This window comes from Diorhabda sublineata, chromosome 1, assembly GCF_026230105.1.
Source record: "Diorhabda sublineata isolate icDioSubl1.1 chromosome 1, icDioSubl1.1, whole genome shotgun sequence".
Lineage (NCBI taxonomy): Eukaryota > Metazoa > Arthropoda > Insecta > Coleoptera > Chrysomelidae > Diorhabda > Diorhabda sublineata.
Window position 1 is genome coordinate 37,615,042 of NC_079474.1, and position 64,470 is coordinate 37,679,511.

Consider the following 64,470-nt stretch of genomic DNA (forward strand, 5'->3'; position numbering starts at 1 on the left):
GTCGCGATAGTACCGGTATTGGTACTGTTGATTAGTATCGATTCTCGCTTGTTCACGATGCAGTTGGGTATGCAACCCAGTATGCTGTTTCAATTGTCGGAGAATCGGGAAGGCCAATAGATATACAAATTGCTTAGAATGATAAATATACAACGTAAATTGGTACAGTTTTTGTTATATATAATGGTTGATATAAAATTATCATTATAAAAGGAATTTTTATTTCGTGTTTTAGGGGATTCCATAAAAGACTGCTTCAATAGCCTCGTCATTGTGCAATAAAATATCATAACTATTTTCCGAACATCAATCTTTCCACCAAAATGGAATAAGTTAAGCAATATAGAGAATATATGTAACGCTCTATTTAAAAGTCTTTGCGCCCTAGGAGAGGAAACGGGGAAAATTGAGGTTGTTTAAATGTGATTGGATTATATCTCTGTTAAAAATAATCTCACACTCCTAGGGGATAGTACTTGTACTTGAACTTTTTGTATTCAATGATAATTTTGAAATTCTTTATTATAACACATAATAATATTTTTTAATTCATATGCCAAATTTGTCAATCCAGTCTGAGACATTTCTGTGGATATTGATAATATTAAGGCACAATTGTGACAAAATAGGAGAAAAACTATACAAGTTTACGACTTCTTAGTCTTCGAAAAGGAAAATGTGAGTAAGAAGAAGTCATTAATTAAAATTCTGATAAGAAATGGACTGATGTAGGTACGCATATCGACAAAATAATTGAAAAATTTCATTTCCAGGAAAGGTTAATTGATGCTGCGCGCGTAACACATTTACTGTTAACACAACAGATGATGACATTGAAGAAAAATTAACTAATTACAAAAATGTTCATGAGTCCTAATAAAATACTATTCAATATGAAAGTAGAATGTATTAATAGTAAATTGAAAATTATCTTGTTTGTAAATAAAATATAAAAAGTTTGACGCATTAGATATAATTTATCAAGTAGCATTCTCAAATGATCAAAGTATCAAACCAACACCAAGAAGTGATGCAGCTTTTAAAGGGAATTCCGTTCAAAACGCATTCATAGTTATTCATTCAAGTTATTGTTATGGTGTGCAAGGCAGTTCAATGAACCTTAAAATATAGTAAATCTGCTACCCATCGTGTTGCACAAAAATTTGAGAAATGTTAATAATGATGGACAGCGTATTCTTCTTGAAATAGTAACAGGTAATAAAACATTTATACAATTTTTTGATCTGTCTACCCAACAGGTAAGCCGTGTGGGGATTAACGAAGATTCATCAACACTAAAAATGGTAAGGCAAATGAGCTTCAAAATCAACGTACATTTAAAGCAAATGGTACATCATAAAATGTTTACCTGCAGTTTTGTCGAGTCAGTTGGATTTTCACGTGAATATCATGTCATCAATTATCGCGTGATTTGTCCAAATGTGATATCTGTTTAGTCTTTAAGCTAAAGAACTATGTTTCGTCGTCGACGTTTCATGAAGGACGATGAGATAGATGAGGCTATTCAAAAATATTTCGAGAACATTAATGAAGTTTTAAGTTGTGGAAACTTATTGGTTTGAAAAATGATGCATTGATAGAGCTTAGGGATGAACATCGATAAAATAATTTCCCTGAAAAGACGATGTGTAGTTTCCTTGTATCTCAAAATGTATTGCATTATCGATGTATTATTGCATTATTGTATTGCATTATAAAATCATAGTTTATCAACTATAATTCATTTTTGAAATTAATAAAAATAATTTAGTATCACTTAAGTGTGTTTTTATTGAGCTCTTTCGAGAGTTCAAGCTCGAACCTTACTGACTTACACCAAAATTCCAAAATTTCTAATTTTCGAGGTATTTATACTACTAATTTATCTTCTCACCATTTTCCTTTGCTATTATTGTGGTGGTGACACATATCCAATTAAAATACCCAATTCCGTATGCATATAAAATTTATCAACAAACATTTTTACAAACCGTAAAATGAACAATAATAAGACATGAGACAATACATGAGATATTCCATACCTATAATCAAGTGTTAAATAAACTCTTTAGAATAATTAATCCATAAATTAGTTTGTACGAGAAAATGTTGCTTGTAATTATCTATCTCCGCCGTAATTTCCTAAATGTCAGCAGCCTTTGGGTTGTGGCAAAACCTACGCAGATTTTTCTTCAGAACACGAAACGTATATAATGCAATTGAAGCAATTAGAAAATTGATTTAATGAAAGGCTTTATAGAAACCTAACTGATATTTAATGTAATGATGAATATGCATCAATTGATTTCAAAAATCAGTTTGGTAATTTAATGAGGTGAAATAAGGTGACGTTCTTTTATACTTAGAATATACACTGAGAAAACATAACAATCCATTACTCTTATTGTTAATTCATTTAAAAGAAAATACATCCTTGACGATGGGTTAAGGTACAGAGCACCGGAAATTAAAGGAGTGTTTGAGCATCGAAGAAAAAAATTAGAAGATTGAAAAATATCATAAATGAACAATAAAAGATATTTCGAAGCAATATATACACAAGATATAGGAAAGTTGGGTGTGACGAATTCAATATTCATAATTTTTTATAATTGAACTGCATCATTATTATCAGACACATTGATCTCATTATAAATCAGAATTTCGATTTTATTTGGACATTCAGATATCAGGACTGTCATAATATATGATTTAATTAATTTTTCCATGATGTTTGTATATATAACTTTTAGATTTATTAAATTATACTTCTGCGAGCTACGTTTATTATGATTAGTTCAGTGTTTTCTAGAGAACTTTCTCGATTCTCCCAGTGCAATACTGTTCCTTAGTGTCATATGCTAATTCCCTCAGCTGTCATATTTCTCGCATCTCTTGTATTGTTGAAAGATTTTGAGCTACTATACGATAATGGTCTCAGAAATACTTGGCCTAACTAATAGATAGCGGTGGTTGCTTGAAAAATACTACTGCATTAAAAAGTGCACAATCTATACAGCAAATGTTTCAGGTTTGAAATGGCCACGTTGTTCAGTATTTGTTTGGCAGCAATAAACAGTGAACGTTTTCAGTGAATTTGTAAATATGGAAAAAATTGTTCACTTCAAGAGATGCAGTACTTTTGTTCGAAAAGTCTTAGTCCAACCAAAATAGAAGCTGAACTAGATTCTACTCCAGATGAGACTGCTTCTTCGTTATCAACAGTAAAATATTGGGTATTGAGAAAGCTGTGCGCAAGATGGGTGCCACGTTTGCTCACAATGGAACGGAAACAGCATCGTGAAGATGTTTCAATCGAGTGTTTGGCAATTTTTCACAGAAATAAGTGCAATATTTCCGCTGTTTCATAATCATGGATGAAACGTCGATCCATCACTCCACATCCGCAGCAAAAGAGCAATCAAAACTATGAACTAAAAAAAGAGAGAACCGGCTCCAAAGAAGTCAAAAACAGTTCCATCTGCAGGCAAGGGCATAGTGTCGATTTTTTGGAATGCGTGTGGGCTTTTCACTGACTATCTTGAAAAAGGTAAAATTAACATGTCATGTAAATATAGTTAAGAAAAAACTTCAACTCTGAAGTTGAGTGATTTATTTCTAATGAATTTATGAATAAAGAAAATCCATTAACTCAAATTATAAGGTTGTTATAAATATTCATATAGTGAATTAGAGGAAAGTGAAAAACAGGGAATTCTAGAAATAACAAGAAAAAATTCAAAACGCTTTAGTAACCAAAGAACAGAATGAAAGAAATACTCAGTGGTTTTAACATTCTCATGAAGGCAAAAACAATTGAAATGCCATTATACTGGTCTACGTACCATATCAGATTCTCAGAAAATAATTGTGAAATCAAATATAACAAATTTATGCATGGAAATTTGAGATCTTGTCTACAATTATATAGATCACTATAAATATTTGTCTAATTTAGTTAGAGAATTGTCCATTTTCACCCATTTTTTATCTCAGTATTCAGTAATTTCTCTCAGAATATTTTTGATTCAATACTTCAGTTTATTAAAAAATGCAGTATAATTCTAACTGTCATGTTTGATTGACTTCATTCAAGGTAAAATCAAGTATTGGAATCAAAATTACACACCGAAGTTCCAGTTTTGTTGCGTCCTTCAAAAAAATAGATGAAAACCCAAATATTTCTACTTTTCTACGGGTTGTTAAACAAAACGAACAAAAAAAATCTGTTCATCAAAATCTCAATTAAGCTTGTCAAACTCCCACATTCTGATGGTGGTCTCTTTCTATCATGTTCAATAGCCACAAATTTATCTCGCTCTACCACCCAGAAACAAAACACTTTAGCGCTTTTAAAATGATTTTTCACAGAGGTGGACTACCTCCAACAGATAAAACAGCCTGTATATATCATAATATATTCAACAAGTTGAATCAATTATTTCCCATGTAATGAACATTTTTCTTGTTTTGTCTCCTTCTAATTAGAAACATTTCTTGGTAAAATGTTTATGATGGTGATACGAGGATATAGGCTTGGATCAAAGACTCCTATTGTAAAAGTTTCTACTCTTGAAGAACTTTTGTCAAAGAAATCCATTCATCTACAAAGTCTAATTAGCTCAAAATTATTGAATCATATGAATATAATTAATAAATATTCTTTTTATTTTACTTATTTCTATAAAATATGAGTAATCAACAGACATTATGTAAAATAAGTTTCTAGTACAAAAAACAAAAAGGTTTCGCTCAAACACAGGTACAGCCAATATATCACCATCTGTTTTTTTCTGCAGCAAATTGCAATAAGTTACCTCAATCTTTTTTGTTTGTGTGAAAAGAAGTTTATACTAATATGTTATTTCATAATGTAAGGTGGAGTGTGTTTCTGCTGGTGATCCTAAATCAATCAGTTATTTAGGTCTGAACCTGTTTATCACTGGGCAAACTGTAAAGCTCACGTGTTTGAGCGCTGGGCACTCACCGATGACGGGGTCTCCAATTTTATCCTCCCCCAAGCTCAGCATCATTCCGTGATACCTGTAGCAAGGAGATGGCGTCTTTAATGACCGTATCTGGTTAAAAGACCATCCACTTAATTTCTTAAACTAATTTCGCGCCTGTTCAAATGAGCAGTTGATTAGTGAGATAGCAAAAGACCCATTTCCGTATACAATGCCTTGCATTCAGACTTTTCAGATTGCTATGACAGTTATATTGCTTCCTGAGGTTTCAGATGCTATCGACAAAACCTGGTCTGGTCCAGATTCTTGGATACTCTGACTCGCCCTCATAATACATCATATAAATAACATGACAACATTGAAGAATTAAAGAGTCCTGTCCTGTTTACATTAGTCCTTTTAACATGACTTTGTACCTAGTAAGGGCATTGCTTTAGAGATGATTTTCATTGAAATAGTTTACTACTGTTACAGTTAAGTCTTCTTTGATCTGCCCACCCAATAAGTAAGTTCTTTTTAGGTGGAACTTGTAGATGATTAACCGATTTTCCCTGTACCTATATACTTTTCGATTAGTTGCATACTTAAGCAATATATGATTTGCATTTCAATAACTAAATTTGCATGATACATAAAAATGACAAGCGAAATTAAAATAAAAAATCTAGAAAAATTTTCTCATCCCACTCCTTTCCGACATATATTAAGCTAGAAACTTGAAATTTTGTAATTTTCCTGCACTCGCAAAGGTCTTACCAAGGGTATTTTTTCAATATTTCAGTTTCATTATACGGGGGTAAAAGCAAAACTTTTTTTCTTCATGACGTTTTATGAAAAAAAATTATAACTTATAATTCTTGTTTTATTTAAAAATATTTTTTATTCTTAAATTTTTTCCCAGAACCAATAGCTGCAGAGAGAGAAAAGAATAATTCATATTTTTTTTAGTAAATCAAGTGGAAAACAGTAAAGGTATAAAATGTAATACGATTCATAATAAATGCTCGAAATAACCACCTCTACCTTGTTTTTGATTACAAAATTCTGGAAAAGTCGCTTATTGTCACTTCCACAATCCATTTATCGTATTTACACAATGTTTATTCAAATTGTAGTAGACTGATGTCAAACACTGTTGTGATAGTTACCAATCGAAGTTCACTTGTATGTTTTTAGGTTGTTATTTTTGTGTTATCTGTGTATTACATGGATACAAACGGTAAAATGGTCGACATTCATTTAGTGTATGGTATGGCAATTGGTAATTCTCGGCACTGAAAAATATCCGCAACGAACGACGCTTCATCATCCGCAACCGTTTATCCGAAACTGGAATGCTAAAAACAAATTCAATCAACACTGGTCGTTTTTGGATAGCTAGAAATTTAGTGTTGGAACCAGTAATTTTAGATGAAATTGATTTACAATTAGAAGAGGAGTACTTATATCCTTATCACATCCAATGGGTTCAAACTCTTTTACCTATAGATTTTCCTCAACGAATTAGATTTTGCGAATGGTTAACTCACGAAATGGTACAAAATCCCCAGTTTCTAAATAATGTATTGTTTATGGGCGAGGCATTGTTTTCAAAAGTAGCTATCATAAATTTTTATCATAATCGCTTATGGACAAATGAGAGTCCCCATGAGATTATGGAACACCATTTATTAATGAACGTATGGGTTGGCATTGTAAGAGCTAACTTAATTTGGTCACATTTTTTTGCCTCAGCCATTAATTTTTTTCGAAAATGATATCTCTGAACTACTTAAAGACATCGCATTCAATATCAGACAACACATGTGATTCATGTACGATAGTGCTCCAGTACACTTCTAGTGGACTGCTAGGTAATATTTAGTTTACATGACACCCATAGTTGATATCAAAAATTTCGGGAATCGTATTCAAATAGCGTGTGACACCATAAGAAATACACCTCAAATTTTTAAACGTGTACGTTTACGTGCAGGTTACGTTCATGTATTTTGGCTAGAGGTGGTTATTTTCAATATTTATTATAAATCGTATTACTTTTTACATTTGTACTGTTTTTCACTCAATTTATTTTAAAAATTGATCTGTTCTGCAGCTATGGTTCCGGAAAAAAAATTTAGAATGAGAAATATTTTCAAATAAAACAAGGATTTTAAGTTATAATTTTATATAATAAAACTTCATCTTGAAAATATTATATTGTGCAACATATGGGGAAAGTTCAACTTTTCTCACAAGTGTGCAAGTTTGTGCAAACACAGGAGTGAAAAAGTACTTTTCCCGCATGTTACACACTATACTTTTTCTACAATTGCACAAATTGAAAGAATAAAAGTAAGGGAGCTTTATATTTATTTCTTTTTCATTTTCTGTTATGTTAATTTTAGATGTTGAGGGTTGATCGTTCATATACGGTATATTTTTCTCAATTTCTGTAATGGGTTCGAGTGGTTTTTCAATGGAGTTGGCGATTTTATTAGCAACGATAATTTTATTTTTAATAGACTCTTCGACGTATTCTTCTGCCACGGTACTGGATTGTCATCCTCCATGGCGCTTCAAGATTAATATGTCCCCTCCTGCATTTACTAAAATTGTTGCCGAAGAACTTTTGAAGCAGTGACCTATGTATAGATGGGGGTTTTCTAATTAAAAAAAAAATTACAATAGCTATACTACCGAATTTGTTAATGCCAAATACCTGTCTAGAGTAACTGCGTTGGTAATTTGAAAAGAAACGTTTTTTTGGGAAATCAATCGGTCAAAGAGCAGCATATGTTGTATATATCTCATGAAATTCTCTCGTTACAGTGAATGTTATTGATTTTTTTGTTTTCGTGTTATCTAATTTCACAAGTAAAGCTCAATTTAAATTCTCTGAATTATCGATTCTTAACTTCCACAACTCCTCTCTACGACATCTCCCTGCTACACCTAAAACTACTGCTGTCTACAAATAAAAATACCAGAATTAAAATTTTATAAATAAATTCTTGCCATACTGAGCTCCAAGTGGATTTTAAAAAATTATTTAATCCTTTTTATCTATTGAAAAACCCACTAATTAGAAAAATCTATGTTAAGTCAAGAAAAAAATAAAATTCTAAAAATAGTTCCTTCTAAATAAATTTATTTTTATCAGTAGTAGATATTCCTTGTTTGGAACTTCGTTTAAAAATCTCTGCAAATGGTCTGAATGGTCTCAATATGTTTGATTTTTTGGGGACGTAATTGTCGGATTTTCTTTTCAAACATGAACGTCATTTCTGATACGTGGATATATCAATGTTATTTTTTATACTGATAGTACTTCGCAGCATTGAATATTGTGACCAAAGTGTAAACGCCTTTAAAATTTCCGAAAAAGATTTTATTTTTGCATTTCTTCTCCGTTCCATGAATTTCTCGTGAGCTAATTCATATTATTTTCTTGAAATCTACGGCAACAAATCTAAAGTTACTTTTGCTGCTTTTTTGATATCTCTGGCAGAGTATTATCAAAATTGTCACTACTGTCAGTATTCATATTATTTATTATAAGTTGATGTAATTATGTCCTACTAAAATAATATTTAATGGAAATTGCAATTTTATTAAATTTAAATACTCCTATAATCTGACAATTGTGTCAGTTGACAATAGTTTTCGTTGCAATATGTGGTTTCGAAATTAAGTTAGTTATGAGAAATACGTCACTTTTCATGGCAGTTGTAGAAAAAATGTTTTGATATAAAATAAAGTATAAGCTGCTAATATCACTCCCGCATAATATAATAGGAATATTGATATATAAATACCCGCAGCTGCACCTTTGCCACTAAAAAGACATTTTAAGTTTGGAATAAGAATAATAACTCAATTTTAGTCACCATCTTTCACGACACATTTCTCGGGGTAGGCTGAGGAAATTTTGTTATAGGCAAGACTCATCTTAATTTCATACGACCAATGACCTGAATTTCGTCACATGAATTAAGACTTACCCAAACATCTTGTATAACAGTCTATACTATCTTAAACGGTTCATAAGGAAACTGAATTAACCATAAAATTTAGACCTTAATAGTCGTTATGATAAATTGAGCGCGCGCTCTCGCCATTACTTTGAAAGTATATTCATCCGCCATTTTTTCAGTAATTCACGCTCCCACCATATATTTAATAGAGCTGGAAATACATATATAGGTCTACACACTTAGTCCACCGAGCTTCTAATTTTTTTCACAACTGTTTATAGAAAAACTTCCAATCAAAGACTGGCAAATGATGCTGTAGGACGAAGCACCTTCGAGATGATATTCGCGTAACTTGTCCTTAGGCTCATTACTTATTTATCCACTTAAAATAACATTCAATTTAAATAAGGAAACATTTTTCCTTTTTATTTTAATTAATTATTTATTACGTGATGTTATTTCAGATAATATCTGAAAGGTGGCTAAAACTAATGTAGCGAAAGTAGTCTCATCATTTACAAAGTGACTTTTCCATAGAAGTACCAACTGTTATAGTGCCGCTTTAAAGATAATGCAAGTGAAAAGCCATATTATGAAATACTATGTATATAACTTTATCAATGAGTTTTCTTTAATATGGAATACAAATAATAAATTGTTTGTATTGTTGTTTTAACTTATTCAAGAAATAACAAATAAATTAATGAGAGCTTTAAGTTTGGTGGCAAGTATTACTGCTCAACTCAATTGAGCTCAACGTAATTACCAAGAGTCACATGTTTAGGTATCGTTCTTCTAACGGCAACTTCCAATCCATTTTCAATTTTACTTTAGTTACTTGGGAAAAAGACATGATTACAAATCAAGTAAATCTACTAGAAGGCCTACCCTGCTTACAATTTTCGTAATTACAATTTTCCTCAACTTCCCTGTATATTGCTGAAACATCTCATTGTAGAACGTAGTGTGATGTCTTTTCATATTGTATCATTTGGGAACTGATATCACTTGCATACAAAAAAATTACTGTTATTTGTAATTAAATAGTCTTACTCTGACACTTTCAGTCTGTTTTTCTATTTGTATTTCATCGTGAAAATTGTAATTATATCATTATTGATGATAATATTACGAAAATTCGCGAAATCCAACCAATACCTAACCAATAAAATTTTAAAAATTGGTGAAGGCGCATATGGCGGGATTCGTTTGATGTGTATACAATTTTTTATAGCAAGCGGCTTATTTACAATATTTTTTCTGAATAATTTTCTGAAAAGTCTTTTTATTTATTTGTTTTGTTACTTTTTGTTCTAAATCCAGAGAATTCTTTTGGGATAGGTATATAAGTACATAATGTAGCGTAGTGGAAAGAACGAATTAGTAAAGTAATCGCAGTAATTATTCGAGTGATATTTATGAAAGATCTATTATAAATGATTTATAGTATTTAAATAAATTAGGAACGTAAGAAACAGAATTTATTACTTCACGAATAAAATGAGTATAAATAAATACGATAAACGTCACAATAATTTCTTTTTTATTAACTTTTACTCCGTAACTAATTTCTTCTTGATTCAGTACTAAATTGGTAGTAGTATTCCATTTTCAGCAATATCAGTAAGTTTCAACTTAACTTCTTTAATAACGCCGTCTACTGGAATGTCCTTCAGTTAATTGAGTAATTTAGCAGCATTTCTAGAAGAGTCATTCGAAGCGGGCGATTTTATAGGCTTTCACAAACGTCTTGCAAATCGATCTTCAAATGAATTTTTGTATGAAATAAGTAAAGAATTGAAAATATAAGTGAAATTGTTGCATATTGAAGTTGTAATATTTAAACAGAATTTTTATCATTGATGCCGAAATGGAAAAACGAATACAAGAAATTGAGTGGAGAAAAGGTGCAAACGTGAAAAGAAATTAATATCACGAAAATGTTCTTTATTCGCCTTTATAATAAACTGACAAAAACTGGATTTAAAAAGGCAGCCAAAGTTCCTGTTGTTGTTCCAATTACTTGCGTTGTGATAAAAGCTAATTCTGTCTTGTCACCAGCCAACCTAAAAGAAGAAATCATATTTGAACAATTGAAAGATTAATCTTCTCCGGAATAAGTCATCTTGACAGGTTTTTTCAGATGAAAACATATTCTTTTCACAGTAATAAGACACAAGAAAAATATTAAAACAACAACCAAATTGTGATTGTGATTGTTCTGCAAATTATTAATCAGGTATTTAATCTGTAAGAAAATTAAAGAAAAATGAGACATCAAAAACTATAACAACTTCAAATAAAAATGTAAAATGGTAATCATCACTTTTTTTGAATAAAAAAACTTAAATAAATTGTACGAGAATTGCTAATAACAAATTTTCATAATTGGATATGGCTCTATTGATTGTGATTTGAAACCGCTTTTTCAGGTGTAGAAAAACTTTGACCTCGCCATTTATTTTTGATCTGTGTGAATAAAAAAGAATCATTGAGTGCCAAACAAAAAACATTTTTTTCAACTAATGTGTGAGAGCTCACACTGTCGTGGTGCAGATTGATTCGTCTTCTGCGATTAATTTCCCTGATTTTTTCGAGCACTTTTGGCATACAAATGCCGATGTACCATTCAGAATCGACCGTTCGACCTTTTTTTGAGAGATTGTCAAATTATGCTATATCAACGCGAACAGGTCTTTTTGACAGACAAATGTTCATGCCATATTGGATATATGCAAGTGAAACTAATGCCCAGGTATGCCTAAATCTTACATTATGTCATATAACATGCTGCAATATCAGATTATGCACAGCATCGATATTTTCTGGCACAACAGTCGATTTCAGATGACCTTCACGAAATTCATCCTGTTGCGAAGTGCGACCACGATTAAACTCCTTCATCACCAGAAGTCAAAGCATGTTGATCGGTATACTGCTGTTGTTTTAATCCACGTCGAAAGTCATAGAAAATCATCACACGAACATTTGTTGACCAAGATAAATGTTTCAAGTATCTGTAAACAACTCAAATAGCATTCGTATGATAACACGTTCTGATTACATTCACTACTAAAAATGTCGAATTTTATTATGGCGATGTCAAATTAGACATATTTACATTAGTGTTACCATATGTCAAAACTTAAGTAGCAACCCTTCTATGTATATCGATCCATCTCTTAACTTCCTACTATCAACATATTTTTCTTACTAAAATTATCTAAGTACTTACTTTGGTAAACTAAGAACCTGTGTTACGGCTAGAACTGATCCAGAAAATACGTATACTCCCAATATAATTATATATTGGTAATCGTGAGAAAACCAAACAGGCAAATGAGATCTCGGTTGAGCATTGCAGAACAAAAATAAAGGACCTATGATGAAACTTCTCAAAGCAGCTGCTAAGATAATCCAAAGAGCTGTTTTTTTCTTAAAAATCAGTTTTCAGTTAATACATTTAGATTGAATTGCAATATTTAGTCAGTTTATTAAAATTATGAAATTTCTGTATATATATTCCACTTACTGTATGTATTCCTCGTCCAAAAAATCTTCCAGCCAAATTAAATACATCTGCTCCCAAGTAAGTTACAGTGGGTACAAAATACTTGCCTAGAAATGAAAAAATTTCTAAATTTAAAACAAAACCAACTCCAATATGATCATTGATCATTTGAATTGAGGGATGAACAAATAAGTTAGATTGATTCAACAGATTTCATGTACATTCAATAATAAAAAACCAGACCCAACAAACTAGAATTATAATTCAGTATCCGCAAACTCCTCTTTTCGAAATGAAGAACTTTATCTATAATTTTCAAAAGTTAGTGGAAATAATCGCCGAAATATTCCTCTCGCCCAAATAAGACTCAAAATACATTAGTACTCCAAAAATAGAGAAGTAAATATGCACTTAGTTACAAAAATGCATGGATTGCAATCTGGCAAATGGTGAAAAAAATACAATTAATCATTCATTGACATTTAGATTGCTTCTAGGTCTATTTTGAAAGATAATATATTTTTTTATTGAAAATAATAATGACGTTTCGACAAATTGTCAAATTTGATTAGACGAAAAACTAGCAACTAGTAAAAGTTCGGCTCTGAATTAAAACTACTCAACATGTTTTTAGAATTTGCTCCGAATAAATCAAAGTGAATTAAATAACTGCGAAGTGCAATAACAAGAAGACATAGAAGAAAAAGAGAAATAAGGATTAGCAGAAGAGCAAGTAGATAATGAGCAGTAACAAAGATAAGCGAAAGGTGTTAAATAGAAGTAACAAGTTAAATAAACAGACCGCCAGACAACGGAAGAAAGAATGATTTTTTTTCGAACATATTCAGCAGGTGTTTGACTCAATTGGAAATGAGTTGAGAAAAGCTTTGAAATATATAAGAATCTCACAGTAGAACTATTAGAAATGACCATTCAAAACTGAAGTGCTAAAGAAAGAAAAAAATAAGTAACCCAGCAAAATAATGAAATCCAAAAGAATGAAAGAAAGTGGCTGGGTCACATGCAGAGAATGCCAGCTTTTAGAGCACCAAAAAAAAGATTGTCATAGAATAGGAAGGAATAGGAAAAAATGAAGGACCAAGGAAAAGAAGGTATTCTGAGGTGATGGAAAATCTAAGAGAGAGGAATACAGAACTGGAAAATTAAAGCAAAAATTAGGAAAGAGTGGAAGGGAATGAGAAATTATTTATAGAAGGCAAAAAAATAGTAAGTATATGAGATAATGCAAGAAGAGAAAAGAAAGAAGGGACAAAGTAAAAAAATAAATAAGAGCGACGGAGCTAGAATATAAGAAGTAAGAGCGAAGATACAAGCAGCTCTTGGTACAAATAGAACTATGTTGAAGAGAAAAGAAATGAGAATGAAAACAAAATACTCATATAAAAGATGAAGGTATAAGAAGATGGGGACTGAGCATCCCCTGAAAGAGGCTCAGTAAAGCTGAAAAAATGGCCTAGTTCACATTAGAAACGTAGTGCTATAATATATAGTTATAATTAAATATACGTTTATAAAATAGGATAATAAATGTCGCTTAAATTTTTAAATCTTATTAATTATTGGCGGATTTCACATTTTTATAGTAGGTACATGATTTTTTTAATATTTATTAATTATAAATTGTCGATACTGTAGAAAATTTTCTAGTTTCGTTCCTTTTTCTCTTAGTTATCATTTTTAGTTTACTCTCATCTCTATCATTTATCTAAGTACCTAGCATAATGTTCGTTCCAGCCAACATATCGCGACGAATTAATTTTAAGAAGGATCATAATAAATAATATTTAAACGCATATCTGTTGAGAGTCAGTCACTTAGAAGACGCGAGCACTGATTTTTTAAGATATACCTTACATAATAGACGCACGAGTTTCAGAAAAGACGTATTTTGTTCGAAGACGTTAACCATTTTTTTTTTTATTTCGTTACGTTTATATTTCCATTTTTCTGCCTTTTGTTTCAAATTTTATATTGTTAACATTTTTCTTTTATAACATAAACTTATCATCTAATCTACTGAATATTTGAGTGGACATAATACCCCAGACAACACATACTAAATTAAATCCCCACATTACAATTAAATAATAATTGAAATATTAAATAGAAAGATAAACAAATGTGATGATCAATTTGAAAATAATAGATTGAATATTCAATTAATCAAAATATACTTTAGAAAAATAAAAATGCATTTACAAAATATGGAATATCAATAAAAGCACATTCATTCATAAAAATTCATAGATTCATGACAAAGTTAAATACCAAAAACAAGAAACAAATTTCTAAAACTTTGCAAAACGGTGATAAAAATGAAAAATACATTGATGATGAGAAAACTATGTATATAACTATAAAAGCAGCTATAGATTTTTCATGAATAATTTATGTTTCTGTTTGAAACAGATTGCTTCAGCACATTATGTAAACATGTAAACATACTTACTATACCAAATGCTTGTTTTGTTATCAACGTATCCTTCAGAAACTACCAGATTTGTTATATTTGCATGCCCAAGTCCAGCTGCAGCTGTTGTAATCACAAGTGCAGCAATCATTGGCCAGATTCTTCGAGCAGCTTCGTAAAATTCTTTTAGACTATGACTCGAAACGTCATTTTTAATTCTAGATTCTTCTTTCCAATAAAAGATAATAACTAAAAATATGTGGAATTTCTCATTCATGATAAAATTTGTTGGTTTTGCATTAAAAGAATTGATTATTTTTCGATGAGGTAGACAGGACAAACAACAAGCTCTTGTAATAGTGGTTGCTTTTAAGTATGCGTTCGTTCGAGATTCACTTTACTTTCGAACTTCACAACTTGTGCCAGCAGTATTTTGAAACACCCTTGACCTGGTAGAATTGTAGTGAAAAAATTACATCACTTATTTTTCTTGAGTTGCAAGCGTTCTGAAAGAGTTTTTGATAACTGGTAAAAATCTAAGTAAATCTCTATTCTTTACCGGTGAATTTGTGTTCCCACTAATTTAGCATCTTATTAATTAAAAGCTGAATCATTATTTTGGGGTAAATTGTACAATCCGACATTTTAACTCCCCACATAACACAAGTAAAGATTTATCACACCAGATTGTACAAAATTAGCCAATAAAAATTACGTCGATATTTACATCGAATAGATGAGTAATTATAACCTCGGTTCTTCGGTGGATTTAATCTGTTTTGGGATAATAACTACCTTTTGAATTCTTGCAAAAATTCAGGAAACTTCTTTAGATTGCAATAAATTGCTCCAAGTTATCTAAAAGTTTATAAATAAGCGAAGCAATTGGTTCCTTAACATTTGTGAACAAGCCAAAAAGTTGGAATGCGTTTGAAATCAGGCTTCAGCAGGTAAAAATTACTAATAATACCAATCCCCGCTTCGCTATAAGTAAGTTAACAAAATTTTGACATCATCTTAACTAAACACCATTGATAAAAAATGCTGTCGTATATTACCAATATAGCTAGCTCGAGCTATACGATTGATTATTTTGCTTTGCTCGCGGGTCTGATTCCGAATCAGTTTAGAGATCGATAGCTTGCGCACCCGACGAACGACAATTTTGAAAGTGTGCATGCGATTGGTCCTAATCTGATTCGGAATTTGAATGAATGAATGAATGATGGATGAATAATGAATTACTTGCCTGGAGAATAATTCATAATACAACATAAGAAAAACGTGAACATTATCACTAACGTTCCACTGATGAAGTATATGAGAGCTACATCTGTTGGACTATCACTGATACTAAGTGATATTATCTGAAGAACAGCACTAAACATGGCGGATATTGAACTGCCGTACATGTTGAATCGTAAATATTTCGAAGGGAATCGTGACATGAAAGCCATATTGGTTACGCTATAAAGTGGATGAAAAACTGGAATATAAGGAAAATACGATTATTTGCTTCTCAGTTATTATTTTCGAAAGTTTCACTCACTTGTAATAACAGCTATAACCGTTATTGATGCTGCAAAAAACAATGTTTGCCCTGGAATCAAATGATAATAATGAAATATTTTTTGATATTTTTTACATAACAATTGATTTACTTGGAGAAATGTGTAACCTCGTTAGATTCTGAAGTCTAGGAATATACTATAACTATCAATGTACACGGGAACTGGTGTATTATTAAATTATTATGAAGGATTGCAGATTATACGCGTACGCAGTTCCACTACCAAAAATTCCGCGCCCGAGTTATCCAAATTAGGGATAATCGCAGAAGTCAGCACAATCGTAGTGTAATGAAAGGGACTCATCCAGGGGGAACCGCATTCATGTTCATGGTTTTCCCAAGGCCAGTATACACGTTACATGCTACCTCGAGCTTTACTTTGCATCAGAGCTGCTTTTGTCTAGTATTTGGGTTGGGTCTTGGAAGGTCTCATACGCGTTCCCACAAATTTCCTATTAAAAGTATTTTCTGCGTTTACTTTTAATAGCAAGTAGGTAATCCTGAATTTCTTCATCTTCCTCTGAAAATCTACACTCGTCACTTGCTGCTATAATATGTATTTACCAGTTATATCATATTTTTGCTCTTCTTCTTCTTATTCATTATTAAGATCTCATGATCTGTTAGTTTTGCAGGTTCCTCTGTATCAGTTCCTGGTAGGTGGACTGCCAGCTGTCCATCCATCTTTTAGGTGGTCGCCCGGGTTCTCTTTTTCCTATTGTTTCCCTTCAAATACGATGCGTGGTAGTCTACTCTTTTCCATTCTTCTCACGTGGGCGTACCAGTATCTTTTTCTTTGTCTCCCCCATCTTAAGATGTCTTGCATATTTTTGCTAAGATCTAGAAATATCCTAGAGCTTACAGTATTACTGTTTATTGTAATTAGATCCGAGAATCATCAATAAGAATAATTCTGTTTCTTTTAGTATGAAGTATAAATTGATAAGAAAATATATATAATATTATATATAATAATAATAATAATAACGACTTTCTCCATGACCTTGGCAATGCCTGGGACTAAAGCAATCGACCGGTAGTTGCTGACGACTATCTTTTTTCCTTTTGTTGGTATGGTTTGACCTCGGATAAGCTCCCAATCTGCAGGGAAGAAAAATTTTTATATGATAGAGAATGAAAGTTGCCATAGTGTACTTGTTAGTGCAACTTCACTGGTAGAATTGAATGGGAGACAAAGAAAAATTGTTAAAAATAATAAACAGGGCCATTTTTTCAATTTACTAGTATTGTAAAATATAAAATTAGTTTTGTTAGCATGAGTAAGTATCGAGAAAGGAGAGGTCTTTTAAACCATAAAACCAACTAACTTATTATTCTCATACTTTCACCTTCTGCTTAAATTCAGTATCTTGATAAAAATCAGAATTGCGTCAAAACGTGAAAATTAATATTCTATAACCAAACATGTTCTCCATTAAATTATACCCTAAACTCAGAATAAAACATATTTATAAATATTTTCTGGAAAAAGTGTTCGGTCTTGTTTGATATTTTTGATGTCTCGACTCAATTTTGACATGTGAGTTAAGAACAGTATACAGTGACCTCATATATATGTTGACAATTCTATACTCACATGAATCTGTGTTTATTTTCACAAATAATGTAAAAATAACGAATAGGAAACTTATAGCTCCCAAAGTTACAAGAAATCTCTTCCGGACTGTTATTTTATAAGCATATTTAGCTGATAAAAATGAAGCTATCAAGCTGGGAAAACCTTGACTTATTGAACTAACAGACACAAACATTTTTTGAAGATATGTCTTGTTCTTCAAATCATATGTGTCATATTGGGTATCTCTCAATTTGTACATCCAATACTAAAACAAAAACAATGATATTAGTAAGATGGACTTGGTCAACTAAAACAGCGTGCTCTAGGCTTGTGCTGAAGTTCAGAAACTTCTACAAGACATGGTGAGAGATGGTTACAAGGTTGTTCTGTTACTCGGGGAGCAGAAGCAATGAAGAAACTGCTTCACTCACCATATTGGGATCAACAAAACTACCAAGGTTTTCAGAACCCGTTTTTGATGTATCTAAAAATAGCTATTACGTCTCTGTGCAGTCTGTTCCCACGACAAATTCTGCGAACATGAATGGCCTCTCCTACTAATCAACTACTCTACCTGAACAGGTATGAAATTCAGTCATCTAAGAATCCATCTCCACACTATAGGATGATCCAGAATGTCACTGGTGGATGGAGAAAGGAGAAACTACAAACCACTTCATTGATGAGTGCCCAGTCCTCACACGTATTTATTATTTAGGCCTTATTATCCGATATAATCTTTTACTCCAATCTTAATCAATTATTAAATACAAAAATGGTGTTTTCGGCATAAAGAAACATATGGATAAGATAGTTTAGAGTAAAATTTGAATAAAAACACAATATTAGCTAGGTAATGTTAAAGAAATAGAAATTCATCGAGTAAAAAACAGTATACTTATATTTGTAGCTGTTAATCACATATATTTTCAATACCTACATCGTTTGCCACTAAGAAAAAGGATACAGGTAACATTCCTGCTAGTCCAGTGAAGAAAAATAGCAAAGGTGCGATGTGATATCTATCAGGAGGTGCTTCGGGTTCATTATGCTTCGATTTTTCATTTGCATTATTAACCTCATCAATAGCAAAAGGTGCTAAAAACGTATAAAAAGAGTCATTTAAATATATTACTACAATCTACATACAAAATAATAGCTTGAACGAGTTCGCAAATGATTTGAAAGAAATTTCATACAATCACCCAGTATTCTATTAAACGAAGACCAGTTGAGCAACGTGGTAGTCATTTATTATAGTCAAACACTACCAATAGTGAACACATCTCCATTATTATTTGATTGATATTCAATAAATACTTTGTGGAAACGGGCAACTCTACGTCACTTCCTCCACAACTGTCTAGCAAAGAAGCCTCCTTTAATTATATTTTCGATGGCCGAAAATATGTTTTTAAAAATTTATTTAACTCAAAATTACAATTAACTTCAGAAGCGAATTGATTATAATTTATTGAATGAACTATATACATATTCAAAAACGATACATATATTCATTAAAAAGTTGTTTACAATCATTCGAATTTACAATAAAATAATTGCTGACAAAGTGTTTATGATATTTAAATCCTATTGCGTTTTATTTAAATCATCTTCTGGAATTTTCTCCATATAACTCTTTTTCAGTTTTTCTTCCAATCTGAAGTCAATACACGTTTGATTCGTTTATATTTTTATAATGAAACATTTTCGGTGACGTACACAATGTCTCACGATTATATTTTTAATTAAATCTAACAAAAAACAGTCGAAAATCCTGCACAAATTGAAATATGGTAAAAAAACAAACGTGCCTGAAAAACTGAGTGGTTCAAAGAGGGTTCTGTATTAATAAAAGACCGTCCACGTGGAACGGCGTACGTTATCACTCGCACTGACGCGAATGTTGTCTTTGACGCACTTTAATCACATCTAAAAGGCGTTAAATTATTCGAGTGTTTTCTGATGAACTTAATATTTACAAAGAAAACGTCTGCAAGATGTTAAACGGAAATACGAAATTGGCCATGAAGCCAATACGTGAAGCGATCTACAACTATATTTTTGTCAAATTCAGAAGAACGACAAAATCTGGTCAGAAAATCACTAGAAATAAGACATGGGTATTTAAAGAAGACACCAACACCCATAAAAAAGTGAGCAGTGGTTATAAATGTATCTGAAACGTCCAACAGAAGAGAAAATCCTTTTTTCTATATTTATCGCATCACTCAACGTCAATCTATTCCTGTTGGTCAAACAGTGACTGGACAGTTCTATGGAGTGGAGGAGAGATTCATTTTCCGTGAACGACCAAGACAAACTAGATCTTGCACGATAACAAAGCACCCATTCTATAATCCTGATATTGTTCGATGTAATTTATTTTTATTTCCAAAAATATAATCGCCTCTCAAAGAATCTCAACATAGTGCTCTAAGAGACCTCACAGAGTTACACCTCACGGTGTAACCGTGGTTCTAAGCCGCTCAACATCTTTTCATAAACTACTTTGAACTTTGAATTACAATGTCGTGCACGTTGTCTTGGAAAATGACAAATGACTTTTATTGATTCTATTTATTCTTTTAAGACTACTAAAAATCTATTAAAACTAGATATCAATGAAAAACAACAAGTTTAAATATAGAAAATGACAAATACTAGAAACATTTGCTACACTTAGATACCAAAGGAATGTCTTTTTATCATATATTCTTCTACTCCTAAAAGTTCATGAAGATATAGGTACAAAATGGAACAGATTAATAATTTCATTCCCATTTCTCTAACACGTAATACCACCAGAAGAAGTCAATTGACACGCCAGAGAATTTTTTTCTTAAGCCCAACTTTAAAAAATTAACGAGAAACTTAATCAGTATCTTACCTTGTTTGACTTGAACAGCTATCACCATATTTAACTCTAGAGAGACTACAAAGGTATTTTGCATTTGATTCGAATTTAATTGTTTATGTAGATTATAATCTAAGTATTCATACTCAAGATAAATATGAATTATCTCACCGTACTAAAATTTGTTTCATTATCACTACCGAATCTCATTCCTTTCTACTTAGGACAATGGAAGAAACAGTAGACGACATTAATCAATTTTATAAATATTTATCTATAACTTTTTCAACAGAAATATCACCCCCGATGATCAAATTTACACTTTGATAACTATTACTAGTAAATAATCAGTTTACTGTATGTCACTGGTACTATTGGTATACACGGAGATTCATTGGATTTTTTTTAATTACATCTTTCACTACAGCAGTAACTATAATATAACTATAATACTTATAAAGTGTGTGTGAAAAATATAAAGCTTTTTAAAGCAACATTCAAGGCCGATTGAAAACATTGATATTTTCTTCGACTTCGTATTCGCGCGTCGTATTTAGTGACCTGTCCGTATAAAGAATATCCTAACTTTATGCAATCTATAACGACATAAATTCAGTCAGATATTATGGGACATTAAATCCGAATAGTGCTTCTTCATGACAACACTCAACCTCACGTAGCTCGTCAAAAACAGCGTAGCTTTTGAAGAATATTTTGCTCCATCCTCCATGCAGCCAGGACTTAGTCACTAGCGATTATCACCTCTTTCACAAGCTAAAAGAACACTGAGGTGGTAAACGCTTCAAGAGCAACGTTGTTGATGTTCGAGCAGAGATCACACGCTTCCTCAACTTATGCATACAGAAGCTGAAGCAGCATGTTCAAAAATGAGTGAAAAAAAAGACAATAGTGTAATCGTTTCAACGGAGTATAGATTAATAACAATAAACAACCATTTATATTTTTATATTCCAAAGAGGTGAAGAAAATAATCAACATATGATTAGTTTTACGCGGCCAATCAAAACAAGTTGTTATTTGGTACGAAGACTTCGTGTGTGTTTGACGCATCGACCAAAATTGAAATTGATTCATGTAGAACGCAAGCCTCAACTGTGAATATTGTGGAAACGGTATTGTAATTGTAATTTACTGATAAACTCAATTGAAAAAGGCAATAGCAAACTGAATGTTTATGAGAATATATAATTTTTATCCCAACTAATTTATCTCATGCCCTCATGTGTTGAGACAAGCCAATTCGTCCCTACTTGTCAGTCTGTTAATATAGCAGCTTCAGTGAAATTGCTTCAAGGTTGAGTTTGGTTAAGTTTTATATCTTAAGTGCTAAATCCCAAAATGCTAATATATCTCTGTGAGGATACTGTAGGTGCAGTCGGGACCTCTCTGGGACCATTGATGCGAAAAAAGTGGAAACATTTGCTCGTACAAAGAAAGGAAAAAAATAGAAATGAGCCTAAAATATGAGCCAAAGTAAGCACATTAAAGCGTAATTACCCAAGTTGCATTTGTTTGTTTATTTTTTGAATACTTAAAGTCTGCTTGTATTTCCACATCTACCTTACTTCCCAGATTTTGGAAGATGCGAGTTTTGATACGATTGTTATTAAGAATTCTATAGCAGAACAAATAAAAGCCTTCCCCGAAGAAGCCTCATTTTATTCATGGACTCAAGTTTGGTACCACTAACATAGGCACAACGAGAGTAATTCAAATTTTATGTCACTTTTGCACTTTGGTTTTATCAAATAATTCACGTATTTCCAAATACCCCTTGTATTTTTCATAAATATTGTGTCATTTTTGTTGTTTCTCTAAAACAGAAGTTCCGAAACTTTTTTTTTCGTAAACTTTCATAATACTTATTACTAGTTTTAGTGGAAACTTTTACACCTTACGAGTATTACCAACTCGTCAAAAAATCAGATCCAACTCTGGGAATTCCAGTATACTCCTGTTGTAGAGTTTTTTCTATTAATATGAAATTTCATATAATGACTTCATTTAGTATACTGTTATAACACATTTCTCAACAGCCCGCGCCATCTTCATACCAATAGAACAAACAGTGGCCACGATATGGGTTTATATTAAAGGGCTCTTATTTGATTTACTCCTATCCTTTCAATATTGTAACTACTTTCTATTAGATGACACTAGTTTATTAATAAAAGTATTTTCATCAGATTATGGAATTGCTTTGTTCATAATTTCCACAAATGATTTCCACTTCTTGTAATAAAACATTATGAAGAAATCGATTTTTTCTTTCTGTATATGATACATCTATACTATTCAAAAGTGATCGGGCCGTACTGAAAACAAACTATTCTTTTCAAACACTTTTATTACAAATCAAATAAAAACAAAGATTACTTAATTTATAAATAGCACTAACATCTAAATTGCATCCATCTTCAAACTAAATATATATTTTCTATTACTTTTTAGTTCCCAGCATTTTCACGAGGAAAGGATTTGCTAAACTGACAAAAGTTGCTGTCGTAATTAATGTACTTAGTATAACATTAAAACCTATCTCTGCTTTATCCCCACTAAGACTAAAAAAAATAAAATAAAATAATTTTGAAAATCAGATTTGTTTATTATAAACAAGATTAGGCTATATTAGAGCAAATAATTTTCAAAGTTATCTGCAAATACCGACGTTCTTATCGAATTATGTATCACTATAATATTTAAACATTTATCAAATGAGTCTGTTAATGGATTAGAAAAACAATAATTTCAAGAGAAACACTAAGGATTATTGACTAAACAGAAGAGTATACATAGAAAGAAAAGAAATCAGAAGAACCCTCAAGCAGGCAGATAAAGAATATGAATATAAAATGACAGCAAGAGAAATGAGTTTAAAAATTATGGAGTACAGAAAACACATGAATATTAAAAGGATTATAATGAAAAGGAATGAGGATTAGACAGAATTTCTGTCACAGAAATAAAATAAATACATCAAAGCTGTTTATGATAAATGCGGAATCTCTTTGTCAATCTATCTATCTATAAATCTAGTTCAACAACCTAACGACAATTTTGAAAGTACGCATGCTATCGGTTCCTAAACTGATTCGGAATCAGACCCACGAACAAAGCTAATACTTACTTGGGAGTGCTGAGAATTGCTGTGCTCGTGAGTATAGAGAATGATAAACTATATACGACCATTATTATCATATATTGGTAATCGTGTGGGAACCATACAGGTAAAGTACGTGGTTGTGCGTTACAAAACATGAACAAAGGTGCCATTGCTATACATCGTATCACTTGAATAGCCAAAAACCAACCATAGTTTTTTTTCTAAAAGTGGAAAAAATAAGTATTGACAATTTTCTATATAAATATTTTACCTAAAAACTGTAACATTATTTGAGAGGTAGAATTTTCAGTATAAATTATGAATCAGTCGAAAAAACTTGTGGGTTTGATTGGGTATGAATTCAGTATACAGTAATACTCAAAATAAACAAAAATAGTGACCACAGAGCCTATTAGGAACAAATGAGAGACGATGACAAAAAAAAGTCATGATAATAATGTGAAGATAATTGGAGGATGCACTTAGGTCAAAACTGAACGATAGATAGAAAGGAATGTGACAAATACGTTGGGCAAAAAAGCATTAAATAAGCTTAGAGAAATAGGAATAAAACCTATATCAAGAATTAAAAGAAAAGATACACATACAAGAAGAATCTCGGCAATAGGCTGTGTAGCTTTGACCCACGCTTGTAAGCCTGGCTTGGCCATAAATGTCTGGTATAATAATAGGGTGCTAGGCTTTGTTACTACAATTGGCCCAAGCAACACTGCCAAGGCTGGTAAGCATCACTATGAAGGCTGGCCCATCATCACTGCCAAGGTTGGCCCATGCCTGGCTATCTTAACTAGATCATGTGTGCTAATAAAGATTGGGCCAAGCTTAAAAAACCTTTTTGATATAACCTTGGCTAAAACTAAACAGGGTGTAAGGCTTGGTTGCTATCATAAGCCCATTGTCGGTTACCATATCTGGGTCATTCTCAGTTCCCAGTCTGAGCCGTGTTTGGTTGTCACAGCTGAACATATGCTTACAAACTTATGATTAAAAATGATATAAATTATATTCTAATTAATTTTATTTTTCATTGCACCACAGTGACAAGCTAACGTTAGATCAATCTATATTAATATTAGTACTATCATAAAAAATTAGAATATAGTATCGATTATCGAAATCGTAATTACTGTGATTGTGAATTGCGACTCTCTTTGAATTACTGGATGTTCACTTTCACGCTCAGCACGGTTACTATCACGATCTTTTGCCTTTGATAGAAATGACTAACCCAACTAACTAAAGATCTCCAGTTTTTGGATGCATTATACTTAGCAAAAAGAAATTCTGGAACAATGAACATAATAACTGTGTTCCTACATTCATTGTCGGTTGATGTATGAAAATTTATTGTCGTCATCATAATCACTAAGATTAGTAGAATCAGAATAGTTAGTTTTATTATCATTAAAATCATTGTCACAAAGCGGTAAATCACATTGTTCTAAATCAGAAGAACTGTTACTAACACAAATGTTATTAATAGAATCCTTTCTTACAATTGTTTCACTTACACCTGAATAATTTCCTTATTTAGCAAGTTAGCGACTGAAACTTCTTTGCTAACTTTGTTCACAATCGAATACTTTCGTGTATTTGGTAGCAATGAGATTGGGAGGTTTTTGCCAGAGATTCTAGGTTACTTAGATATGGCTCAAGTCTGGGTTCCCATGGAACGGCCAAATGTAAGCTCCCAGTCTTGGACCAAGGCTGGGAAACCACAGGCATGGCCACTGTTGGGTTACCCAGATCTGACTCAAGTCTGGGGTCTTATTGAATGTCTGAGCTTTGGCTCGCCAGTCTTGGATTGAGGCTGGTGCGTCTAACCACAGCTTCCCAGTACTGGCCTAGGCTTGGTCCCGTTCTCCAGCTCAGAGGGCTCCTGTATGGTTAAGTTAGATTAAATGTATGTGTATAAGTTTAGTACTGTAATGTCTAAGAACAAAGATGATACAGTATTAGCAGGACATATATAAATTTATATAAAAAACAGTTATTGGGTATAAATTGAACCAGAATCTTCGAAGGAGACGAAAGCACTAACCACATTTACGAAATTCTTGTGATGTAATTCATGGAAGGCCTCAAGGCTCTAAAGACACAGGAAATCTGGAAGCAACAAAACTCCAGAAAATAGAAAGTGGTCTCAGTAATGTTCGGTAATAGATTACCACACAGAAGCCAATAAAAACGGGAAAATAGAATGAAACACTAACTCACCGTTATTATCGGATGTACAAAGATTTGTCCTACTAACTGAAAGAAATCGAACAAAAAATAAATTGCACCCACAGCAAAGTATTTATCTAAAAAAAAAATGAAATGATTGTAATAAAAATTAGTACCTTCTGTTTAACCCAAATATTAGATATAGACTAAATTAGAATAACGAATGCTGATAAACCGAGTTTGACTAAGTGAATTTCAATTAATATAGAACTACAAATTTCTGTGCTTGGCTGATCGCTTTTAAATCCAAGAATATGAGTACAATGATCAAAACTTGGAAGTCTTATATTATTTATCCATTGCAATAAAATGTTTTTTTTTAGTATAAATGGTATAAATAAATACCTGGACAATATTATCACACAAATTCACATGTATAATCACTTTACATCTTAAGCATATTATTTTAAGGTCTAACAATCTATCAGTAATTGGTCTGATTTTATTCCTATTTATTTTCTTAACAAATTTCCATCCGTTGTTCTTTTCAAATTGCTTTCTATAAGAAAAGGTTCAATGACATTTATGCCGATAATACCTGTCCAAATTTTGGATCTATCTAAGTAACAGTATCACTCTAATATTCATAATTATGGCGTTAAGTGTAAAGGTTACTACGTTGGAAAAAAATGTTTAATTTATAAAATCACGGTCTGCATCCTATTATTGAATTAATGTTCCATTATGCGGCCATGATCATTCTTGTACTAGCACTACTTTATAAAGACGATTACTTTTTGATAAAATTAGAAAAAGAAACTACTTCAACAACTATTATGCTATAATGCAGTTTTTCAAATGGATGCATCATTAGTTACGGTCTCTACTCGATCAGTCTTAGGGCGTTTGTGATTGAATCAACGTCTTAAAAAAACTTCACAATTCTCCAAGCGGTATTTTTAATAATCTGGTTATGATTTGGATACATATCATTAAATAAATTGTAGCTCATCGTCTTTTTACAAATATAGTATATCTTATATTCTTTCCTGTACGATGAAAATAGTTGAATTTTGTACTAGTTGTAATAAATCATTTGCACTAATGTTATGGGAATGATTCACGACTTTGAAACACAATGACAGAATAATATCATTCATAATTCAAATGTTAAATGATTTTAACATCTAGACTAAGAAAATATATACCGAAGCTAATGCTTGAAGACATAAAAATAAGTAATGGTACACTCTATATAACTCTAATCGACTCATGCCTGAATTATTTAAAAAAATCTTATCAACATTTTTTTATAAAACTAACCAAAATCCAAAGAGTAGTTAAGTTAAACACACTGTATCACATATTTGCAATTGATCTTAAGCAAACATTTGTAGAAAAAGCAGATTTTTGTTTTTAATACTCACCATACCAAAGATTTTCTTGATTTCCTGTATATCCTTCTGATACAATGAGATTAGTTATGTTGGGGTGTGCAAAACCCGTTATACTCGTTGATATAAAAGTCATCAAAAGTAATGGCCACATAAGTTTCGCAGTTGCCCAGAACTCTCGTATGGAATGAGTTTTATTTCCAACATTTTCACTATTTTTTTCGTAAAGTTGTATAACTGGAGAATATTTTATAAAATAGGTCAATGAGAGTGTGAAGACCATTACTATCTGTAGGTAAATGACTTATTAAAATGTTACCTTACAACGAGAAACATATAATATATCAAATATTATATACATTCAGAAAAATAATTGTTTAGATTTTCATTTTGTCTCCGCTACCATTTATTCACTGCTTATAAACTCGGCTATTTCATATTTCTTTCTTTTCGTTTTTAAGATCTACTTGTCACCGCTTCTTCAGGTAAAACACAAGTAACATTAGTAATTTTTGTTTTCCAACTAATTTATCTCTGAAGGAGATGTTTTTATAAAATTTTTTCGTTAATGCCCAAATTTCTGAAGCTATAATTTGATTCGATTAAACATATTGATACAAACCTTTTATTTATTTATTTCTACGAGAAAGCAATTCAACTCAGTTAATTTCTTCCATGAAGTTTTTTCAATATTATTTAGTGTATTCAATGAATCAGTTGCGTCAAATTTTTTTCTCTATGAATAATGTGAATACCTACATCAGAATCGACATTTCCACATAACAGAGTATCAATTTCAAGAAGCGAGGAGTAGAGCCTTTTTAGATGCTAAGCAAAGCTAACAAATATTGACGGCGTACTGTTAATACCCCAAACATTCAGTTTGAACTTCATATACTCAAAACTTTTGGTTTGTTGGAAAACCACAATTTCCTTTCACACATTCACACATTGATACAGCAAAGTTTGATTTATGGGTATAAACATTGTTTATCCAACGGTTCGATAGTTTCTATTCAAACCTGCCATATTTGTGCTGAAATTGGTGGAAACAGCCATGAAAGAAGCTACTTACTGTTCCGCTTGAGAAGTAAATGAAAGCTATCAAAATGGGATCGTTTCCGATGGATAAACATATGAGTTGCAATGTAGATCCAAACAATCCACCCACCGAAGAACCGTACAAACTGATCTTAATATAGAAAACCGGAAATCTGGATAAGTAGGCCATGAGAGATATATTTAGGAAAGGCACGAAAACTGAAACAAAAAAATAAAGTACAACTTCCATAATACGAATCACAGTGAGGTTTTTTAAAGAATATGAAATTCAATCTTCGTCAAAGTTTTCATCAAGTAATATGTTACTTTTCCTTCCGAAAAGTTTGTTTCCACACATACAAGATGTCTAGAAAGTCTTCTATAAAGCACTAATACTGATTTTATGTCTATCTAATATATTTTATGTAGATTTCCTTTTAAGGGAGAATTTTTAATCTCAAAAAAACCGCTACGTATATACAAACGTTGTATATTTTATAATTACACGTTTTTTATAGCCAATGCTGGAGTAGGGGAGGAGCAACGAGTACATTTGCTTTAAATATTATTGACTAATCAATTAATGCAATTGTATGTCGGAGAAACGCATTTTAAATTTGTTTTTTCTAGAAAATGGATTCAATTGAAGGTTGATATTTTCTAGGAAATATTTCGAAGTTACTCTTTTGACTACTTCTTATCCCATATAGGCACTTTACAGGCTTATATAATGTACCAAATTTGAGTATTTTATTTATATTAAAAACTTTACTATATTTTCAATAAATAAAGGTTTCGTTAAATAGGCTTCAGCCTTCTATGTATCCAGTTTCACTCATTCGTGGATTTTTGATAACCGTTTATGTAACAAACGAATACGCACTGCATAGTATTAATTTTCTTAGGAACGAAGAAACATAAAGAAAAAGACAGCGGTGGCTCCGCACTTGCACCACAGAATTCCATACCTGATCTTGAAATAACCAATTTAATAATTGTTCCTACTTAAACTAAGAATAATAATAATCGTTGTCGAAGCGGAAATTTTGATAAAATGACCGACATAATTGTGTAATATTTAGAGAAAATTATTTTTTTTGTGTCCTCACTGTGTTAACTAATTAAAACAAATTATTCAAGATATTCCAAATTTCAATAAATTAGTCATCGATGAATATGTTGTAAAGTATAAAAATTATTACACCTGTATCTATAGAGGGTGTATCCTAAAAATGTCGATTTCCAGTTCATATTGTTTATTACATAATTTTACGAAGATAAGGATTTAATATTTGGAGTATGATCCATCGCATTCTATCGTTTTAACCCAACGTTCAGCAAACTCTTTGAGACTTTGATAGCATTCTTTGGGCTTAGATGCAAAAAATTGCATTGCACACCATTTTCAACATCTCCTTTGGATTAAAATTTTTCCCCACCCAAAAATTTCGCCATGGATCTGAGTATATACATATAATACAATAAATGTACTACCAAGCTCTTCGATCTTATTCCACGTAACCGATGCAGTATGTAATTAAGCATTATCTTGTAATAGAATTCCCTAACCGTTAACTAAATATGTATATTTTTCCGATGAAACCTCATTTAGAATGTACCGAACACACTGTTTACTACACCATTAAGGTAAACTTCAGTCTCTGAAGACGATAACTTGGTTATCAAAACACGCGTCAGATAGTGTAATTGTGTGTTGGTGTAGTAGTAATGAACACTAAACTGGTTCGGGTTGTTTAGATAAATCATTTTTTCATCTCAAGTAACAATGCGTATGATAAAATAATCATCTTTCAGTGATACTATTTGACAACTTTCATAGACCTTAACTAATGGTTTTGGTATCATACGTCCAAGAGTCTGATAGTTAGCAATTCCTGATACTAGGCTACTTTTCTACTACTTCCGTTGTAACCTCAATATCCCATCCAGGTTGAGGACTTGGACACGAACAATCTTCAGCGTCAAATCTCCACAATTAAAACGATTAAACAAATGCTTTGCTGCTCGTTCATTACCTGTGTCTTCTTCAATTTCACATATTTTCGTCGCTGCTTTAAATTTTTGTTTCCAATAATATCTTATCAATACAAAAAAAATCATATTCATCGCAATCCCCACTATTTATTATAAAAAGTACTGTGTATACAAAGAGGGGATGATTCAAAATAAGTAGAACAACTCTTAAATTAGAGACTAGACTTAACTATTTTCACATATGAAATCAACATTATTGAGACACCCTATGTATGAAGACAATTTGGTTAGAACAAGTATCCATCAGTTACTAATTTGTATTTCAATCAGATTCGTTAATTTGATAATCCAAACTTTCGATTTGATACCGAAAAAAGAATATTTTTTGTTGTGGTTGTGTGGAATCCATTTTTTTTACTTATGCACCAACAAAGTATTAAGCTACTCGTGGCCGCTGAATAAAAAGCAAATTGTTTGGATATTGAGCGAAATACTCTTTCGGTTTATGGAAATTGATTTTTTAACGTAAATAAACAGTGGAGATGATCAAAGTATTGCATAACAAAATTCAATTTTTGATCATTAGTGTTGGTAAAGGTGCCTACAGTGGTAACAAAACATAATCAGATATCGATATCTACGATACTCATTGTTTTTTGAGAAATTTAACTACAAGTCTTGGTAATATTGGTGATATATGTGTTTTGAACCTATATAAAGAGTCGATTGTGGCTGAAGGAAACGATGAAGATTCTATTAATAATCAAACATCAATTGAAGTTTTCTATTGTTTTCTGTATCAATGGTACCGCCTGGGCTGTTGCCGTTCAAATATCACGAGCTGCATTTAAATCATATGGTTTTGGTTTTGGAATAACCTAACCAAAAATGGATTTTGCCCACCATATCACGTACTATATCATGATAACGTAGTAAATTGAAAGAAGGATATAACTATTATATTCTCTAAATTTTAATCGTCAGTGTTGTAGGTTTTCTGCGGTTTCCCTGTAAGCTGGTGAACCAGGTCACCAGCTAAATGACCGATGATAACCCCCATTTAAATTAAAAATAAACAAAATAATTTTCAAAAAACAAAAAATAATCCAAACAAAACAAAAACAAATAGAAAATCGAAAAAAAAAACAAAAAAAATACAAAATATATCCCCAAACCGAAAAGAATCGTTTTTACTTAAACGAGATGTCTCTTTTCGTCTTTTTCATTGTTGGTCCGCTTTTCTCCTATCCTATCATCCAACGAATCTCCCTCTCTCTCTCTCTCTCTCTCTCTCTCTCTCTCTCGAAATTTTAAATATCTCCAGTCCGATAAGTTACATATTAACAATCAAATTCGGAAGATTCTTGAATCCATTTGGGCCGATATCATAGTCATAATGATGTTTTCTTTTTGGTCGTGTTTTTCTACCGGTATTAGAAGCACATATTTTTTAGAGTTTTTGTATATAAAACTACATTTGTTTCAGCAAATACTACATTTAAATTATTCTTCGTATATTTGCTAACTGGTGGCAGTCGTTGATTGGCACAAAAATAAATCTAACCGCTACTGTTTGAATGAGTAGTGTCTCAGTGTTTACTTTACTCAGCTACTAATTTTTATGTGTAATTGGTGCAGTTTTCATCAGAAGTGTCGGTGTGTTTGTATTTAGCCTTTTACAAATAATACCCTGGAGTTAATTGTGTATATTAATTATTATTGTTCTTACTATAATTAATATTATAAGAAATGTGAACTATACTTACGTGCAATGAATCCTAAAAGAAACAAAGATATGACGAAGAATGTGATTTGCCCTGAAAAGTATAAGTGTCAGTAGTTCCATACACTGTTCTTTATTATTTAAATACTATATTTACCTTATAGAGAATAAAAAGTATTCAAACTTAAATTGACTTACTGGAAATTTTTTATTTTATAAGAAAATTATTAGAAACTTATAATTCTACATATTACGGGAACCAAAAAATAACTGGAATAGCATTGCATCAGTGGAACTTTTGTAATATGCATTTATTTCACGAGACGTTAGACGGCGCAATGTGGCTTGATCTATTCGTCTGCAGTGGTTTTTTAGATTAGCGCTACTTCGCATTACTTACATTTTATATGATGTCAAGATTTGGTGAACAACATGCTGCTGCGAAATTTTGTTTTCTACTTAGCAAAGTTGCTGCCGAAAATTGATCTTAAAATAATTCTCCACTCATAAAAAATCTCGAGAGTACAAATGGTTTGCACAGTTCAAAAACGATGATTTGTCGATTGAAGACAAATCTCGTTGTATGTGCCCATGAAATGTCAGAATCGGTGAAAGCGTTGAAAAAAATTTATGAGGAAATGTTAAAAAGATAGGTCAACAGTGTTTTTCAAAAAGACGCGATTTGTGGCAGAAAGAAGACTGGTTCTTTCTCTATGACAATGTATTTGTACACACAGCCATCTCTGTTCAACAGTTTTTGGTTAAAATTGACAAAGTTACACTGTTCCACCCAGATCACTCGCCTGATTTGGCGACGCGTGTTTTTTTTTTATTTGATCGCATGAAAAAAAGTATAAAACGACAATATTGAATAGGTCAAGACAAAAACGTGGAAGTACAAAAAATGTTAAAGCAACATTGAGACAAATATATTGAGTGTAAAGTATTTTTGAGGAAATTACGTAGTTTTGTATGAAAATTAGGATCGAACATTTGTTTAGAAATTATTCCGGTTATTCTTAAGTTCTCCATCGTATATTTTATTTCATATACTCACATGCATCAGTATCAACTTTCACTAATATGTTTAGAATTATGAATGCTGAACTTATACTACCAAGTGCAATTAAAAAATTATTCCTCATCTTGAATTTGTGGCCGTATATTCCAGTCAATATCACTGAAATTAAACTTGGAATAGAAGTAGCGATTGAATTCGCCGATACGAACATCGTCTGTAGCTCCGTCTTGTTGTTTAAGTTATAATTAGCACTTGTTCTGTCCCGTAATTTATACATCCAATACTAAAAGATGGTTTTTGATATGTACAAGTAGATTGTGAATAAAGTGAATGAAAAATAAAACTACTTTTATAGTAGTATATATGAATGTTTCTTGAGCAGATTCACCGAATCTCATAATGATACAAGAGGATTCGATAGTATAAAAATTATATAAAAAATACCTTTCGTTGATTTAGTACGAGAACGGAAGAGTGACTTTTAAATGAAAACGTTACTTCAAATACACCATTTTCCGATTTTTTAATATTTAAAAAAATTTGATAATGTATTAGTATTAAATTTAGTTTGTTTGTCATATTTATGTCAAAACATACCGGAAGCTAATAATACAATCACCGTAGCTAAAGTGTTATACGAGGGCTACTACTTAAGTTTTGAGATAGACAAATAAAAACAAATATTTATAATTGGATATAGTTTTTCAAAATATTCTCTATTGATGTCAATATACTTTTGCATGCGTTTGAATCAATTGTCGAAAAATTTTTTCCATTCCGATTGAGGTACTTCCAAAACATTGATTTAGACACATCAACCGCTCCTGTAGAATCAACCTGTAAAGAAACGTTGCCCTCGCAATTTATTTCTGATCCGCGGGAATAAGATGAAATCATCGGATGCCAAACAAGAACTGTACGGCTGATGACCCATCAATTCGATGTTTTGACTGTTCAAAAACGTTTTGTTTGAACTGACGTAAAAGATCTCGCATTGTCGTGGCGGAGAATGATTCGTTTTCTGCAATTGGTTTCCGTAATTTTTTCGAACAATTCTGAAAAACAAATGTTGGTGTACCATTTAGAACTGACCGTTGATTTAATGGAATGATTGCAACATGTCCAGCTATTCCGAAAAAACAGACCATCTGTTTTAAAATACTGCGTGCGCGAACAACTTTTGTTGAATTTGGTTCATCTTGAGAGGCCCATACAATCGATTGTTGTTTAGTTTCGGGTTCATATGCATAGATCTATGATTAGTTGCCTGTTACGATCATTTAAACGTCCGTACCATGGTTAAATTTCTTTGTACCAATCAACACGAGCTTTTTTAGCGATTGTTAAATTATGCGGTATCCAACGCGAAAAAATCTTTTTCACAACCAAATGTTCATGCAATATCGAATGTGTGCGAGTCGAACTAATGTCCAATTATGCCTCTGTCTCACGGCATGTCACATGACTCTCTCTTGAAATATCAGTTTGCGTAGAGCATCAATGATTTCTGGAACAACGGCCGGTTTGGACGAACTCGTGCGACCACCATTGAATTCGAGAAAACAGCAAGCGGTTTCCATACGTTTAAGAGGAAGAATTATAGGATTATAGAAAATTGTGCTTGTATATAAAAAATGGGAAAATAATTCAAAAACCTAAACTATTGAGAATGTTCAACAATTTCTAAAAGATAGCGCACACTGTGTCGAATCCCAACGATCGTTCGACGAGCGCAAAGGAAAATTTGTGAAGTGAGTCCTAAAGTTAGGACGTACGAACTTTGAGCTATCCAAAAAGTGAGAGAATACAAGCAAAATATTTATAATAATTGATTAAGTTGGGGTACTTATTATAAGGTTCTGAAAGTTTTTAAATTTTTTCGTCGTAAAATTTTGCCCTCTGTAACCGCAGAAATCCTAAGCTCTTTCCTTCCTTCAAATTACTATGGTGCTATTCAGCTCCTCATTCTTGGAAATACGTAAAAATCAATGAAAACAGAGCTACATAAATTCGCTCACATTTATAGGGATGTGAAATCCATTGGGGCACTTATTTTGGACAAAATCTGTATAATCGACAGTTATCGCAAAAATTAATGGAAAAATATGTGGAATATATTTAAGCTCAATCACATGGAAATTGGTAAACTCACACTGGTACACAGAAAAACAGAAAATGAGTAATATGTCACATTTGAGTTGAGGCTAACACAATGCGATAGGCGAATTCATTCTTCAACCTATCAAGAAATATCACAGTTTTACTCTCTATTTTAATCTAGACAAGACAAGAGATGAATCGAAGTGATATTGGATATTTTTTTTTTGGTTTATACTCACGTCATTAGCACTGAGAAAAAAACTTATAGGCAACATTGATACCAATCCACAAAAGAAACAAAATAAAGTAGCTAAAAAGAATTTATCCGGTGGTATTGGAGTATGTGAAGACTTCTGTCTGATGTCCCCAGTCTGTTCAAGTACGTTGTCGTACAGTAATGAGGCTAAAAATGAAATTATTTATTGAGATTTGATATGTCTCAATGATTATATATGAATATCGCAAACGTTTTCTTATAGAATATATATTAATAAAAATGTAAAAAACCATCAATAATGAATAAATGATGTGATGAAAGCATGACGGAATCTTTTCATCTTTTTCATATGTTATTGAGATTTGCGAGAAATAACGATAGCCAAACATCTTTATAATAATTTAAAAAAATATTTTTGCCACATCCCACATATCATACGTTACACTTTTTTATCTATCCACTCATTTTCCAGTCTTTCATGGTCTGTTTCATTTCTTTCCTTCTAGGTTCTTGAGAGTCCTCCTCGTATTCATCCATTCTGCCATTGATACATCAATGTTTTCTTCAGCCACCTGTTCTACACCATCCTCATCACATGTCCTTACCAGAGCTGTTGTTTAGTCCGTATTCTCTCTGAAGTCGTGTATACTCGACCTGTTCTTCGTCTTGTATCTTCATTTTGTATAAGCTCTGATCTGGATATCCTGCACGATCTTCTCAAGTGGTCCTTTTCCACAGCCTCTACTATTTTCTCCTGTCTATCCGTCAGTTGCCAGCACTCGCATCCATACATTGAAATGGGCTTAATTTTTTCTAACCAAAGCAATGAGTCCAGAATTTTTCCCTTGTTGCACATAGTTAATCATTAAAAATATAATAGACGCCCGAATTTGGGAAAGTCACATTTCAGTATGAAAATGGATAGGAACGAGCAACTTGTGAGTGAAAGAGTTGATCCCAGTTCGAAGAATCGGTGGATACAATCTGCAGTTTCATATAACATAGTGAATAGGTGGTGGGTAGATAGTTTTCACAGAGTAACATACAAGTGGAGCACCCACGACCGCTACCAGACGCAAATATTAAGAAAATTCATAACCTTGTGCCTATTAGGTTAGGTTGAAGTGGTACATAATATAATTATTGCCGAATTTAGAATGGCACAATGATCACGTACAATAGCAAGCTCTTAAAAATATTTTCGGTCGTTTCACCACACAGAATATATAAGACAAAGAATATGTTCACGCAAGATTAGTAACAATGAACGAATCATCAATCCATCATATCTTTAGGTCCACCACCAATAGAGAAGGGGCTACAGTTATAAGCGCTTCTCATGTCGATTCAGTTAAAAAAGACAGAGGTTGCACAAGTCAAATCTGCAATTGCAATGCAATGATAGTTCAGCAGGCTTCGAATTTCATGAGTTCGAAAACTCAAACAGTACTTGCGTGATAAACGATTTTTCAAAATAAAAATATAGAGTTTATCCATGAGATTACCTTGCGTACTTTATGCAAATATCACTAATTTATTATGAATCAATAAAAAAACACCTAACTCTCGGTCGCCATTTTGTAATTTTGTAAAATGCTGTACTATTAAGTTCAATACGGTTTTGCTTGTGCCGTAAGGAGGACAGGGCTGTTTTGAGAAATAAGGCACGTAAAACTATAGTTCATGGTAGAAAGCTTTCTACTATAATAGTCACTGCTCTAGCGAAACACTTCTATCAGAATCTGATAGGTGAGTACCAGGAACTGATACTTTACTGTACTTACCAAAAGTATTGTCCAACGCCTTGTTCAATGTTTCCTGAGGTAACTATTTTATAGAGAGAGCGCATACACAAATGGGAAGTGATAGCATGCACTCGGTTATAGAGAGAGTATTGAGACACAAAAAAATTAATTACGAGAAGACTACGCATATTTGGCTGAAGCGGTTAACAGTGACTGAGGTACACATTTGATGGAAAGATTGCTTACAAATTTAGTGGGAACATTCTTCTATTATATTCTGCAAGGCTGAAAATAGAGAAAGGGGAATACTTGCATTTACAGGTCTCCAAAGATATGATGGAAAAGGATAAACACATTTTTCATGAAGATTTACCTCATTTTTTTAACTTGCTGTTACATTTATTACTTGGGAGTATTTCGATTTTGTTGACTTTATGACTGATGTATGTACGTAACATTTTACCAAACTTTTAGTTTGATTTTGTGCCATTAGTATTTTAGCGTATGTAGAAAATTAATCAAGAAGTTAATTCATTCTTAAGCTAATAAATAATAATACTAAGAGTTTTGTTGAGAATGTTTTGTTAATTTTAATTACAGACATACTTCAATTACAAAATTATTATCTAGTATGCTAAGCTATAAATAATAAGAATAAAAAGTTTTAACTTCACTCGCACGTCGTAACTCCAAATAAGGTTGGATACTTCAACAAAGAAAAGTCCATTTTTTTAATTATGTAATTTCCAAATTTGGAAATAAATTTAAAAATTAATAATAGCATGAACATGATTTCCACGCATATTAAAAATAAATAGTTTTTACTTGCTTCTGTAAAGTTTACTCAAAATGAGTTACGCATTCTGATAATTTCGCCGACGATATCTATATGAATTTAATAATGCTTATTCAACTCACCTCTTTTTATGCTTGTTTCGAATTCCATATTTTTTATTTGTTATTTTCAATGTCATTGAAACAAATTGTTCACAAAAACTAATTGAAATTCACGTGGCACTTCTATCATTCACAATTTTTAAGTATTATGATTAGATATTTCTCTCTTGAATTAAATAGGATCTATTGTTTTGGCAACATTCATACACACCAATAAGATAACACTAGATAATCCAAAGAAAATGTCTCTGATCGTACCAATGAGACATGAAAAATAACGTAAAAATTAGTTTTGATAAAAATAAACATGGGTAACTTAAGTAAATGTACCCGGAATCAAAAATACGACAAGTGCGAATATAGAAGAGTATCTGGCACAACAAAGAAAACACTTCGCTTCCCAGCGATGTTCATTAAGTTCTATATCATTTTTTATAATAAGAATAGTCATACTCCTCAAAATAGCCATTAAATGTCGAAATCACCACTTCATTTTTGGGAAATTTTTGACCACCGAGCCATTTTTGCAGGTCTGGGAAGAGAAAATTCAAACTTTAATTCATTAATTTTGGCTATTGTAATAATAGATGTATGAGCTAGTGCATTGTCTTGATGGAAAAATACTTTGTTCTTAGCCAAATGCGGTCATGTTTGCTTGATTTCTTCGCACAATAAGTTCGGATAGTTGATAGTTTTCCCTTTCTCGAGATAGTCAATGAAAATTATTGACGCGTATCCCAAGAAACTGACGGTCTTTGCCCTCTTTGGAGCCGTTTCTACCTTTTCAGTCTATTGTTTTGATTGTTCTTTCGTTTCGGGTGTGAAGTGATTGATGAAACAGCGCAAAAATTCGAGTTTATTTCTGTGAAACATTGCCAAACATCTTCACGCCGCTGTTTTTAGTCCATTGTTAGCAAGCACGGAACCATTCTCGCGCACAGCTTTCTCATGTCCACATTTTCAGTGAATATGAGATGTACTGCACTTTATCGCTATTTTTTAAATGCCTACTATCTGCTAGCTCGCGCACTATCAGTTGACGATCATCCAGTCGCGCTTTGTGAATTTTCTTTCTAGAGTCGATCACTGCAATGCTGGTCTTTGCAGTTCGTACAGCCTCGTTCAAATTCTGCTACCTAATATTTTACTGTTGTTAAGAGCGGTCTAACCCAGAGTTGAATCTTTAGAAGCTTTTATATTGGTTGGACTAAGGCATTTGAAATAAAAGTTTTGTATCACATAACGATGACCAATTTTTTCCATGTTTACAAATTCATTGAAAACGTTTACTATTGATGGCTGCCAAACAAATACTAAATAATGCGGGTTTTCAGCTTCAACTACCTCCATCTCTAGATCAGGCCAGTTACTTCAGGGACCATCATCGTAGAGCAAAACTGAATCCACCATAAGAAATTACTATTTATGGAATGACAAAACGTACGACTGAAGAGTATTGTGCATACGAAAGCAGTCGAGATTTGGTGTTATTCTAATAAAGGAAAGCAATTGATCATTTCATTTAAGGATTGCTATTTGAAGAGCTCAGTGGATTTATAGGTTTCTCACATACTTACCATAAAATATACTACATCAGATAAAATTTTTATCTGAAAATTTCGTTTTTGGTTCAGCTTTATATCCATACTGGTTTAAACATATGAAATTGGAGTTAGATTCCTGTTATTTAATAATAGTCAACATTCATCGGCTATTAGGTTGTTTATATTCTTAATATGCTTTTTGTATCGATTTTCGTACTCTCCCGGCATTAATTTATAACGTTTGTTCAGCAGTAAAATATAGTTGGAATAAATGAGATCAGGGAGCTGAATGATAAACTTTTGCTACCGAAACAGAAATAGGAACAGAGATAGAAGTATATAGGCCAGGAATCGAACATTACCGTATCAATAAGAACCTATACTAGCACCATCTAAACGTAAGTTATAGCAATTGGAAGCTGTATAGATTCAGTTTAGACAGAAAAGTAGAGATGATGAAATCGAAAAGTCTTTATTCGGTCCTAGACACACGAAAGTAATCCTCAAAAACTATAAGCTCAAAAGATATAAAGGCATCGAACTACATGTTCTTAGAAGGTTTTTTATAGGACTCTATCAGTTGAACGATCACTTCATGAAAAATGAAACTCTATAGCGTTCGCAGATTTTGATGCAACGGATCTGTATAGGTCGCCATATATATTTGTAATTAAATCTAATTATACTGAGATAATAATTAATAGATAAACATATCCACAAAATAAGGTGTATGCTCACTCTGAAACGTGTGAGTCACGTCTAAATGGAAATTCAATTATCCCATATATTTGAGAGAGTGGTGAATGTCTACCAAAGTATCACGGATTCGTTACTTCATCTCTTCTAGTGTTTTTGTTACCGGCAGTATAAGGTTAATATTCTAAATATGTCTCTAAGAAATAAGTCACACGGTATTGAACCTGTCGATTTCGGTGGTCACGTGCCTAGAGTAAGAAAGCGAGATCATTACCACCAACAAGGCGGATTTAGCGTTGTAGAAGTTTATCGTTCAGTTAAAATGTTTCATTTACCAGCCGGATATTTTTTGTCTTGTCTTCTGAAGGAATGTTATGCTATAACTAATGTAGAAACCATTTTTTTAATTTTGGGTAAAGTGGAGTGAATTCGTTAAGTTTGAGTGAATATTCAATAAAAAGGTACATAAATTCTAAATTCATTGCTTTGGTCACAAAAAATTTACCCAACCACGTAAATGACATTATACAAAGTCATAGTGGAGCTCATTTCAACATATGGATGCCAGTGCTGGTAAGTGACGGATAGACAAGAGAGAATAATAGATGTTGTGGAAATGGACTACTTGGGAACATTTTTCAGGATATCCAGAACAGATCGTATACAAAATGGGGATATACGACGAAGTACACACAACTTCAACGAGATGTGATGATGATGAAGCAGAACAGATGGCCGAAGAAAGCATTATTGTATTAACCACAGAATAGAAGACCCACAAAGACCTGGAAGGAAGGATTTGAACAGACTTTGGAAAACAGAGATATCAAGGACCCTGTAGGCACTGTATATATAAAAGTGGATATTTCAGAGTTTCAAAATAATAGATTTATTTGTAGATACTATATACTTTTTCCATTTTGTACTGAACACACTGTTTACTACCCCCGCTCCAACACTGTTGTTCAAGCGTTTGAGGAGAACCAAGTTGGAACAGTTTACTTTCAGTCTCTGAAGAACATAACTTGGTCAACGAAACGCATGTCAAATAGTCAATATATATATATATATATATATATATATATAATATTTTTGATAAATGATCCGAAATTGTTTTCACCAGTGTTGGAAAGTTTGATCGTGAATTGACATATTTTTCATCAATATGATAAGTTCAACATTCCATATCTTTGATCATTATTTCAAAGTATTCAAATTTTGGAAATTAAAATTGCAGTAGCTACTATTTCACATGTTTATTGACGGGTTCAAGTATGTGTACCTGTAAATTATATCAAATTGATACGATTATTTTGAAAAAAACTAGATACTGATGATATACCTATTGTCTATTGTATTAATCAATGTGATATGAAAAAATTAATGTTAATCTAAAAGATTATAGGATAAGATATGAGTTGAAGAGAAGTAAAAAAAGAGGCAAAAAATCAAAACCAGTCAGATTCAGTAATTTGTTATAGAAAAATGACATAGTATTAATGGCGACCTCAAAAAATAAAATGCAAAAATAGGTGAATATATGGAGAGGAAATGAACATAAACATGACGAGAGTTATGTAACAAAGAAAGTGGTAGAGATATTTGGTTATCTAGACCAGGGCTTCTTAAACTGTGGGGGGTCGCGAGACTACTGAAAAAGGGTCGCAAAGATCTGATACTTTTTAATCATTATAAGTAAAATTTTAAAATTAGTATACACACTTCGTACAAATATAAATACAAATAAAAATCATACAAAATAATATTGTAGTTTTATTATAACTATTTTTTGAAAAAAATGGCAATGCAAAACTGTTATGTAGGGCCTATAAATGAAAATATGGAAGTAGCATTTAAAATAATAAATACAACGCACTCCTCGATTTTCAACTGAACGTTTATATGGAGGAGGGGCTCATTTAAAATTTCCTAAGCTTGAAGGGGGTCGCTATATAAAAAAGTTTAAGAAGCCCTGATCTAGACGCAGCATTAATAATGATAATAAATCAACCACATATGGGAAATGACCAAGGAAACATCAATAATCAATTAATATAAAAAGAAATATCAAATCAGTATGGACAAATAATAATGACAAGAAGGTTTTGATAATGATATCGTTGATTATATTGAATAAAAACTGTTTGTGACGAAAAAACGCGGAAAGAAACCTTTCTACTCGAGATATTTTCTGAGAAGAAACCTATCAGGCTTACAAACATTCTTAGTTACCAAATGACTCATCTAATGAATAATTCTATTTATAACGTCTAAAGTATTATTTTCATTTATTTGAGGTTTTTTCTTAGATATTTAACCATTAGGGTTGAATTAGGGTTATTTTGAGGGAATTCCAATATTCAATCCAATAGAAATTTTTTCTTTAATGTGCTTGAAACAAACAAAACAGATCTGGTACACATCAAATGATAAAATTGTACAAAAAGATATCACAAACTTATACCGCTAGCAGGTTACTAGTTACTACATAAAAACACGCGGTCATTATCTCCATCTATACATCTTGATAGCTAATCTGCACTAATACTAATCACTTAAGTAGTATTTCTCTATATTAGTTGAAATCCGACTGTACCCAATGCGGAAGCATGGAAATATTTTCAGGATCTTCTTGAATAGCTCAAATATAAAACAAGTCAGTATTGCCATATTGAAGATGAAGACCTCCTACCAGCAGAGGAATACTTTAATTCCATAAAAAAATTTCTTTAATTATTTCTATTGATATGTTAAGAGAACTTATCCATACTAAGCAGCTTCTATAATTTTATTGGGTAAAGATGTACATTACTTGTCATGGAATAAATTGTTTACAGCGTTTTTTTATAAGAAACTATAATTGTAAGACTTTGGTATAGGCTTGAAGCATCTGTACGCATATATATCAAAAGAAAATAATTATAGAGAATATTCAAGCAAAGTCTTATAAATATCATCACCTCTATTTGATATTTTCGCTAAATATTGTCTTAAATATTTTTGCAAATTTTTTGGCGTTAAATCGCATTAAGAACCTGCAACAAACAAGTTCGTCCGAAGAATTCGAAGCTTTAATCCTGACGTGCCATACATTTGGTCAATAATAATATTTAAAAAGTAATATACTATTTTGTGATACTGTACAGATTGAAAAAGCAGTGCTACTGTCCAAATATGAGATATTTATATTTTATCAATTCCGATAAAGTTGATTAATTATTGATTAAATTGAAAGATATCGATAAATAATAAATGTCTATTTCATCAATGAACATATACATGATAAACTAATCGATTGAAAATTTCAAACATGCCAGCCCACATTTTCCAATAATAAATAGTGAAATTTTCAGTGAAAAGTGCGAAAAGGTCGAGTGCTCTGAACTTCTGGATATATGTCAAAACTTCATAATAATTGTACTAACGTTGGATTCAGAAGACTCGCAAATGTTTGTATCAACGGCACACTGCTGAGTATTATTATATGAGCCATTTCAGTTTGTTCCTTAGCAATCCTAAAATTTAAAATTTTCAGGAAATAAAATTTTCCATTAAATGGGGGCGTTATTTCTCTATTAAATTATTATCTTATTACTCACGGAGCAACACTTAAAATAGCTGAAGATATTAATACAGCGCCAAAAATACTATAAAACACCATGATACTCATATACTGATAGTCCCGCGGAAACCAAACTGGTAAATGGTTGCGTGGTTGTGCATTACAAAACCAGAAAAGAATACCCACTCCGTATGTCCTCAAAATAATCACTAATAAGAACCAGTGACAGTTGCTTTTCTAAAATATACGGAACTAGTTGGAGGAAACAAATTTTTTCTCAAAATTCAGAAGATTTATTTAAAAATCGTGCAATTATATTTAATTTTAATTTATCTACAAAAGTTTGTATTAACTAATATGAGACTAAGATGAGAATTTTGTACAATTTAGCTAAGAAAGAATATCTTATAATATTATATAATCCTTTAGGTATCTGGAACATAAAGTACTATATATTTTACAGTCATTGTACATTATAATCAAAGAAGAAGGAAATCAAAAAACGACTCGCCTAGTCTGTTCTAGTCTCTTCTAAGCTAGTGTCAAGTAGTCTTGTCTGGTAGCGTCTATACTATTTTAATTTTATCTAGTCTCTTCTAGCGTTATCTAGAATCCTTTGATATAATTTTGTCTTTCTATGAAGGATGACAAGGAGAAAGGTTTGTTTCTAAAGTAGAGACAAATGACGCTACTTATTATAAAGCTAGTGTCTAGGTTGGTAGTGAAAGTTGCTATAGAAGCATCTACCAGAAATATCTAACGTAATAATGTTTTTTAACCTCAGCAGATGGGATGTCGAAAATCACGTCAAAGCAGAAAACCGCCGACCAAGGTCCTCAGCCACAGTAATAAATCCGGACCGTATTGAACAAATAACTCAAAATTACAATTAATCCTGCTTCACCAGACCGTAAACGCAAATTGTTGTTATGCCATTTTGACAAGGTTTCGCGAAGCTGCTTGACGTAAATGACTTAGAATAACGCTAAACGCTAAAGCCTAGATGTAACTCTTATTATGAATAGTTCTATCCGTCTATTTCTAGACGGGTTAAAAAGTTGATTGTGCGTTCTGATAAATATCTAAATTGAAATGGTGATTATGCTGAAATGCATCAACTCCATTTGGACAAGTGTTATAGTAATCAAGTGCTACAATCAAGCAGCCCACAAATAATCAAGTAGAAATTGGTCATGAAATTTTCTCCTAATCTAGGTAAGAAAAAGAGGTTAAGACATCGGACCAGAACAGTTTCCCAAAAGGTAATAACTAGCAGCATAACAAAATAACACCGAGCACTTGAATGGAAGTCTTTGTTCGGCCTTCGATATTCGAAATCATGCCCGTGAAAGAAATATAATACACGACCTAAGAAGGAAACAATATCCAGGGCTCCTTATGGAACACTGTCAACTGAATGAACACTTTATGAGGTTAAAAATCAAGTAAAAAACCATGCTCGGGTATTAGAGTGAAATGAGCTCGAAAATGATGATATGATTATAGGAAGAGGTGCTTGTTCATTTGCAGCAAAAGAGGGACACACTAGATCTTTAATATCTCTACAAACTTATTTTAGTTTATATATTTATATATCCCCTTTTTGTTTTTTTCTGGCTATTAATATATTTTAGCTCACCCCTCGTAAGATTAGATGTATAAATTTCAATAAATCTTACTTTTATGATTGGTTTTCCAAGCGATCTTCCTAATAATGAGCAAATATCGTTTAGAAAATATATTGCAACAACAGCAAAATATTTATCTGGAATAAAAAAATTGGTTATAGTAAGATATGTGATTCAATATATTAGAAATATTTATTTGTCTAAATGTATACTCCTTTGATTAGTTGTCCGTTACGAGACAGAGCTTAGAAGATATTTAAGAGTCGCACTCTCTAGTTCAAAATCTTGTTTGATATGTAGTTCATATTATTTTTATCGTTCCAGAAATCCCATTATGTAAGAAAATCAGTTATTCATGTAAAGATTTTGAGCAACTGCTCCAAAATATATACAGATCTAGACAAATTGAATCCTATACGAACTCCTCCGAGAAATTGAACATATAGATATTTTATCGAGTTATATACATTTGAGAAAAAAAATTTTAGGCAATCAATCAACCTTAAACAAACCTTAGTCTTGGAACTATCTTGAAAATAATATTGCAGGCATTATGTAAAAGCTTACGTTGGACCTGTTATCTATTTAGTTACGATCTATTTTGTTTCTTTTAAATAATGATATGTGCGGTCCAGTATCGACTATGAGAATAACTGGTTGGCTCTCCTGTCATATCTGTTTGGACTACTACAAAAAGAAACAATCTCTTTTGAAGCACTCCTAAAAAAGTTTTCGGTATGGACCCAATATTGGAAATAATGAGACCAATCATCACGTATGGGGTTATCGTCCAGATCAGTTCTAGTACTCCACACTAGAGCTGGTCTGGACACCACAAGAGCCAATGTCTTGAATATAAGAATAAAGACTAGCACAACCAGGTCCATGAAAACATGCCTGATAGCTGCAGAATGTTCAGAGAAACCTCCCTCTAAAAATTGTGAAATCTGAGACATACCTTAGGATGGAATAAATTAATGTTAATCGAATGATAACTCTAAATTATTCAGCAATCACAATATTCAATTGACATGTCTCTGACCGTATTTTTCATGCCCTAGAGTACGTTTGCCAAAATTTCATTATTATATTTCATATAGTAATAGCATTGTAATAAATAATAAAAGAAATGAGATGAATGTCAAGTCTCGACAAAAGCAATCAAGTGGGTTATGATATTACCTCTTGTGAGATCTTATAATACACATACACAAGTAGTATCTCATTCATTTGACTTTAATTCTAGAGCCCAACAAAGTAATAAATATCACGTACCATGCCATAATTTTCAGTTCCTTGGAGCTTATTTTCTGATATTAATTGAGTTTTACGCTCAGTGATCAAATTTTTATCGAAGGAGTTTTGATTAATGTATTATAAGAAAGCATTGTCACTTGGCTAACAGATCTTTTTTATCAGTGCCATTTTTGGCAATTACTCAAATTTGATAGTCACTTCCCTAACAAAACTATTAGGGAATTCAAATTTAACTGTAAGTGTAGAGCATCATTCAAAAAACTGGTGATAAAAAGGAGAAATACTCACTTTCTAGAAATAATCCAGCTCCATGTCCCGATGTTAGCACATCACTTGAAAAATTATATGACAATGGATTCGTTTTGTATCCAGAATTAATACTGGAATAATAAGTTTCTTTATTTTTGTTCCCATTACTACCTTCTATGGAATAGTAATCTCCTCTCACGAAATTTTCATTTTCCAAGATATCAGTATTTGAAATAGACACGTTTTGGGAACCAAGACACAGATTCGAAGAATTATCTTCTACAACTGATGTTTTGTCCACACCTATTGTTAAATTGTGTTTTCTTATTTTTCTTTATTCGAGAAACATTTTTTATTCCTTGGTCCATCTATATCATTATTCAAAACAATTTTGTCTTCATTTTGTAGACTCTTCAATAAAGTCTTTTCACTTATAGTGGTATTTAATCTTTCATAGTCATTTGTATACAAAATTCTGAACCGTTTCCAAGATAGACGTTTCTCCATTTGTTTCGTTAGTGAATTATATTAGAGAAATTCAACAATACCACAGAATATTATTGAGAAAGATATTTTTAGGGATATTATCATTATAGTTTAATATGAAAATAATTATACTGGAAACTAGATTAATAACGGAAGAAATTTAAATGCATACGAGAATAAATATTAATAATTATTTATTTAAACAATGATCAATTAACAGACCATCTGCCAGTGGCTTCGCATTGAATGGATGGGAAAAAGATACATTGGGTAATCTTAAGTTTAATAAAAATATGATTGAGAATTATTTTTCACATGTAAAATTTCATTTTTATCTTTTCTATCCAACGATTTTTAGCGGAACGATGTTTGATAGAAAAAAGGATCTAAATCTTCATTAGAATCATAGTAATCCGTGTCAGAAAAATGGAAAACAGATACCAGCAGATTTTTAACAAATTAATTCTAAATGATGAAAAATTTTCAATCTGTGGTTTACACCAAGTATATTTTGTAAACTATGTTTTCGATATTTCTAAACAGTGCCGTGCGTTAACTTTTATATCCTAATCTGTCTGTCCTAAATGTCCATTGAGGTATGTAGTATTATCGAATTATCCATAAATTATACATATACATATTTTCTAAGAAATAGTCAGTATGTTACGAGTGGTTTAACAAATGATATGTAATTATATTATTTGAAATAGATATATTTGAAAAACCGTTTTGTTGGAAGCAAGCTTCAATCGCTAATAAAATAATGAAATATGCCTATACTTTGCTGAAACCTTAAAATAAATATGATATTGTGAGAATACTACTTCGTGTCATTACATAAAAATTTAATATTGGTTATTACTTAATAGTAGGTAAGTACTGGGAATTGAAACAAATATAATAATAATCCATTTTTCCAGATACATTCTACAAAATTTATGTATATAGTTGTAGAAACTAGAAGAAATAAAAAATTATATGCGTACATACTACATTGAGCGATATTAATACAGGTTGTCTCATAAATAATTTTGTTTTCCAGTGTTCATTCTGTTTATTTAATAATAATATATTAGGAAAGCCTCAATATTCGAATCCAAGCCCATCCATTGTATTCTATGGCATGAGACCTTTCTTGGTTCTTGGATGCAAAAATTGTCTCTCGACGTATCCTTTGAATTCAAATATTTCCCATGCAATGATTCAAAATCAATTCAGTTCAATACCACCAAATTATTTGACCTTATATCACGTAACTTCAGCAGCATGTGGTAAGAGAACACGCTTTCGGTTGAATCTGGATATTTCTCCATTAAAACCTCATACAACCTACGCATTGTTAGCTCGACCATCTGGAATGATGTTCGAATCTGCGGATTATGGTTATTATCTTTTGCCCAGCCATTGATTTTCCATGTTCAACTTGTTTGGATAAATCCATTTTATTATAATATTCCACGCAGGTGGACGCGAAGGAACTTCAAGCGTAAAATCTTCGCTGTACCTTTAGCTCAATAACTGTGTCTTCCCTTTCAATTTTACATACTCTACTTTTTATCACAGCTGAAAACTTTTGTTATAATAATGTATGTAATAATGTCTTAACAATATACAAAGTCCATATTCATATATACTTATTACAAAATGTGCCGTAGGAATGTTCAGTTTGGAAAATCGACATTACTAATAAGATACCCTCTGTAGTATTCACTCATTCTCAATACCTTCTCTATTTTTATTAAACGCTCTTTTAATCAGAGAAAAATCATAGAGAAATTCCGAACCTTGATACCTTCCAACTTTTTTGGGCCAATACGTAAATTGATGTAGACTGAAAATATGGTAATGAGCAAAAACTTGTTAAACTGATGGCATAGAGATTGCATGCAATTTCTTGCGAAATATTGACTTGATACAAGACATGGTGGGATGCAATGCAAGACGCAATATTTCTTGATCAAAGGCATACGCAGATGAAGTTCAGCTGACTGTTTTATGCAAGATATCGCACTTGCAATTTTATCGATTTGGTGCCATTTTTATTGCGTGGAAGTTGCAATTTTGGAGAGAAATAAGTTTCTAATTTTATGATATTACGTTTTATTTTCCTGAGGAACTTTTCAAATGTTTTTTCATCTATTCTCAACTAATTTTTGTATATTTTTTCGTCTAATTCTATAGCTAAACTCATGGTTTCTCTGTTTCTATCTAGCCAAGGCATATCCTACCATTCCCAGGGTACTATTTTCTTTCCATCAGACTCCAAAAGCAAGGCAGCAGCAGATATAATTATTGCCAGTGATGTACTTACCGCTTTTTTCTTGTTTACTTTACCTAGCTTTATTATTTTCATTTTTAAAAGATCCACAAAAGTTGGGAAATTGTCTATTTTTTCTTTTGGAATCTTGATTAATGGCAACCATGATACAATGGTGAGAGACTTGCATATTTTGATCTTGCAAGGAATTGCATGCAATTTCTTGCATATTGTTTGGCATTACGTCAAATGGCTTTAAGTGATGAAGGCTTTTGCTGCCTCATCATGGCTGCCACTATGTAAATCTAATCCTTATTAGTTTATTTTTTGTTGTTCAATAAAGTTCAATATTGCTTGTTTTTATAATTCTGTCGTTTCCACAACCTACTGATATTTTCCTGAGTTTTTTCATTCCTGCTGTTTATATTTTGCTTACCTGCATTTTATGAACAAGCGAGTGCAAAAGAGAAAATGAAAGAGGTGAACAGGCAAAGATTGGGTACAGAAAGCTGGTAATAAAAGACAAAGTATAGAAATAAGGAAAAACTACAAGGAGAAAAAAGAGAGAAAAGCTCAAAAACCCAAAAGACAGTAAAAATCAGAACGGCAATCTTTTCTTCTTCAGGTGCCATCTCCATTTAATGAAGGTTGGCGACAATTTCGGCATACTTATTTGGGTCCTAAGGGGTGCTAATTAAAGATAATGTGTTCATACTAGTCCAATCGCGTATGTTTTTTAACCATGAATGTTGTCTGCGACAAGGTCCACGTTTTTGTTTGATTTTTCCTTCTATTATTAATTTCAGTATACTATACTTTTAGTTACGGTATATGTGGCCCAGATAACCGGCCTTTCTTCTCTTTATTATAAATCTCTTCCCTATCCCATACGTCTAAGCACTTCATCGTTAGGTATATGTTTAGTCCTTGATATTTTTAGCAGTCTATGGAAGATCCACATTTCAAAAGGCTCGAGTCTGTTCATGGTATCCACTTTCAATGTCCATGTTTCTGCTCTATACAAGAGAGTTGAGTGTACGTATGCCTTAACAAATAGGTCTCTTAAGTTTAAGTTCAAGGTTCCGTTACATAATAGGTTTTTCACCCTTAGGAAAATGGCTCTTGCTTGTACTATACGTGATATCCTCAAAATCACTAGTATATTCTAACTTAGACATTTAATAACAACTAACAGTATCTAACATGTCGGTGCTGACTTCCGACAACCTATCGGTGACCGTAGTACATATGATTGAAAATGATATAACTCTCTCTTCTTGTTTATTATGCTGAATAAGATATTTATATAAAATATATGTGACCTTGATATTAATGAATCGATTGTTATAGTTTGTTATATTTTCGTTTCGAGTTTTGCGTGCTTATTAATCAATTTGAATTACACGTTTTTGATTTATCGTAGGCCACAATTAACTTTACTATTTTTTAATGTTCTTCTGGCTCAATGTTTATAATCAAGTTTTCATTTATCATACAACCAATTGAAAAATTTTTTAATATTCATTACAAGAAGATTAAAGAAACAGGAATAATTTCCAAAAGTATTAGTTCAAAGTTTGTAGTTTTCTTTGAGTGAAAGTATTGAGATCTGCTATCAACTAAGAATAGTTCTCTTTATAAAATAATAACCTATGAAATTACAACTATAATTTATTTAGAAAAAAAAATGTTGACAAACTTCGCATGAGAATATACAAACTATATTATAAACTTTTTTCAGATCTATGCGAATAACTTGAAGAAAAGTCTCTTTTGTATCGTGAAGAAATTATTGTATTATTATAAATGACTTTTCACCCCAACAACGAACAATAAAGGATCTCCAATTTAAAGATTAAACTTCCAATTCGTTGAAATTATCCGCCATTTCGAAGTTCCATCTTATTGACTGTCGTGTATATCAAAGACAGAAACCAATTATACCGATACAGCCTAATAATTTATAAAATAGTTAGCTCGTCGCAAATCTTCCATCCGTATCGTAAACTATAATCAAAGCCGATTTCGACAAAGACATACATAAAAAAATTTTTCGAGGGAAATATGATTGATATAAAAAGTTGTTTTGTATCCATTCCAGAATAAACTGAGATAATAGTTGATCAATTCAATTGTAGATTATTTCAAAATAACAATTACTTAGCTAGAATTATTCAGCATAGTTCCAGTTCTAGTTTGAATCATTAGCATAAACAATTTTCTTTGAAACTGTAATTTCTGGAACCGTTGGTGATCTTCATACTGAACGCACTGTTTATCCTACCTCTACACCAGCACTGACAATTACAATATTTATCGCGTTCGAATAAATGGAGACCCACGGTAAACTAAGACCTATTAACTTGACATACACACCAATGAGCTCTCTGCCATGAAAAAAATTCCAGCTGGAAAACTTCTTCAGCAGAAAGTTTCAAATTCATTTCTTAACTAATAAACTAAGTGAAGAATAGGCCCTTTCCCTATTTAAACTATTCTTATAATCAACAATCAATTTATTGTTGAATACATTTTTCACAATTTTTATCTTTTAATCAATCTTTTAAATATAAGAATAGTTTAACTAGGGATAACAGCTAATTACTTACAGCTATAGTTTATTAGTTAAGGAATGAATGTGAAATTTCCCGTCAAAGATGTTTTCCGCTGAAATCGTTTTGCGAAGGAAAAAGTTCATTAGTGGGAAATTTAGAATAGGTAGGTCAAATCAATAGGTTCTAGTCTATGGAAACGACAATTTGGTTATCGAAACGCGCGTCAGGCAGTGTAATTTAGAGTATTAGAGTAATAGTAGTAGTGTAAACAGTGTGTTCAGTAATTTTCTTTAGTTACATACTAAGCATTACATATCTCTTCCGGTTCTATAGTGAAGGAATTGTTCTTTGCATTTCAGTCAACATACCTGATATTTAGAAAATTTTCGTTATAATATTGGAAACATAAATACTGCATGAGGTTTTCAATTCTTTTTAATCGAACAATAAGTTGAATATCGTCTATCCCTATCCGCCCCTACTTTAAAAATTGCTATTTAATGCCATTTCATTTTCATCGACTTCGTGTGTCCTCATTTAACTTTCAAGGCATTCCCAAATCACTTTTGATCTCTGTAGTTGAAAAGCAAAACTGTAATGGCTATTTGGCAAAGGATACTTTTTTTGTTTGATTGAAAAATAAAGGCTTGTACATTCTATTTCAGTTCTATTTGCCGTTTTGTGGCCATCTCTGTACCAATTGATGACATTTCTGTTTATTCCTAGTATGGTGTTTTGATACCAAATATAAAAAGACTTTTTCACTAATACATTGCAATACAAAGAAAATATCTTAAAAAATTTAATGAGATTTATCTCTTCCTTTTTCTCCGTCTATGTCGTCGAGCATAATGAACTGCATCTTGATATTTAAATGGATACTTTTCAATTGTTTCCCATCTAATAGCTTACGTGATCATTTATATTTCAAGCTTGAATTGATGGATACATCCTTTTCACGATTGGGCTGTCTTTTTCTCTCATAAATAACTAAGTGTTTAGTCCATTATTAACTTTGCCTATCGGAGAGTATCTATTTGAATTCAATTTGGAGTGTACTATGAGATTTCATAAGATTTGAATTATTTCTTTATTAATATAGACATAGAGACGTTCGCAATTACTGATTCTTATATTTCGTTTCATAGAGCTTGTATTTATGAAATAGTTGAACTAAATTTATAAAACCGAAGAGAATAATTCGGCAGTATATAGCACAAAATTCATACAATAATTTGTTGTAAATAGTATGTATAGAGTATTCATATGGTTTTACAATATAATTCATTCTCAGAAATATAGGTAGGGTAGTACAAATTTAAATATTATATATTTCTTTGAGAACGCAACAACGCATTGACCATCATGATTGTAAAAGAGCTATGACGTACAACCATTAATATTTATGTGCCGGCGAATTGGCAACGTTTTGTCTATCGGTCTTTACTAACTCTGCTTGTTAATCCCTTCCTTCCCATGAGTGCTATCATTTGACAGTTCTGTTTTTGTTGAGTGTTATAAAAATGGTAGGTGGACTTCGAGGTAACGTTGTGGAAACAAGTTTTCTAAGGGAAAAAATGCTTATCAAGGTTTCCGCTGGTACAAATCTTATAAGGCCAAGGAGATCTTGGAGATCAACCTTGTTCAGGGAGACCTAATGATATCCTCTTTGATGATATTTGCAGCACGCATTCTGTCAGTTCTATGTCCAACGTTATAATGTTACATTAAAAAAGTTTATATTGTTCAAAGCCCTAAAGTTAGATTAGAAGTTAATATTCTTAAAAAAGTATTCTTAAATTTTCCGCATCATTTTTCAAATTTTTCTTTCATAAGAACAGTCTCCTGACTTCACTTGCGTGTGATGTTGTCTCCAAAGAAAATATATAGATCTGTTTCAAAACTAGTTTTTCAATAATTTTTAAAAGATAAATAAAAATTGACGTTTGTTGTCGATTTCTTTATCAAAATATGACATTGACATTAACAATTTGCTTATTTATATTGATCACCTTCATCATGAATGTCAAAATAAGAATAAAATGAATAAAATAAAAAGCCTAGAACTTTGATCAATATAAATACGCAAATTGTCAGTATCAATATCATATTTTAATAAAAAATTAAAAAAATTCGAAACGTCAATTTTTATCTATTTTTTAAAAATTATTAAAAAAACTAGTTTTGACACAGGATAGACCTAAAATCAAGAACTTTTACGAACATAAAAATATCAAAAGGTCTAAGAAATAAGGAATGAAAGAACTTTATACACTCGTATATTAAATTAATTCAATGATATTGTTTATGATATATTATGCGTATATATTTCATTTATTTCTTTGGACGAGTTATACATATATAGGTAAATACATAATGTCTTAAACCTAGACACTTTGCATTAAATGGAACTTCCTCTTCGGAATAAATGAAACAAACAAGTAGAAAAATAAATAACACATAGTAAGGGGTATCATAACTAAATATATATTTCCAACCAGACTGAAACCGTTTTTGTTTATAATTTCACAAGTAAATCGACAACAACACAAAATGAATATGATTATTGGAAAAAAATAGGAATTATGTGTGTTTTTGATTTACAACATTCATTCACCATTCATTTAAATTAATTTTATTCTCTCGACCACAGGGTCCTATCCATTGTTTTTTTTTTGGAAACCAAAGTAATTAATACCTGTTTCTTTATTATGACCTCAGACTAGAAGGTACAATATTTTAAAAGAAAATAACAGTTAGATCAACTCTATAATAGCCGCTAAACATAAAAAAAATATCATAAACGCACAAAAATACATACATATAACTCCAACCTAATCTTAATGGGCAAGGAAACATTCTGATTCCAGAATGACGTCAGGCTCGAGGTGTGTCAAATTTGAGCCGACAATTCAGCATACCGGTGTATGTGTATCGTGTATCAAGAATGAACAAGGACGTTATAGAGCTGCCTAAAGAAACTATTTTTAAGAAATCAACATTTTTTATGTTATTACTTTTTGCACGTACCACGTATTTACTATTATTCTCTACTCTCCTTATACCTAGGATATGTTCAAAGTAGTTCAAAGAAGAATCGTCAGGACGACACTTATATATGTATATATAGTCATATCGATATAAATGGGAAAAAATACAAAGGAACTTAAACAAAAGTAACAAAAAATAAGAGCTGACAGGTTAATTCCATAGACCCGAACAAATAAATTAAAAAGCCTATAGACTTAGAATAAAGTATTTAACCACCACTAAACACTTTTCCTGCATTTTCCTCAGCTGAATATTGTGATAGAGTGATTGTATCTATAATTACTAATTTTGTAGAATAAATTTTATTGGTTATAATAGAATGTAAGAATTTTGATGATAACAAAAAAGCATACAAAAGTGCATACCTTGAAACCATAGCGTTGAATCAAATGATATGCATCAAATCAGCAGTTATTTTATGATATATTTTATTTAGTTGAGAAAAGGACTCCTGTATTATTGTTCAGCTTCATAATTCGTATATCGCGTTTTTTTGAATTGGTTCAGTTTAAAATTTTGCATCTTTTGTTAAATTTGTAACTTTAAAAAAGGTTTTCATTATAATATAATTTTTTGGTCCAAAAAATGGTTCAAAGAAATACAAATTGAACTCATGCAAAAATTCGTTATCATGAATGTATTTCCAACAAAATTTAGCGACTTGAAGTACTTTAATTAATTCGTAGAACAGTTACGGCTATTTCAACTTCTCCAGAGGATTTTTTTCCATTGACATTCCATATATTTAAGTCCAATGGCGGAGGTCATCAGCATCTTTTTCTTATAGCTATGTGTACCAATTTTGGATTGTAAAATAAAATCAAATTGTTATGTACTTATATGAATTGATTTGTAGAAATACTTTCCTCAATATATTTCGAATGATAAAGATATCTAAAAAAGAATATGTCCTAGATTGTTATCATTGTTAACAAATTTTCGACTGAAACTGCGCTATCTCATTAAAATTAGAGTTTTTTCTTTTTGCATAACTGAAATTTCTCAAATATCTGCAGCATTGCATCGTTGGCACCATTTTGTAAACATTCATCAGATAACGAATTATATTTTTTTGAAAAACTAGTAAATGCTAAAGAATAACTCAAACGTGTGCTAAATATGCAAGAGGATGAAGGTGGCGAATCAGTTGAGGTATGCATGAGAAATTGCTTTTACAAGGCACTATCAAATTCCTTGATTGAGTAATCCTCTTCTTGACAATGTAATCGAAGCATTCTTTAAACCGTCCTGAAAACGTCCAGCTAGATTTCGTTCATTCCAGAAAGCAAGATGAAACAGAGTATTTTAATAGTGAAAAATCTTCTGGTATTTTATAGTTACTTAGATGTCTCTAAGCCGGCTTCAAAATTTGATTGAGAAATGTGTGAGAAAGTGAGAAATGAAATCTTCATATTAATCATCCAAAAGTCCAAAAGCTATTCTTCTATATAATCTAAATTTATTAGGTTCTCTTCCTATTGGTTACGAAGTTTACATGAAAGGATCGTATGAGAATATGAAGAAGTTGTTATGTGCATTAAACTATTTTTTTGTGGCGAATTTTCGATGTCTTTATCATATTGCTTGGGCTGCAATAAGTTTATAATAAATTCCGTTGCTTTTTGTGTTTAAGGGACAGTAGTGCATGGACACTATAAACAGAAGCATTGCTCTGTGTGTCACTTCAATAGTACAATGTTTTATATGAACCACTCGTGGGAGTAAGCAAAATTATACTTCCAGTATTCATGTAAAGCTGATCTCTATGCAATATTCAGTAAAGGTGATAGACAAGAATGGAAAAGTATTTATATACAAAATTTCCATGTCTCAGAGAAACAAGAATATAATACGAAGTCTCCATTGATCCGCAGATAGAAAAACTGTTTAACAATGAATAATTCAAAATAATTCTCTGGGTAATAGGAAATTTTCCTTTCCTTTCCTATTAAGGAAAAAAATTCTAAGAATCATCTGAAATATTTTCTATCCCCTTGCATTCACATCTAAACTTCTCCGAAATATGTGGAGCTGTTGTAGACAAGCATATATGGCGAATGCTTCTACCAACAAATTTCGAATATAGAAAAAAATACCAGGAAAATGTAGGAAATGAATGATATAATATTATCAATCACACTTATCAAGAAATCATCAGTAACAGAATACAAAAGGCAGGCAAAGCGATTGCGCCATCGAAAGAGAACGGCAAGGTCGAACATGTACTGTCTTTGAAGGACAATTTTGGCTACTACGCCACTGGATGTCTTATGTCTCTAAGTAATTCAGTAGCGAAAGAGATCGTTAAAGTGATCCAACTAGAATATTTTTTATTCAAACTCTCTGCGTGTGATCGTTAAACTCCAAATGAGGAGAATTTCAAGGATTTTATATTCAGACTTATATCTAGTTTATTACGTGTTTGAATGTCTTAAATTTAATTATGTTTGAATTATTTACGATCATTGATGTCGGTTTTGATTAAATTTGAAAATAAGAAAAAGATAGTTTCGAAATGAATCATCTAACAAGAAATAAACTAAAACTAAATTAAGGTTGTCTCTTTTCGTGTGTCTACATAAGTTAGATAGCAGTCAGTTGAGTAAATCTTAAATAAGTAATTAATTAATAAAGTTTAATTCTTAAAAAACTTTAAAATACTAAAAAGTATTAATTGTGGAATAGGTTATTGAAAACTTAAGAAATAAGGATGAAGTTTTGAGCGTCCTACAGCAATTAACATCAACAATAACCATGAATCTGTTTTTGAGGAGATCTTAGAAAAGTTTAAGAACTTTCTTGCGCAGACTTCTGAAGGAGCTGGGTGCATTTTGTATTTAATTCGGGTACTTAACAATAACATTATTGAGATCGGAATATTGCGCTATTCTCGTGTTATAATATAGAAAAATGTATGGTTTTCAAATTCTTGCCAGTACTAGAATTCAGTGTAAACCCCATGTGCTAAACAACACCGTATTGTTATGTACTGTAATATTTTATGCACTCACGTTTAATCGGAAAGTCAAGCTCGAATTAAAATGGCAGAAATTTTATATAAAGAATGATGTGAAATTTTATTTTGACGGTAATAATTGTTCCTTACAAGAGAAGACATTAATGGATTTTAAACTAATTTTGTAAGTTTTTACAGGCCTATCTTCTCTGAAACAACCAAAACCTTGTTATTAATGAAAATGAATACAATATTGTAGAATAAAGAAAGAAATATCAATTATATCATGCAGGACCTTCAATTTTATTGTCCTCAATCTGGAACACATTTTGGTCTATAGCAGGTCGCAATTTTGCGCTAAACTTTGTAAAAACATGCGTAACGTGTTCATATTCAGTGGCGCAAAAATTCAACCGATCATAGGCGATTTACGGTCCGTAAGAATTCGACCAACAGCTTCATTTAGCGTTTAGCGTTTTGTGAGTCGATGTGGCAAGCCTGTCAAAGTATATTTTGATAACGATACCAATTATGCTAGGGCTAACCGGTAAATTATCGAAATGACACTTTATTTTTGAATAATCATAATAAAGAAATTCACGACAAAGCTTCTCGCTTAGATATCGAGTGGCATTTCATACTAGCTGATTCGCCTCATTTTGGGGGAATTTGGGAAGTAGCTTACGTTACTCATTCGCATTGAAGGTGTTCAATTCACGAGTTCTTACTTCTTTAACCACTGATCCTAATGATTTGACCTCTTTCTCGCCCTCTCATTTTCTAATTGGAAGACCAATGGAATCAGTACCAGAACTTCCAATTACTAATGTCAAGGAAAGTCGACTGAGCCACTATCAAATAATACAAAAATTATATGAACCTTTTTGGAAAAGATGGAATCGAGAATATATCAACGAATTACAACGTAGACATAATTGGAAGAAGTCCTACGAAGGTCGTGATGTTGGAGAATTGATTTTGATAAAAGACGATCACGTACCATCCACACCATGGCGTATAAGTCGCATTTTCAGCTAGTCAGGGATGGTATTAATTGCGTCGTTTCTTTGAAATCAGAGGCAGTGAAATTATTCGTGAAGTGACAAAACTTCATTCTCTTCCGAAAACAAATAGTGTTAATTATTTCCCTAAATTTATTGTGAATAAAATCTCATATACAGGGTCCTTCACGACGAGATGTATCGATATGCATATGGAAAAGTACTGCGACTAATGTTCTGAAAATTTGATTGCATGGGTTTTCCGAAATGCTTGTTTCAGCTAAAATAATTTCAGTTTTCTGAAACTTCCGGTTAAACCGGGAGTGGACCCAAACTTCATTATTTTAAATGAAATGCTATAGTTTTGATTACATGCTTGGAATCTACGTAAAATTTCAATACTACTTTATAAGAGGCATTATCTGCCTAAAGTCCACCATTTTTTAATTATACATATCACATTTTCGAAATTTTTGGACACATACAACCCTCCAGTAAAAAAAATATATTCGTAAGTTTAAGTGAGTCAGGTCTAATATTTTTGGGACTTGGACACTTACAGCTTTCAAAATCTGTGAAAACCTTGACAAAAATTTATATAAGTTGTTCAGAGAATGGTGCCCAATTTCGCTATCTAAAACCTTCTAAAACTTATTTTTTTCAAATGGTAAAACCCCCATTTTTTTCTTTGCCATTGGATTCTTCTACGCTTTAAATAAGGGGACTTTGTTAGTAAATTTATGTATCTGAAATTAACGGTTTTTGTAGAAACTTGAAAAAACTGAAATCTTCAAGGTTTTTAATTGTCGGTTGTCTGGAGCGACCAAAAAAAAGATATCAACAAACAATAACGGTTAAACGTTACAAAAGTGTGATATAAGCTTCGTTCTGGGTAAGAAGCTCGCGATCAGCTGAGATATAATCGCATAGATAACTAATTTCTTTCTAGATATATGGTCAACAGGAATAGCAGCAATAGCAATATAGCAATAGCTATAGAGCTGCAATTACGAGATTCTGCAGGAACCAATTATATTACCTTGACCTTTACTTTAAAAAATATCAGTTATTACCACAAACTCTAACTAGTAAACATTTTAATAATTTATTGTACGAAGTATTTCCGTTAGTATCTGTGTTTGCAGCTTTTAATTTGCAGAATTTTCATCTCTTTATAATAACGAATATATGGTTTGTTGACAAATATATATTTTTAAAGTATTCAAAACTGCTAGAATTGAGGACTCCATTCAACATTAGCCCTACAATAATTAATAATTTTTTGTAAAAAAACGGAAATCAACACTTTATCAATTTTCGAAAACATATTCATTCTATGGCCTTTATTTTTATACATAACGATGTTCTTAGACTCTATAGTTCACTAAGTATATCTTGTGAAAAATTGTGAAATACCACATATTCAGCCTGTGTGATTTTTTCAATTCTCACTTTCTATATTTACATATTCAATCTGTTTTTTTTTCTAGCCTTATACTTTTATTTTTCAATTTTTTAATGTGGTTTCTGTTCCCCATATATTTTATATGTAATATCTATCATTTTTTGTTACTTCCTTCACGTTATCCAGTTGCTCCAGATACCTAATTTCGTAATCACCCTTGATAGTTCTTCACTTGTCTCCATTTAAGTAATGTAATATTGATGGATATATAATCCCCAAATCTGTGACATATTTCCTAAATTACAATAAAAAACTGTCATTTCCATTATTGTTGAAAACACACAACAAAATGTTCCTAAATACGGTAACCCCATCATTATTAGTCCGTTAATATACCATGGACCTGCCAAAGTAATTTTCTTTTGAAAATTACTGTCTCATAAATGATGTGAGACACAAAGTTCAACCCCCTGCAAAACAACAGTCAAAACGGACCATTATAACCATTTATATCTGTATCAAACTTATAATCAAATAAAATAACCCTATCGGTGAGTTCAAAAAGGAAACTTTAGAAAAAACTCATGACACTACACTTTTAAAACGCCATTATGTTCATTCCTTGGTATTTTAACAATTATTTTCCAAGTATTAATAACAGAAATTTCAGGTGTGCACTAGGATACTTTAGTGTTGAATTTGAATCTACGCATAAACTTATAGGAGGAATTTCTTCTATTTTCATCTATATACGTTCAGTTGTTGTCTCAATCGGTTTTACATTTGCGAATTCTTCTTCTTCTTCCAAGCGTTTTTCTACGATTTATATTAGGGATTTTGTATATATTCTTTTGGATTCATTCAGTCCGTACCTGATATCAATTACTAAACATAATATGAACAACGCAGATGGTTGGGTGTGTGTACCTATAATCGACCAGAGGTACCCTAATAACCGCCGGATTGTTATTAGGCCAACTACCAATTTTGTTTTCAGTCCCTTTTTCGAGAAATTTAATCGAATGCTTTTTCATTTAGTTCATTGATTGTTATTTCGCTTATTTCAATCGGGGTTTTCCAAATCGTTCGACAAATCGACATATTTGAAACATAACGCGGTGAATATAACGTGACGTAGTGCCGCAAAGAGATGTTATTTTGTCTGTAAAACTAGTTATTATATGCCATTGTTCATATTTACTCTGCTGCTATGAAAAAATCAAACGCAAATTAGAAGAAGTTATTTTCTGCTCAAGTGCATGAAGCAATTGCTATACTCTTTACTCAACATTTTCCAGTTAGTGCATTTTATTACAAATGATACTATTTACCGTCTTCAATGTACATTGCACACGAACACCTCCGAAAGAAAACTGAAAAATTAAATTGTTATATATATATATATATATATATATATATATATATATATATATATATATATATATATATACATCTAAATGTTCTTGATTTTAGGTCTCTTCTGCTTAAAAATTAGTTTTTTGACGTTTCAACTTTTCTTTAAGTTATTTGTTCTTTTAAAAACTACCAAAAAAATCTAATTTTGAAACAGAAGAGACCTAAAATCAAAAACATTTAGATGCATTTATATTGTAGCGTTTATCGAAGTGTACTAACTGTAATATAATCTGAGCTTTCGAATACTTATTTATTCATCGTCTGGTAATTAATTAGTTAAGAAACGCGGTGGGAAAAATTTTATAATATCTTTAAATAAACATTAGATTCATCAACTTCAAAATTCACCTCAATTTGAATATTGAATTTTCGAAATGGAATCGAAAGCTGCGTTTGGTGTTTAATTTTGCCACAATCCTTCTTCGAAAGCTCTTATAATCTAGCTAGCAAAGTCTTCGTTTCAATTCATATGAACAGAAGAACTTTGTTGAAATTTTGAAAATTCCAACGCGGTTCAACCCGTGAGCCTAGTTCTTTTGTTCATAATTGCCTATATATATAAATTTTGATCAAGTTCAATATAAATATATAACAATAATTAAATTTATTTACAATAATTAGTCAAGACTTGCGAAGGGTTTTAAATTGTGTTATTTTTTGTAAAAACATTAAGATTTCAAAATTCGATATTCAAATTGACGCTTGATGGAATAAATTGATTAAAATATTCATTCGGGTTACTATAGAAATCGTTTTTAATTTTCATTAGTTAGATTATGAGTGACCTTGAATTTTTATAGGTTAGATAAGGTTATTATGAATGATGTTGAAAATTATTAGTCGGTTAATTTATGAATGACATTAAGTTTTATAGGACGTTATGAATGAAGTTGAATTTCATACGTAAAGTGAGGTTAGTTGCTTATCAATAGCGATGAATTTTTTATGAAATTTGTTTTTTCAAAATCTAAAAGATATGCATATACTACACTAAGGTTATTTAACTCAGTTTTTTTATTGATGCGTTGATCATTTTGGGCAATAAAGGTTGTTTCTAAAAATAGACTTTTTTGTAGTTTTTTCACAGTTGTCAAAACTTTGGCTCATTCATAGTTCTTATTGTGTCCTTCATGGTGGACATGTGTCGCTAATGAACATCTATCAGTATATCATCTGCTATCACTCTTGTAAGGAGTTATCCGATTGGTAAGTGACCTCCTCGAATGACCACTTTTTGTCACAATTTGAACAATAAATTTCATATACTATGCTAAGCAATTGATTGATTGGTGTTATATCTTTTATTCTAGTCAAAATAAATTAAATATTAAGGGTTTGATTGTACGCTACCTTAATATTGTGGTGTTGTTCAAAGATTCCAGAAAGTTTAGGAGTAACTGATTTTATATATGGTAAAGGTGTATAAATATGTTAGAGAGAAATTTTAGAGTTGAGGTTTGAAGATGATATCGATTTGAAGTTGAAGTCAGTGTCAGATGTGTTATACAGAATTCGTTTTAAAGATATGAAGGACATGATCTATTAAAAAAAATTGTATAGAATGTTTTTTTATGAAATATTGGTTCAGAAATTTTAAAGACTTTATTTTTATAATGTATAATTGAATTAATCTTAGTGTTAACACATATATAACGCTACCCAGAATATATTATGTCCTTCTTTCTTGCTGCGACAATGGGAAATCCAGTGTTCACAACTGATCTATTAATCCCATTCCTCGTAGAAGCTTCAAAATGTGGGATAACAGTAGTTGCCAGAGATCATCGTCTGATATTTCATATGCCAGTTGTAGTGCCCTAGAGTTTGTAGTGTTTCATATTAAAGAAAATATTCGTAGGTTGTTCTTACTAAGGCTGATACATTCAGCAGATCTTCTCTGGTTATGATTTCTCAGAAAAGTTTTCGCCTATCCCAGCCTCTCTGTAGTCCCATTGATTAGCTTCACCCCTATTTATCTTCTTTTCCAATGCTTTTTCTATTGTTTTTCTACCTGATAATAGAATTTTGGATTTTATGATATTGTACCTCAAAGTTCTAATGACCGCTTGGCTATCGGACAAAGGATAGTTCC

The 64,470-nt window shown here is 31.6% G+C and overlaps 2 protein-coding genes and 1 non-coding gene across 4 annotated transcripts; all 3 read right to left on the reverse strand.

The window, feature by feature from the left end:
• Positions 1 to 10,849: 10,849 nt before the first annotated feature.
• On the reverse strand, positions 10,850 to 20,964 carry LOC130441289 (equilibrative nucleoside transporter 3-like). Of its 2 annotated transcripts, XM_056774899.1 has the most exons (9): positions 20,905 to 20,964; positions 18,955 to 19,112; positions 18,033 to 18,279; positions 16,415 to 16,465; positions 16,115 to 16,351; positions 14,905 to 15,114; positions 12,456 to 12,541; positions 12,159 to 12,358; positions 10,850 to 10,989 (listed from the first exon to the last, which is right to left on the reverse strand). In XM_056774899.1, exons 1-9 carry the CDS (start codon positions 20,930 to 20,932, stop codon positions 10,881 to 10,883), a joined length of 1,326 nt encoding a protein of 441 aa, XP_056630877.1. In that variant the 5' UTR covers positions 20,933 to 20,964; the 3' UTR covers positions 10,850 to 10,880. The 2 variants fall into 2 exon arrangements, with proteins under 2 accessions (XP_056630877.1, XP_056630886.1); XM_056774908.1 differs by lacking the exon at positions 18,033 to 18,279 and having other exon boundaries at positions 10,854 to 10,989; positions 18,951 to 19,112.
• LOC130452564 (U1 spliceosomal RNA) lies at positions 16,629 to 16,785 on the reverse strand. Its single transcript, XR_008910978.1, has one exon. It is a non-coding gene; the product is annotated as a U1 spliceosomal RNA (small nuclear RNA).
• Positions 20,965 to 23,221: 2,257 nt separating the features above from the next.
• On the reverse strand, positions 23,222 to 38,489 carry LOC130448024 (equilibrative nucleoside transporter 3-like). The gene is made up of 9 exons (XM_056785179.1): positions 38,337 to 38,489; positions 35,696 to 35,859; positions 33,393 to 33,639; positions 32,379 to 32,429; positions 28,652 to 28,836; positions 27,610 to 27,865; positions 26,234 to 26,319; positions 24,020 to 24,216; positions 23,222 to 23,453 (listed from the first exon to the last, which is right to left on the reverse strand). The coding sequence occupies exons 1-9, from the start codon at positions 38,362 to 38,364 to the stop codon at positions 23,333 to 23,335; spliced, it is 1,335 nt and encodes a 444-aa protein (XP_056641157.1). The 5' UTR covers positions 38,365 to 38,489; the 3' UTR covers positions 23,222 to 23,332.
• Positions 38,490 to 64,470: the final 25,981 nt, after the last annotated feature.

Excerpts from the sequence above, each read along its gene's own strand:
- LOC130441289 (XM_056774899.1), bottom strand. The coding sequence starts at position 20,932 with ATGGTGATAGCTGTTCAAGTCAAACAAG. Across the intron at positions 18,280-18,954 it reads TTTTCTTAGTGGCAAACGAT|TATTGGATGTACAAATTGAG; the intron begins GTAGGTATTGAA and ends TTTTTGTTTTAG. Across the intron at positions 10,990-12,158 it reads CAGGTTCTTAGTTTACCAAA|GTTGGCTGGTGACAAGACAG; the intron begins GTAAGTACTTAG and ends TTCTTCTTTTAG.
- LOC130448024 (XM_056785179.1), bottom strand. The coding sequence starts at position 38,364 with ATGGAATTCGAAACAAGCATAAAAAGAG. Across the intron at positions 32,430-33,392 it reads GAAAGTTGATACTGATGCAT|GGCAAATCACATTCTTCGTC; the intron begins GTGAGTATATGA and ends TATACTTTTCAG. Across the intron at positions 26,320-27,609 it reads TCAAGAAAATCTTTGGTATG|ATAAATACTTTGCTGTGGGT; the intron begins GTGAGTATTAAA and ends TTTTTTTTTTAG.